We start from the raw sequence: 69161 nt of genomic DNA, 5'->3' as shown, positions 1-69161 counted from the left end.
AGGTGGGCCAGGGCTATATTTAGGGTTGCTGTGAAAGATTGAACCCGGAGGGTCCAGTTGCATGTGGGGCTGCGTAAAGGCTCCCCTGGGGAGTTCAGTTGTACCCAAAGCCTTCCTCTGGGGGCACTTTTGGATGGGCGAATTAGGGTTTTAACGCATTTTCTGGGGCCCGAGTTTTCAGTCGACTGCCAGGCGGGCCAGGGTTATATTTAGGGTTGCTGTGAAAGAGCGAATACGGAGGGTCCAGTTGCATGTGGGGCTGCATAAAGGCTCCCCTGGGGAGTTCACTTGTACCCAAAGCCTTCCTTTGGGGACACTTCTGGATGTGCGAAATGTGCTTGAAACGCTTTTTCTGTGGCCCGAGTTTTCAGTCTTCTGCCATGCTGGCTAGGGTTATATTTAGGGTTGCTCGTAAACAGGTAACAAGGAGGGTCCAGTTGCATGTGGGGGGGCGTAAAGGCTCCCCTGGGGAGTTCAGTTGTACCCAAAGCCTTCCTCTGGGGGCACTTTTGGATGGGCGAATTAGGCTTTTAACAGTTTTTCTGTGGCCCGAGTTTTAAGTTTTCTGCCATGCTGGCTAGTGTTATATATAGGGTTGCTTGTAAACAGCGAACACGGGGGGTCCAGTTGCGTATTGGCCTGCATCAAGGCTCCCCTGGGGAGTTCAGTTGTATCCAAAGCCTTCCTTTGGGGGCACTTTTGGATGGGCGAATGGGGCTTGTAGCACGTTTTCTGTGGCCCGATTTTTCAGTCGTCTGCCATGCGGGCAAGGGTTACATTTAGGGTTGCTCTGAAAGAGCGAATACGGAGGGTCCAGTTGCATGTGGGGCTGCATAAAGGCTCCCCTGGGGAGTTCACTTGTACCCAAAGCCTTCCTTTGGGGGCACTTCTGGATGGGTGAATGGGGCTTGAAATGCTTTTTCTGTGGCCCGAGTTTTCAGTCTTCTGCCATGGTGGCTAGGGCTATATTTAGGCTTGCGGTGAAAGAGTGAACCCGGAGGGTCCAGTTGCATGTGGGGCTGCGTAAAGGCTCCCCTGGGGAGTTCAGTTGTACCCAAAGCCTTCCTCTGGGGGCACTTTTGGATGGGCGAATTAGGCTTTTAACGCATTTTCTGGGGCCCGAGTGTTCAGTCGACTGCCAGGCGGGCCAGGGCTATATTTAGGGTTGCTGTGAAAGAGCGAATACGGAGGGTCCAGTTGCATGTGGGGCTGCGTTAAGGCTCCCCTGGGGAGTTCACTTGTACCCAAAGCCTTCTTCTGGTGGCACTTTTGGATGGGCGAATTAGGCTTTTAATGCATTTTCTGGGGCCCGAGTTTTCAGTCGACTGCCATGGTGGCTAGGGTTATATTTATGGTTGCTCGTAAACAGTGAACAAGGAGGGTCCAGTTGCATGTGGGGCTGCGTAAAGGCTCCCCTGGGGAGTTCAGTTGTACCCAAAGCCTTCCTCTGGGGGCACTTTTGGATGGGCGAATTAGGCTTTTAACGCATTTTCTGGGGCGCGAGTTTTCAGTCGACTGCCAGGCGGGCCAGGGCTATATTTAGGGTTGCTGTGAAAGAGCGAATACGGAGGGTCCAGTTGCATGTGGGGCTGCATAAAGGCTCCCCTGGGGAGTTCAGATGTACCCAAAGCCTTCCTTTGGGGGCACTTTTGGATGGGCGAATGGGGCTTGTAGCACGTTTTCTGTGGCCCGATTTCTCAGTCATCTGCCATGCGGGCCAGGGTTATATTTAGGGTTGCTGTGAAAGAGCGAATACGGAGGGTCCAGTTGCATGTGGGGCTGCATAAAGGCTCCCCTGGGGAGTTCAGTTGTACCCAAAGCCTTCCTTTGGGGGCACTTCTGGATGGGCGAAAGGGGCTTGAAACGCATTTTCTGGAGCCCGAGTTTTCAGTCTTCTGCCATGGTGGCTAGGGGTATATTTAGGGTTGCTCGTAAACAGTGAACAAGGAGGGTCCAGTTGCATGTGGGGCTGCGTAAAGGCTCCCCTGGGGAGTTCAGTTGTACCCAAAGCCTTCCTCTGGGGGCACTTTTGGATGGGCGAATTAGGCTTTTAACAGTTTTTCTGGGGCCCGAGTTTTCAGTCGACTGCCAGGCAAGCCAGGGGTATATTTAGGGTTGCTGTGAAAGAGCGAATACGGAGGGTCGAGTTGCATGTGGGGCTGCGTTAAGGCTCCCCTGGGGAGTTCAGTTGTACCCAAAGCCTTCCTCTGGGGGCACTTTTGGATGGGCGAATTAGGCTTTTAACAGTTTTTCTGCGGCCCGAGTTTTCAGTTTTCTGCCATGCTGGCTAGTGTTATCTTTAGGGTTGCTTGTAAACAGCGAACAAGGAGGGTCCAGTTGCGTATGGGCCTGCATAAAGGCTCCCCTGGGGAGTTCAGATGTACCCAAAGCCTTCCTTTGGGGGCACTTTTGGATGGTCGAATGGGGCTTGTAGAACGTTTTCTGGGGCCCGATTTTTCAGTCGTCTGCCATGCGGGCCAGGGTTATATTTAGGGTTGCTGTGAAAGAGCGAATACGGAGGGTCCAGTTGCATGTGGGGCTGCGTTAAGGCTCCCCTGGGGAATCCAATTGTACCCAAAGATTTCCTTTCGGGGCACTTTTGGATGGTCCAAGGGGAATCGCAATGCGTTTTCTGAGGCCCGCTTTTTCAGTCTTCTCCCATTGCGCCGAGGGCTATATTTAGGCTTGCGGTGAAAGAGTGAACCCGGAGGGTCCAGTTGCATGTGGAGCTGCATAAAGGCTCCCCTGGGGAGTTCAGTTGTACCCAAAGCCTTCCTTTGGTGGCATTTCTGGATGGGTGAATGGGGCTTGAAACGCTTTTTCTGTGGCCCGAGTTTTCAGTCTTCTGCCATGCTGCCTAGGGTTATATTTAGGGTTGCTGTAAAGAGCGAACACGGAGGGTCCAGTTGCATGTGGGGCTGCATAAAGGCACCCCTGGGGAGTTCAGATGTACCCAAAGCCTTCCTTTGGGGGCACTTTTGGATGGGCGAATGGGGCTCGTAACACATTTTCTGGAGCCCGAGTTTTCAGTCTTCTGCCATGGTGGCTAAGGTTATATTTAGGGTTGCTCGTAAACAGTGAACAAGGAGGGTCCAGTTGCATGTGGGGCTGCGTAAAGGCTCCCCTGGGGAGTTCAGATGTACCCAAAGCCTTCCTTTGGGGGCACTTCTGGATGGGTGAATGGGGCTTGAAACGCATTTTCTGGAGCCCGATTTTTCAGTCTTCTGCCATGCTGGCTAGGGTTATATTTAGGGTTGCTCGTAAACAGTGAACAAGGAGGGTCCAGTTGCATGTGGGGGGGCGTAAAGGCTCCCCTGGGGAGTTCAGTTGTACCCAAAGCCTTCCTCTGGGGGCACTTTTGGATGGGCGAATTAGGCTTTTAACAGTTTTTCTGTGGCCCGAGTTTTAAGTTTTCTGCCATGCTGGCTAGTGTTATATATAGGGTTGCTTGTAAAAAGCGAACACGGGGAGTCCAGTTGCGTATTGGCCTGCATCAAGGCTCCCCTGGGGAGTTCAGTTGTATCCAAAGCCTTCCTTTGGGGGCACTTTTGGATGGGCGAATGGGGCTTGTAGCACGTTTTCTGTGGCCCAATTTTTCAGTCGTCTGCCATGCGGGCCAGGGTTACATTTAGGGTTGCTCTGAAAGAGCGAATACGGAGGGTCCAGTTGCATGTGGGGCTGCATAAAGGCTCCCCTGGGGAGTTCACTTGTACCCAAAGCCTTCCTTTGGGGGCACTTCTGGATGGGTGAATGGGGCTTGAAATGCTTTTTCTGTGGCCCGAGTTTTCAGTCTTCTGCCATGCTGCCTAGGGTTATATTTGGGGTTGCTGTAAAGAGCGAACACGGAGGGTCCAGTTGCATGTGGGGCTGTGTAAAGGCTCCCCTGGGGAGTTCAGTTGTACCCAAAGCCTTCCTTTGGAGGCACTTTTGAATGGGCGAATGGGGCTCGTAACACATTTTCTGTGGCCCGAGCTTTCAGTCGACTGCCAGGCGTGCTAGGGCTATATTTAGGCTTGCGGTGAAAGAGTGAACCCGGAGGGTCCAGTTGCATGTGGGGCTGCATAAAGGCTCCCCTGGGGAGTTCAGTTGTACCCAAAGCCTTCCTTTGGGGGCATTTCTGGATGGGTGAATGGGGCTTGAAACGCTTTTTCTGTGGCCCGAGTTTTCAGTCTTCTGCCATGCTGCCTAGGGTTATATTTAGGGTTGCTGTAAAGAGCGAACACGGAGGGTCCAGTTGCATGTGGGGCTGCATAAAGGCTCCCCTGGGGAGTTCAGTTGTACCCAAAGCCTTCCTTTGGGGGCACTTTTGGATGGGCGAATGGGGCTTGTAGCACGTTTTCTGGGGCCCGATTTTTCAGTCGTTTGCCATGCGGGCCAGCGTTATATTTAGGGTTGCTGTGAAAGAGCGAATACGGAGGGTCCAGTTGCATGTGGGGCTGCAGAAAGGCTCCCCTGGGGAGTTCACTTGTACCCAAAGCCTTCCTTTGGGGGCACTTCTGGATGGGTGAATGGGGCTTGAAACGCATTTTCTGGAGCCCGAGTTTTCAGTCTTCTGCCATGGTGGCTAGGGGTATATTTAGGGTTGCTCGTAAACAGTGAACCCGGAGGGTCCAGTTGCATGTGGGGCTGCGTAAAGGCTCCCCTGGGGAGTTCAGTTGTACCCAAAGCCTTCCTCTGGGGGCACTTTTGGATGGGCGAATTAGGCTTTTAACGCATTATCTGGGGCCCGAGTTTTCAGTCGACTGCCAGGCGGGCCAGGGCTATATTTAGGGTTGCTGTGAAAGAGCGAATACGGAGGGTCCAGTTGCATGTGGGGCTGCGTTAAGGCTCCCCTGGGGAGTTCACTTGTACCCAAAGCCTTCCTCTGGTGGCACTTTTGGATGGGCGAATTAGGCTTTTAATGCATTTTCTGGGGCCCGAGTTTTCAGTCGACTGCCATGGTGGCTAGGGTTATATTTAGGGTTGCTCGTAAACAGTGAACAAGGAGGGTCCAGTTGCATGTGGGGCTGCGTAAAGTCTCCCCTGGGGAGTTCAGTTGTACCCAAAGCCTTCCTCTGGGGGCACTTTTGGATGGGCGAATTAGTCTTTTAACGCATTTTCTGGGGCCTGAGTTTTCAGTCGACTGCCAGGTGGGCCAGGGCTATATATTTAGGGTTGCTGTGAAAGAGCGAATACGGAGGGTCCAGTTGCATGTGGGGCTGCATAAAGGCTCCCCTGGGGATTTCAGATGTACCCAAAGCCTTCCTTTGGGGGCACTTTTGGATGGGCGAATGGGGCTTGTAGCACGTTTTCTGTGGCCCGATTTTTCAGTCATCTGCCATGCGGGCCAGGGTTATATTTAGGGTTGCTGTGAAAGAGCGAATACGGAGGGTCCAGTTGCATGTGGGGCTGCATAAAGGCTCCCCTGGGGAGTTCACTTGTACCCAAAGCCTTCCTTTGGGGGCACTTCTGGATGGGTGAATGGGGCTTGAAACGCATTTTCTGGAGCCCGAGTTTTCGGTCTTCTGCCATGGTGGCTAGGGGTATATTTAGGGTTGCCCGTAAACAGTGAACAAGGAGGGTCCAGTTGCATGTGGGGCTGCGTAAAGGCTCCCCTGGGGAGTTCAGTTGTACCCAAAGCCTTCCTCTGGGGGCACTTTTGGATGGGCGAATTAGGGTTTTAACAGTTTTTCTGGGGCCCGAGTTTTCAGTCGACTGCCATGCTGGCTAGTGTTATCTTTAGGGTTGCTTGTAAACAGCGAACAAGGAGGGTCCAGTTGCGTATGGGCCTGCATAAAGGCTCCCCTGGGGAGTTCAGATGTACCCAAAGCCTTCCTTTGGGGGCACTTTTGGATGGTCGAATGGGGCTTGTAGAACGTTTTCTGGGGCCCGATTTTTCAGTCGTCTGCCATGCGGGCCAGGGTTATATTTAGGGTTGCTGTGAAAGAGCGAATACGGAGGGTCCAGTTGCATGTGGGGCTGCGTTAAGGCTCCCCTGGGGAATCCAGTTGTACCCAAAGATATCCTTTCGGGGCACTTTTGGATGGTCCTAGGGGAATTGCAATGCGTTTTCTGGGGCCCGCTTTTTCAGTCTTCTCCCATTGCGCCGAGGGCTATATTTAGGCTTGCGGTGAAAGAGTGAACCCGGAGGGTCCATTTGCATGTGGGGCTGCATAAAGGCTCCCCTGGGGAGTTCACTTGTACCCAAAGCCTTCCTTTGGGGGCATTTCTGGATGGGTGAATGGGGCTTGAAACGCTTATTCTATGGCCCGAGTTTTCAGTCTTCTGCCATGCTGGCTAGGGGTATATTTAGGATTGCTGTAAAGAGCGAACACGGAGGGTCCAGTTGCATGTGGGGCTGCATAAAGGCTCCCCTGGGGAGTTCAGATGTACCCAAAGCCTTCCTTTGGGGGCACTTTTGGATGGGCGAATGTGGCTCGTAACACATTTTCTGGGGCCCGAGCTTTCAGTCGACTGCCAGGCGTGCTAGGGCTATATTTAGGCTCGCGGTGAAAGAGTGAACCCGGAGGGTCCAGTTGCATGTGGGGCTGCATAAAGGCTCCCCTGGGGAGTTCACTTGTACCCAAAGCCTTCCTTTGGGGGCACTTCTGGATGGGTGAATGGGGCTTGAAACGCATTTTCTGGAGCCCGATTTTTCAGTCTTCTGCCATGCTGGGTAGGGGTATATTTAGGGTTGCTCGTAAACAGTGAACAAGGAGGGTCCAGTTGCATGTGGGGCTGCGTAAAGGCTCCCCTGGGGAGTTCAGATGTACCCAAAGCCTTCCTTTGGGGGCACTTTTGGATGGGCAAATGGGGCTCGTAACACATTTTCTGGGGCCCGAGCTTTCAGTCGACTGCCAGGCGTGCTAGGGCTATATTTAGGCTCGCGGTGAAAGAGTGAACCCGGAGGGTCCAGTTGCATGTAGGGCTGCATAAAGGCTCCCCTGGGGAGTTCACTTGTACCCAAAGCCTTCCTTTGGGGGCACTTCGGGATGGGTGAATGGGGCTTGAAACGCATTTTCTGGAGCCTGAGTTTTCAGTCTTCTGCCATGGTGGCTAAGGTTATATTTAGGGTTGCTCGTAAACAGTGAACAAGGAGGGTCCAGTTGCATGTGGGGCTGCGTAAAGGCTCCCCTGGGGAGTTCAGATGTACCCAAAGCCTTCCTTTGGGGGCACTTTTGGATGGGCGAATGGGGCTCGTAACACATTTTCTGGGGCCCGAGCTTTCAGTCGACTGCCAGGCGTGCTAGGGCTATATTTAGGCTTGCGGTGAAAGAGTGAACCCGGAGGGTCCAGTTGCATGTGGGGCTGCGTAAAGGCTCCCCTGGGGAGTTCACTTGTACCCAAAGCCTTCCTTTGGGGGCACTTCTGGATGGGTGAATGGGGCTTGAAACGCATTTTCTGGAGCCCGAGTTTTCAGTCTTCTGCCATGGTGGCTAGGGGTATATTTAGGGTTGCTCGTAAACAGTGAACAAGGAGGGTCCAGTTGCATGTGGGGCTGCGTAATGGCTCCCCTGGGGAGTTCAGTTGTACCCAAAGCCTTCCTTTGGGGGCACTTTTGGATGGGCGAATGGGGCTTGTAGCACGTTTTCTGTGGCCCGATTTTTCAGTCGTCTGCCATGCGGGCCAGGGCTATATTTAGGGTTGCTGTGAAAGAGCGAATACGGAGGGTCCAGTTGCATGTGGGGCTGCGTTAAGGCTCCCCTGGGGAGTTCACTTGTACCCAAAGCCTTCCTTTGGAGGCACTTTTGGATGGGCGAATGTGGCTCGTAACACATTTTCTGGGGCCCGAGCTTTCAGTCGACTGCCAGGCGTGCTAGGGCTATATTTAGGCTTGCGGTGAAAGAGTGAACCCGGAGGGTCCAGTTGCATGTGGGGCTGCATAAAGGCTCCCCTGGGGAGTTCAGTTGTACCCAAAGCCTTCCTTTGGGGGCACTTCTGGATGGGCGAAAGGGGCTTGAAACGCATTTTCTGGAGCCCGAGTTTTCAGTTTTCTGCCATGCTGGCTAGTGTTATATATAGGGTTGCTCGTAAACAGTGAACAAGGAGGGTCCAGTTGCATGTGGGGCTGCATAAAGGCTCCCCTGGGGAGTTCAGTTGTACCCAAAGCCTTCCTTTGGGGGCACTTTTGGATGGGCGAATGGGGCTTGTAGCACGTTTTCTGTGGCCTGATTTTTCAGTCGTCTGCCATGCGGGCCAGGGCTATATTTAGGGTTGCTGTGAAAGAGCGAATACGGAGGGTCCAGTTGCATGTGGGGCTGCATAAAGGCTCCCCTGGGGAGTTCACTTGTACCCAAAGCCTTCCTTTGGGGGCACTTCTGGATGGGCGAAAGGGGCTTGAAACGCATTTTCTGGAGCCCGAGTTTTCAATCTTCTGCCATGGTGGCTAGGGGTATATTTAGGGTTGCTCGTAAACAGTGAACAAGGAGGGTCCAGTTGCATGTGGGGCTGCGTAAAGGCTCCCCTGGGGAGTTCAGTTGTACCCAAAGCCTTCCTCTGGGGACACTTTTGGATGGGCGAATTAGGCTTTTAATGATTTTTCTGGGGCCCGAGTTTTCAGTCGACTGCCAGGCAGGCCAGGGCTATATTTAGGGTTGCTGTGAAAGAGCGAATACGGAGGGTCGAGTTGCCTGTGGGGCTGCGTTAAGGCTCCCCTGGGGAGTTCACTTGTACCCAAAGCCTTCCTTTAGAGGCACTTTTGGATGGGCGAATGGGGCTCGTAACACATTTTCTGGGGCCCGAGCTTTCAGTCGACTGCCAGGCGTGCTAGGGCTATATTTAGGCTTGTGGTGAAAGAGTGAACCCGGAGGGTCCAGATGCATGTGGGGCTGCATAAAGGCTCCCCTGGGGAGTTCAGTTGTACCCAAAGCCTTCCTTTGGGGGCACTTCTGGATGGGTGAATGGGGCTTGAAACGCTTTTTCTGGAGCCCGAGTTTTCAGTCTTCTGCCATGGTGGCTAGGGGTATATTTAGGGTTGCTCGTAAACAGTGAACAAGGAGGGTCCAGTTGCATGTGGGGCTGCGTAAAGGCTCCCCTGGGGAGTTCAGATGTACCCAAAGCCTTCCTTTGGGGGCACTTTTGGATGGGCGAATGGGGCTCGTAACACATTTTCTGGGGCCCGAGCTTTCAGTCGACTGCCAGGCGTGCTAGGGCTATATTTAGGCTTGCGGTGAAAGAGTGAACCCGGAGGGTCCACTTGCATGTGGGGCTGCATAAAGGCTCCCCTGGGGAGTTCACTTGTACCCAAAGCCTTCCTTTGGGGGCACTTCTGGATGGGTGAATGGGGCTTGAAACGCATTTTCTGGAGCCCGAGTTTTCAGTCTTCTGCCATGGTGGCTAAGGTTATATTTAGGGTTGCTCGTAAACAGTGAACAAGGAGGGTCCAGTTGCATGTGGGGCTGCGTAAAGGCTGCCCTGGGGAGTTCCGTTGTACCCAAAGCCTTCCTCTGGGTGCACTTTTGGATGGGCGAATTAGGCTTTTAACGCATTTTCTGGGGCCCGAGTTTTCAGTCGACTGCCAGGCGGGCCAGGGCTATATTTAGGGTTGCTGTGAAAGAGTGAACCCGGAGGGTCCAGTTGCATGTGGGGCTGCATAAAGTCTCCCCTGGGGAGTTCAGTTGTACCCAAAGCCTTCCTCTGGGGGCACTTTTGGATGGGCGAATTAGGCTTTTAACAGTTTTTCTGTGGCCCGAATTTTCAGTTTTCTGCCATGCTGGCTAGTGTTATATTTAGGGTTGCTTATAAACAGCGAACACGGGGGGTCCAGTTGCGTATGGGCCTGCATAAAGGCTCCCCTGGGGAGTTCAGTTGTACCCAAAGCCTTCCTTTGGGGGCACTTCTGGATGGGCGAAAGGGGCTTGAAACGCATTTTCTGGAGCCCAAGTTTTCAGTTTTCTGCCATGCTGGCTAGTGTTATATATAGGGTTGCTCGTAAACAGTGAACAAGGAGGGTCCAGTTGCATGTGGGGCTGCATAAAGGCTCCCCTGGGGAGTTCAGTTGTACCCAAAGCCTTCCTTTGGGGGCACTTCTGGATGGGCGAATGGGGCTTGTAGCACGTTTTCTGTGGCCTGATTTTTCAGTCGTCTGCCATGCGGGCCAGGGCTATATTTAGGGTTGCTGTGAAAGAGCGAATACGGAGGGTCCAGTTGCATGTGGGGCTGCATAAAGGCTCCCCTGGGGAGTTCACTTGTACCCAAAGCCTTCCTCTGGGGGCACTTCTGGATGGGCGAAAGGGGCTTGAAACGCATTTTCTGGAGCCCGATTTTTCAGTCTTCTTCCATGGTGGCTAGGGGTATATTTAGGGTTGCTCGTAAACAGTGAACAAGGAGGGTCCAGTTGCATGTGGGGCTGCGTAAAGGCTCCCCTGGGGAGTTCAGTTGTACCCAAAGCCTTCCTCTGGGGACACTTTTGGATGGGCGAATTAGGCTTTTAATGATTTTTCTGGGGCCCGAGTTTTCAGTCGACTGCCAGGCAGGCCAGGGCTATATATAGGGTTTCTGTGAAAGAGCGAATACGGAGGGTCGAGTTGCATGTGGGGCTGCGTTAAGGCTCCCCTGGGGAGTTCACTTGTACCCAAAGCCTTCCTTTGGAGGCACTTTTGGATGGGCGAATGGGGCTCGTAACACATTTTCTGGGGCCCGAGCTTTCAGTCGACTGCCAGGCGTTCTAGGGCTATATTTAGGCTTGTGGTGAAAGAGTGAACCCGGAGGGTCCAGCTGCATGTGGGGCTGCATAAAGGCTCCCCTGGGGAGTTCACTTGTACCCAAAGCCTTCCTTTGGGGGCACTTCTGGATGGGTGAATGGGGCTTGAAACGCATTTTCTGGAGCCCGAGTTTTCAGTCTTCTGCCATGCTGGCTAGGGGTATATTTAGGGTTGCTCGTAAACAGTGAACAAGGAGGGTCCAGTTGCATGTGGGGCTGCGTAAAGGCTCCCCTGGGGAGTTCAGATGTACCCAAAGCCTTCCTTTGGGGGCACTTTTGGATGGGCGAATGGGGCTCGTAACACATTTTCTGGGGCCCGAGCTTTCAGTCGACTACCAGGCGTGCTAGGGCTGTATTTAGGCTCGCGGTGAAAGAGTGAACCCGGAGGGTCCAGTTGCATGTGGGGCTGCATAAAGGCTCCCCTGGGGAGTTCAGTTGTACCCAAAGCCTTCCTTTGGGGGCACTTCTGGATGGGTGAATGGGGCTTGAAACGCATTTTCTGGAGCCCGAGTTTTCAGTCTTCTGCCATGGTGGCTAAGGTTATATTTAGGGTTGCTCGTAAACAGTGAACAAGGAGGGTCCAGTTGCATGTGGGGCTGCATAAAGGCTCCCCTGGGGAGTTCACTTGTACCCAAAGCCTTCCTCTGGGGGCACTTTTGGATGGGCGAATTAGGCTTTTAATGCATTTTCTGGGGCCCGAGTTTTCAGTCGACTGCCAGGCGGGCCAGGGCTATATTTAGGGTTGCTGTGAAAGAGCGAATACGGAGGGTCCAGTTGCATGTGGGGCTGCGTTAAGGCTCCCCTGGGGAGTTCCGTTGTACCCAAAGCCTTCCTCTGGGCGCACTTTTGGATGGGCGAATTAGGCTTTTAACGCATTTTCTGGGGCCCGAGTTTTCAGTCGACTGCCAGGCGGGCCAGGGCTATGTTTAGGGTTGCTGTGAAAGAGTGAACCCGGAGGGTCCAGTTGCATGTGGGGCTGCATAAAGTCTCCCCTGGGGAGTTCAGTTGTACCCAAAGCCTTCCTTTGGGGGCACTTTTGGATGGGTGAATTAGGCTTTTAACAGTTTTTCTGTGGCCCGAGTTTTCAGTTTTCTGCCATGCTGGCTAGTGTTATATTTAGGGTTGCTGTAAACAGCGAACACGGGGGGTCCAGTTGCGTATGGGCCTGCATAAAGGCTCCCCTGGGGAGTTCAGTTGTACCCAAAGCCTTCCTTTGGGGGCACTTTTGGATGGGCGAATGGGGCTTGTAGCACGTTTTCTGTGGCCCGATTTTTCAGTCGTCTGCCATGCGGGCCAGGGTTATATTTAGGGTTGCTGTTAAAGAGCGAATACGGAGGGTCCAGTTGCATGTGGGGCTGCATAAAGGCTCCCCTGGGGAGTTCACTTGTACCCAAAGCCTTCCTTTGGGGGCACTTCTGGATGGGTGAATGGGGCTTGAAACGCATTTTCTGGAGCCGGAGTTTTCAGTCTTCTGCCATGGTGGCTAGGGGTATATTTAGGGTTGCTCGTAAACAGTGAACAAGGAGGGTCCAGTTGCACGTGGGGATGCGTAAAGGCTCCCCTGGGGAGTTCAGATGTACCCAAAGCCTTCCTTTGGGGGCACTTTTGGATGGGCGAATGGGGCTCGTAACACATTTTATGGGGCCCGAGCTTTCAGTCGAATGCCGGGCGTGCTAGGGCTATATTTAGGGTTGCTGTGAAAGAGTGAATACGGTGGGTCCAGTTGCATGTGGGTCTGCATAAAGGCTCCCCTGGGTAGTTCACTTGTACCCAAAGCCTTCCTTTGGGGGCACTTCTGGATGGGTGAATGGGGCTTGAAACGCATTTTCTGGAGCCCGAGTTTTCAGTCTTCTGCCATGCTGGCTAGGGGTATATTTAGGGTTGCTCGTAAACAGTGAACAAGGAGGGTCCAGTTGCATGTGGGGCTGCGTAAAGGCTCCCCTGGGGAGTTCACTTGTACCCAAAGCCTTCCTTTGGGGGCACTTTTGGATGGGCGAATGGGGCTCGTAACACGTTTTCTTGGGCCCGAGCTTTCAGTCGACTGCCAGGCGTGCTAGGGCTATATTTAGGCTCGCGGTGAAAGAGTGAACCCGGAGGGTCCAGTTGCATGTGGGGCTGCATAAAGGCTCCCCTGGGGAGTTCACTTGTACCCAAAGCCTTCCTTTGGGGGCACTTCTGGATGGGTGAATGGGGCTTGAAACACATTTTCTGGAGCCCGAGTTTTCAGTCTTCTGCCATGCTGGCTAGGGTTATATTTAGGGTTGCTCGTAAACAGTGAACAAGGAGGGTCCAGTTGCATGTGGGGCTGCGTATAGGCTCCCCTGGGGAGTTCACTTGTACCCAAAGCCTTCCTTTGGGGGCACTTTTGGATGGGCGAATTAGGCTTTTAACAGTTTTTCTGTGGCCCGAGTTTTCAGTTTTCTGCCATGCTGGCTAGTGATATATATAGGGTTGCCTGTAAACAGCGAACACGGGGAGTCCAGTTGCGTATTGGCCTGCATAAAGGCTCCCCTGGGGAGTTCACTTGTACCCAAAGCCTTCTTTTGGGGGCACTTTTGGATGGGCGAATGGGGCTTGTAGCACGTTTTCTGTGGCCCAATTTTTCAGTCGTCTGCCATGCGGGCCAGGGTTATATTTAGGGTTGCTGTGAAAGAGCGAATACGGAGGGTCCAGTTGCATGTGGGGCTGCATAAAGGCTCCCCTGGGGAGTTCACTTGTACCCAAAGCCTTCCTTTGGGGGCACTTCTGGATGGGTGAATGGGGCTTGAAATGCTTTTTCTGTGGCCCGAGTTTTCAGTCTTCTGCCTTGCTGCCTAGGGTTATATTTAGTGTTGCTGTAAAGAGCGAACACGGAGGGTCCAGTTGCATGTGGGGCTGCGTAAAGGCTCCCCTGGGGAGTTCACTTGTACCCAAAGCCTTCCTTTGGGGGCACTTCTGGATGGGCGAATGTGGCTCGTAACACATTTTCTGGGGCCCGAGCTTTCAGTCGACTGCCAGGCGTGCTAGGGCTATATTTAGGCTTGCGGTGAAAGAGTGAACAAGGAGGGTCCAGTTGCATGTGGGGCTGCATAAAGGCTCCCCTGGGGAGTTCACTTGTACCCAAAGCCTTCCTTTGGGGGCACTTCTGGATGGGTGAATGGGGCTTGAAACGCATTTTCTGGAGCCCGAGTTTTCAGTCTTCTGCCATGCTGGCTAGGGTTATATATAGGTTTGCTGTAAAGAGCGAACACGGAGGGTCCAGTTGCATGTGGGGCTGTGTAAAGGCTCCCCTGGGGAGTTCAGATGTACCCAAAGCCTTCCTTTGGGGGCACTTTTGGATGGGCGAATGTCGCTTGTAACACATTTTCTGGGGTCCGAGCTTTCAGTTGACTGCCAGGCGTGCTAGGGCTATATTTAGGCTTGCGGTGAAAGAGTGAACCCGGAGGGTCCAGTTGCATGTGGGGCTGCATAAAGGCTCCCCTGGGGAGTTCAGTTGTACCCAAAGCCTTCCTCTGGGGGCACTTCTGGATGGGTGAATGGGGCTTGAAACGCATTTTCTGGGGCCCGAGTTTTCAGTCTTCTGCCATGGTGGCTAGGGGTATGTTTAGGGTTGCTCGTAAACAGTGAACAAGGAGGGTCCAGTTGCATGTGGGGCTGCGTAAAAGCTCCCCTGGGGAGTTCAGATGTACCCAAAGCCTTCCTCTGGGGGCACTTTTGGATGGGCGAATTAGGCTTTTAACGCATTTTCTGTGGCCCGAGTTTTCAGTCTTCTGCCATGCTGGCTAGTGTTATATTTAGGGTTGCTTGTAAACAGCGAACACGGGGGGTCCAGTTGCGTATGGGCCTGCATAAAGGCTCCCCTGGGGAGTTCACTTGTACCCAAAGCCTTCCTTTGGGGGCACTTTTGGATGGGCGAATGGGGCTTGTAGCACGTTTTCTGTGGCCCGATTTTTCAGTCGTCTGCCATGCGGGTCAGGGTTATATTTAGGGTTTCTGTGAAAGAGCGAATACGGAGGGTCCAGTTGCTTGTGGGGCTGCATAAAGGCTCCCCTGGGGAGTTCAGTTGTACCCAAAGATTTTTTTTTGGGGGCACTTTTGGATGGTCCAAGGGGAATCACAATGCGTTTTCTGGGGCCCGCTTTTTCAGTCTTCTCCCATTGCGCCGAGGGCTATATTTAGGCTTGCGGTGAAAGAGTGAACCCGGAGGGTCCAGTTGCATGTGGAGCTGCATAAAGGCTCCCCTGGGGAGTTCACTTGTACCCAAAGCCTTCCTTTGGGGGCATTTCTGGATGGGTGAATGGGCTTGAAACGCTTTTTCTGTGGCCCGAGTTTTCAGTCTTCTGCCATGCTGCCTAGGGGTGTATTTAGGGTTGCTGTAAAGAGCGAACATGGAGGGTCCGGTTGCATGTGGGGCTGCATAAAGGCTCCCCTGGGGAGTTCAGATGTACCCAAAGCCTTCCTTTGGGGGCACTTTTGGATGGGCGAATGGGGCTCGTAACACATTTTCTGGGGCCCGAGCTTTCAGTCGACTGCCAGGCGTGCTAGGGCTATATTTAGGCTTGCGGTGAAAGAGTGAACCCGGAGGGTCCCGTTGCATGTGGAGCTGCATAAAGGCTCCCCTGGGGAGTTCACTTGTACCCAAAGCCTTCCTTTGGGGGCACTTCTGGATGGGTGAATGGGGCTTGAAACGCATTTTCTGGAGCCCGAGTTTTCAGTCTTCTGCCATGCTGGCTAGGGTTATATTTAGGGTTGCTCGTAAACAGTGAACAAGGAGGGTCCAGTTGCATGTGGGGCTGCGTAAAGGCTCCCCTGGGGAGTTCAGTTGTACCCAAAGCCTTCCTCTGGGGGCACTTTTGGATGGGCGAATTAGGCTTTTAACAGTTTTTCTGTGGCCCGAGTTTTCAGTTTTCTGCCATGCTGGCTAGTGTTATATATAGGGTTGCTTGTAAACAGCGAACACGGGGGGTCCAGTTGCGTATGGGCCTGCATAAAGGCTCCCCTGGGGAGTTCAGATGTACCCAAAGCCTTCCTTTGGGGGCACTTTTGGATGGGCGAATGGGGCTTGTAGCACGTTTTCTGTGGCCCGATTTTTCAGTCATCTGCCATGCGGGCCAGGGTTATATTTAGGGTTGCTGTGAAAGAGCGAATACGGAGGGTCCAGTTGCATGTGGGGCTGCATAAAGGCTCCCCTGGGGAGTTCACTTGTACCCACAGCCTTCGTTTGGGGGCACTTCTGGATGGGTGAATGGGGCTTGAAAGGCTTTTTCTGTGGCCCGAGTTTTCAGTCTTCTGCCATGCTGCCTAGGGTTATATTTAGGGTTGCTGTAAAGAGCGAACACGGAGGGTCCAGTTGCATGTGGGGCTGTGTAAAGGCTCCCCTGGGGAGTTCAGTTGTACCCAAAGCCTTCCTTTGGAGGCTCTTTTGGATGGGCGAATGGGGCTCGTAACACATTTTCTGGGGCCCGAGCTTTCAGTCGACTGCCAGGCGTGCTAGGGCTATATTTAGGCTTGCGGTGAAAGAGTGAACCCGGAGGGTCCAGTTGCATGTGGGGCTGCATAAAGGCTCCCCTGGGGAGTTCACTTGTACCCAAAGCCTTCCTTTGGGGGCATTTCTGGATGGGTGAATGGGGCTTGAAACGCTTTTTCTGTGGCCCGAGTTTTCAGTCTTCTGCCATGGTGGCTGGGGTTATATTTAGGGTTGCTGTAAAGAGCGAACACGGAGGGTCCAGTTGCAGGTGGGGCTGCGTAAAGGCTCCCCTGGGGAGTTCACTTGTACCCAAAGCCTTCCTTTGGGGTACTTTTGGATGGGCGAATATGGCTTGTAACACATTTTCTGGAGCCCGAGTTTTCAGTCTTCTGCCATGGTGGCTAGGGGTATATTTAGGGTTGCTCGTAAACAGTGAACAAGGAGGGTCCAGTTGCATGTGGGACTGCGTAAAGGCTCCCCTGGGGAGTTCAGATGTACCCAAAGCCTTCCTCTGGGGGCACATTTGGATGGGCGAATTAGGCTTTTAACGCATTTTCTTGGGCCCGAGTTTTCAGTCTTCTGCCATGCTGGCTAGTGTTATATTTAGGGTTGCTTGTAAACAGCGAACACGGGGGGTCCAGTTGCGTATGGGCCTGCATAAAGGCTCCCCTGGGGAGTTCACTTGTACCCAAAGCCTTCCTTTGGGGGCACTTTTGGATGGGCGAATGGGGCTTGAAACGCTTTTTCTGTGGCCCGAGTTTTCAGTCTTCTGCCATGCTGGCTAGGGTTATATTTAGGGTTGCTGTAAAGAGCGAACACGGAGGGTCCAGTTGCATGTGGGGCTGCGTAAAGGCTCCCCTGGGGAGTTCAGTTGTACCCAAAGCCTTCCTCTGGGGGCACTTTTGGATGGGCGAATTAGGCTTTTAACAGTTTTTTTGAGGCCCGAGTTTTCAGTTTTCTGCCATGCTGGCTAGAGTTATATTTAGGGTTGCATGTAAACAGCGAACACGGGGGGTCCAGTTGCGTATGGGCCTGTATAAAGGCTCCCCTGGGGAGTTCACTTGTACCCAAAGCCTTCCTTTGGGGGCACTTTTGGATGGGCGAATGGGGCTTGTAGCACGTTTTCTGTGGCCCGATTTTTCAGTCGTCTGCCATGCGGGCAAGCGTTATATTTAGTGTTGCTGTGAAAGAGCGAATACGGAGGGTCCAGTTGCATGTAGGGCTGCATAAAGGCTCCCCTGGGGAGTTCACTTGTACCCAAAGCCTTCCTTTGGGGGCACTTATGGATGGGCGAAAGGGGCTTGAAACGCTTTTTCTGTGGCCCCAGTTTTCAGTCTTCTGCCATGCTGGCTAGGGTTATATTTAGGGTTGCTGTAAAGAGCGAACACGGAGGGTCCAGTTGCATGTGGGGCTGCGTAAAGGCTCCCCTGGGGAGTTCACTTGTACCCAAAGCCTTCCTTTGGGGGCACTTCTGGATGGGTGAATGGGGCTTGAAACGCATTTCCTGGAGCCCGAGTTTTCAGTCTTCTGCCATGGTGGCTAGGGGTATATTTAGGGTTGCTCGTAAACAGTGAACAAGGAGGGTCCATTTGCATGTGGGGCTGCGTAAAGGCTCCCCTGGGGAGTTCAGATGTACCCAAAGCCTTCCTTTGGGGGCACTTCTGGATGGGTGAATGGGGCTTGAAACGCATTTTCTGGAGCCCGAGTTTTCAGTCTTCTGCCATGGTGGCAAGGGGTATATTTAGGGTTGCTCGTAAACAGTGAACAAGGAGGGTCCATTTGCATGTGGGGCTGCGTAAAGGCTCCCCTGGGGAGTTCAGATGTAACCAAAGCCTTCCTTTGGGGGCACTTTTGGATGGGCGAATGGGGCTCGTAACACATTTTCTGGGGCCCGAGCTTTCAGTCGACTGCCAGGCGTGCTAGGGCTATATTAAGGCTTGCGGTGAAAGAGTGAACCCGGAGGGTCCAGTTGCCTGTGGGGCTGCATAAAGGCTCCCCTGGGGAGTTCACTTGTACCCAAAGCCTTCCTTTGGGGGCACTTCTGGATGGGTGAATGGGGCTTGAAACGCATTGTCTGGAGCCCGAGTTTTCAGTCTTCTGCCATTGTGGCTAGGGGTATATTTAGGGTTGCTCGTAAACAGTGAACAAGGAGGGTCCAGTTGCATGTGGGGCTGCGTAAAGGCTCCCCTGGGGAGTTCAGTTGTACTCAAAGCCTTCCTCTGGGGGCACTTTTGGATGGGCGAATGGGGCTTTTAACAGTTTTTCTGTGGCCCGATTTTTCAGTTTTCTGCCATGCTGGCTAGTGTTATATTTAGGGTTGCTTGTAAACAGCGAACACGGGGGGTCCAGTTGCGTATGGGCCTGCATAAAGGCTCCCCTGGGGAGTTCACTTGTACCCAAAGCCTTCCTCTGGGGGCACTTTTGGATGGGCGAATGCGGCTTGAAACGCTTTTTCTGTGGCCCGATTTTTCAGTCGTCTGCCATGCGGGCCAGGGTTATATTTAGGGTAGCTGTGAAAGAGCGAATACGGAGGGTCCAGTTGCATGTGGGGCTGCATAAAGGCTCCCCTGGGGAGTTCACTTGTACCCAAAGCCTTCCTTTGGGGGCACTTCTAGATGGGTGAAAGGGTATTGAAACGCATTTTCTGGAGCCCGAGTTTTCAGTCTTCTGCCATGGTGGCTAGGGGTATATTTAGGGTTGCTCGTAAACAGTGAACAAGGAGGGTCCAGTTGCATGTGGGGCTGCGTAAAGGCTCCCCTGGGGAGTTCACTTGTACCCAAAGCCTTCCTCTGGGGGCACTTTTGGATGGGCGAATTAGGCTTTTAATGCATTTTCTGGGGCCCGAGTTTTCATTCGACTGCCAGGCGAGCCCGGGTTATATTTAGGGTTGCTCGTAAACAGTGAACAAGGAGGGTCCAGTTGCATGTGGGGCTGCGTAAAGGCTCCCCTGGGGAGTTCAGTTGTACCCAAAGCCTTCCTTTGGGTGCACTGTTGGATGGGCGAATTAGGCTTTTAACGCATTTTCTGGGGCCTGAGTTTTCAGTCGACTGCCAGGCGGGCCAGGGCTATATTTAGGGTTGCTGTGAAAGAGCGAATACGGAGGGTCCAGTTGCATGTTGGGCTGCTTTAAGGCTCCCCTGGGGAGTTCAGTTGTACCCAAAGATTTCCTTTGGGGGCACTTTTGGATGGTCCAAGGGGAATCGCAATGCGTTTTCTGGGGCCCGCTTTTTCAGACATCTCCCATTGCGCCGAGGGATATATTTAGGCTTGCCGTGAAAGAGTGAACCCGGAGGGTCCTGTTGCGTATTGGCCTGCATAAAGGTTCCCCTGGGGAGTTCAGTTGTACCCAAAGCCTTCCTCTGGGGGCACTTTTGGATGGTCAAATGGGGCTTGAAGCACGTTTTCTGGGGCCCGATTTTTCAGTCGTCTGCCATGCCGGCCAGGGATATATTTAGGGTTGCTGTGAAAGAGCGAATACGGAGGGTCCAGTTGCATGTGGGGCTGCATAAAGGCTCCCCTGGGGAGTTCAGTTGTACCCAAAGCCTTCCTTTGGGGGCACTTTTGGATGGGCGAATGGGGCTCGTAACACATTTTCTGTGGCCCGAGCTTTCAGTCGACTGCCAGGCGTGCTAGGGCTATATTTAGGCTTGCGGTGAAAGAGTGAACCCGGAGGGTCCAGTTGCATGTGGGACTGCATAAAGGCTCCCCTGGGGAGTTCACTTGTACCCAAAGCCTTCCTTTGGGGGCACTTCTGGATGGGCGAAATGGGCTTGAAACGCTTTTTCTGTGGCCCGAGTTTTCAGTCTTCTGCCATGCTGGCTAGGGTTTTATTTAGGGTTGCTGTAAAGAGCGAACAAGGAGGGTCCAGTTGCATGTGGGGATGCGTAAAGGCTCCCCTGGGGAGTTCACTTGTACCCAAAGCCTTCCTTTGGGGGCACTTTTGGATGGGCGAATTAGGCTTTTAACGCATTTTCTGGGGCCCGAGTTTTCAGTCGACTGCCAGGCGGGCCAGGGCTATATTTAGGGTTGCTGTGAAAGAGCGAATACGGAGGGTCCAGTTGCATGTGGGGCTGCATAAAGGCTCCCCTGGGGAGTCCAGTTGTACCCAAAGATTTCCTTTGGGGGCACTTTTGGATGGTCCAAGGGGAATCGCAATGCGTTTTCTGGGGCCCGCTTTTTCAGTCTTCTCCCATTGCGCCGAGGGCTAAATTTAGGCTTGCGGTGAAAGAGTGAACCCGGAGGGTCCAGTTGCATGTGGGGCTGCGTAAAGGCTCCCCTGGGGAGTTCACTTGTACCCAAAGCCTTCCTTTGGGGGCACTTATGGATGGGCGAAAGGGGCTTGAAACGCTTTTTCTGTGGCCCGAGTTTTCAGTTTTCTGCCATGCTGGCTAGGGTTATATTTAGGGTTGCTCGTAAACAGTGAAGAAGGAGGGTCCAGTTGCATGTGGGGCTGCATAAAGGCTCCCCTGGGGAGTTCACTTGTACCCAAAGCCTTCCTTTGGGGGCACTTATGGATGGGCGAATGGGGCTTGAAACGCATTTTATGGAGCCCGAATTTTCAGTCTTCTGCCATGGTGGCTAGGGGTATATTTAGGGTTGCTCGTAAACAGTGAACAAGGAGGGTCCAGATGCATGTGGGGCTGCGTAAAGGCTCCCCTGGGGAGTTCAGATGTACCCAAAGCCTTCCTTTGGGGGCACTTTTGGATGGGCGAATGGGGCTCGTAACACATTTTCTGTGGCCCGAGCTTTCAGTCGACTGCCATGCGGGCCAGGGTTATATTTAGGGTTACTGTGAAAGAGTGAACCCGGAGGGTCCAGTTGCATGTGGGGCTGCATAAAGGCTCCCCTGGGGAGTTCACTTGTACCCAAAGCCTTCCTTTGGGGGCACTTCTGGATGGGTGAATGGAGCTTGAAACGCTTTTTCTGTGGCCCGAGTTTTCAGTTTTCTGCCATGCTGGCTAGGGTTATATTTAGGGTTGCTGTAAAGAGCGAACAAGGAGGGTCCAGTTGCATGTGGGGCTGCATAAAGGCTCCCCTGGGGAGTTCAGATGTAACCAAAGCCTTCCTTTGGGGGCACTTTTGGATGGGCGAATTAGGCTTTTAATGCATTTTCTGGGGCCCGAGTTTTCAGTCGACTGCCAGGCGGGCCAGGGCTATATTTAGGGTTGCTGTGAAAGAGCGAATACGGAGGGTCCAGTTGCATGTGGGGCTGCGTTAAGGCTCCCCTGGGGAGTCCAGTTGTACCCAAAGATTTCCTTTGGGGGCACTTTTGGATGGTCCAAGTGGAATCGCAATGCGTTTTCTGGGGCCCGCTTTTTCAGTCTTCTCCCATTGCGCCGAGGGATATATTTAGGCTTGCGGTGAAAGAGTGAACCCGGAGGGTCCAGTTGCATGTGGGGCTGCATAAAGGCTCCCCTGGGGAGTTCACTTGTACCCAAAGCCTTCCTTTGGGGGCACTTCTGGATGGGTGAATGGGGATTGAAACGCATTTTCTGGAGCCCGAGTTTTCAGTCTTCTGCCATGGTGGCTAGGAATATATTTAGGATTGCTCGTAAACAGTGAACAAGGAGGGTCCAGTTGCATGTGGGGCTGCGTAAAGGCTCCGCTGGGGAGTTCACTTGTACCCAAAGCCTTCCTCTGGGGGCACGTCTGGATGGGCGAATTAGGCTTTTAACGCATTTTCTGGGGCCCGAGTTTTCAGTCGACTGCCACGCGGGCCAGGGCTATATTTAGGGTTGCTGTGAAAGAGTGAACCCGGAGGGTCCAGTTGCATGAGGGGCTGCATAAAGGCTCCCCTGGGGAGTTCACTTGTACCCAAAGCCTTCCTCTGGGGGCACTTTTGGATGGGCGAATTAGGCTTTTAACGCATTTTCTGGGGCCCGAGTTTTCAGTCGACTGCCAGGCGGGCCAGGGCTATATTTAGGGTTGCTGTGAAAGAGTGAACCCGGAGGGTCCAGTTGCATGTGGGGCTGCATAAAGGCTCCCCTGGGGAGTTCAATTGTACCCAAAGCCTTCTTTTGGGGGCACTTTTGGATGGTCGAATGGGGCTTGTAGAACGTTTTCTGGGGCCCGAGTTTTCAGTCGACTGCCAGGCGGGCCAGGGCTATATTTAGGGTTGCTGTGAAAGAGCGAATACGGAGGGTCCAGTTGCATGTGGGGCTGCGTTAAGGCTCCCCTGGGGAGTCCAGTTGTACCCAAAGATTTCCTTTGGGGGCACTTTTGGATGGTCCAAGGGGAATCGCAATGCGTTTTCTGGGGCCCGCTTTTTCAGTCTTCTCCCATTGCGCCCAGGGCTATATTTAGGGTTGCTGTGAAAGAGCGAATACGGAGGGTCCAGTTGCATGTGGGGCTGCATAAAGGCTCCCCTGGGGAGTTCACTTGTACCCAAAGCCTTCCTTTGGGGGCACTTCTGGATGGGTGAATGGGGCTTGAAACGCATTTTCTGGAGCCCGAGTTTTCAGTCTTCTGCCATGGTGGCTAGGGTTATATTTAGGGTTGCTCGTAAACAGTGAACAAGGAGGGTCCAGTTGCATGTGGGGCTGCGTAAAGGCTCCCCTGGGGAGTTCAGTTGTACCCAAAGCCTTCCTTTGGGGGCACTTTTGGATGGGAGAATGGGGCTTGTAGCATGTTTTCTGGGGCCCTATTTTTCAGTCGTCTGCCATGCGGGCCAGGGTTATATTTAGGGTTGCTGTGAAAGAGCGAATACGGAGGGTCCAGTTGCATGTGGGGCTGCATAAAGGCTCCCCTGGGGAGTTCACTTGTACCCAAAGCCTTCCTTTGGGGGCACTTCTGGATGGCGAAAGGGGCTTGAAACGCTTTTTCTGTGGCCCGAGTTTTCAGTCTTCTGCCATGCTGGCTAGGGTTATATTTAGGGTTGCTGTAAAGAGCGAACAAGGAGGGTCCAGTTGCATGTGGGGATGCGTAAAGGCTCCACTGTGGAGTTCACTTGTACCCAAAGCCTTCCTTTGGGGGCACTTTTGGATGGGCGAATTAGGCTTTTAATGCATTTTCTGGGGCCCGAGTTTTCAGTCGACTGCCAGGCGGGCCAGGGCTATATTTAGGGTTGCTGTGAAAGAGCGAATACGGAGGGTCCAGTTGCATGTGGGGCTGCATAAAGGCTCCCCTGGGGAGTCCAGTTGTACCCAAAGCCTTCCTCTGGGGGCACTTTTGGATGGTCCAAGGGGAATCGCAATGCGTTTTCTGAGGCCCGCTTTTTCAGTCTTCTCCTATTGCGCCGAGGGCTATATTTAGGCTTGCGGTGAAAGAGTGAACCCGGAGGGTCCAGTTGCATGTGGGGCTGCGTAAAGGCTCCCCTGGGGAGTTCACTTGTACCCAAAGCCTTCCTTTGGGGGCACTTCTGGATGGGTGAATGGGGCTTGAAACGCATTTTCTGGAGCCCGAGTTTTCAGTCTTCTGCCATGGTGGCTAGGGGTATATTTAGGGTTGCTCGTAAACAGTGAACAAGGAGGGTCCAGTTGCATGTGGGGCTGCATAAAGGCTCCCCTGGGGAGTTCACTTGTACCCAAAGCCTTCCTCTGGGGGCACTTTTGGATGGGCGAATTAGGCTTTTAACGCATTTTCTGGGGCCCGAGTTTTCAGTCGACTGCCAGGCGGGCCAGGGCTATATTTAGGGTTGCTGTGAAAGAGTGAACCCGGAGGGTCCAGTTGCATGTGGGGCTGCATAAAGGCTCCCCTGGGGAGTTCAATTGTACCCAAAGCCTTCCTTTGGAGGCACTTTTGGATGGGCGAATTAGGCTTTTAACGCATTTTCTGGGGCCCGAGTTTTCAGTCGACTGCCAGGCGGGCCAGGGCTATATTTAGGGTTGCTGTGAAAGAGCGAATACGGAGGGTCCAGTTGCATGTGGGGCTGCATAAAGGCTCCCCTGGGGAGTCCAGTTGTACCCAAAGATTTCCTTTGGGGGCACTTTTGGATGGTCCAAGGGGAATCGCAATGCGTTTTGTGGGGCCCGCTTTTTCAGTCTTCTCCCATTGCGCCGAGGGCTATATTTAGGCTTGCGGTGAAAGAGTGAACCCGGAGGGTCCAGTTGCATGTGGGGCTGCATAAAGGCTCCCCTGGGGAGTTCAGTTGTACCCAAAGCCTTCCTTTACGGGCACTTCTGGATGGGTGAATAGGGCTTGAAACGCATTTTCTGGAGCCCGAGTTTTCAGTCTTCTGCCATGGTGGCTAGGGGTATATTTAGGGTTGCTCGTAAACAGTGAACAAGGAGGGTCCAGTTGCATGTGGGGCTGCGTAAAGGCTCCCCTGGGGAGTTCAAATGTACCCAAAGCCTTCCTTTGGGGGCACTTTTGGATGGGCGAATGGGGCTCGTAACACATTTTCTGGGGCCCGAGCTGTCAGTCTACTGCCAGGCGTGCTAGGGCTATATTTAGGCTTGCGGTGAAAGAGTGAACCGGGAGGGTCCAGTTGCATGTGGGGCTGCATAAAGGCTCCCCTGGGGAGTTCAGTTGTACCCAAAGCCTTCCTTTGGTGGCACTTTTGGATGGGAGAATGGGGCTTGTAGCATGTTTTCTGGGGCCCTATTTTTCAGTCGTGTGCCATGCGGGCCAGGTTTATATTTAGGGTTGCTGTGAAAGAGCGAATACGGAGGGTCCAGTTGCATGTGGGGCTGCATAAAGGCTCCCCTGGGGAATTCACTTGTACCCAAAGCCTTCCTTTGAGGGCACTTCTGGATGGGCGAATGGGGCTCGTAACACATTTTCTGGGGCCCGAGCTTTCAGTCGACTGCCAGGCGTGCTAGGGCTATATTTAGGCTTGCGGTGAAAGAGTGAACCCGGAGGGTCCAGTTCCATGTGGGGCTGCATAAAGGCTCCCCTGGGGAGTTCAGATGTACCCAAAGCCTTCCTCTGGGGGCCCTTTTGGATGGGCGAATTAGGCTTTTAATGCATTTTCTGGGGAACGAGTTTTCAGTCGACTGCCAGGCGGGCCAGGGCTATATTTAGGGTTGCTGTGAAAGAGCGAATACGGAGGGTCCAGTTGCATGTGGGGCTGCATAAAGGCTCCCCTGGGGAGTTCACTTGTACCCAAAGCCTTCCTTTGGGGGCACTTCTGGATGGACGAAAGGGGCTTGAAACGCTTTTTCTGTGGCCGAGTTTTCAGTCTTCTGCCATGCTGCCTAGGGTTATATTTAGGGTTGCTGTAAAGAGTGAACCCGGAGGGTCCAGTTGCATGTGGGGCTGCGTAAAGGCTCCCCTGGGGAGTTCAGATGTACCCAAAGCCTTCCTTTGGGGGCACTTTTGGATGGGCGAATTAGGCTTTTAATGCATTTTCTGGGGCCCGAGTTTTCAGTCGACTGCCAGGCGGGCCAGGGCTATATTTAGGGTTGCTGTGAAAGAGCGAATACGGAGGGTCCAGTTGCGTATGGGCCTGCATAAAGGCTCCCCTGGGGAGTTCAGATGTACCCAAAGCCTTCCTCTGGGGGCACTTTTGGATGGGCGAATTAGGCTTTTAACAGTTTTTCTAGGGCCCGAGTTTTCAGTGGACTGCCAGGCGGGCCAGGGCTATATTTAGGGTTGCTGTGAAAGAGCGAATACGGAGGGTCCAGTTGCATGTGGGGCTGCGTTAAGGCTCCCCTGGGGAGTCCAGTTGTACCCAAAGCCTTCCTTTGGGGGCACTTTTGGATGGTACAAGAGGAATCGCAATGCGTTTTTTGAGGCCCGCTTTTTCAGTCTTCTCCCATTGCGCCGAGGGCTATATTTAGGGTTGCGGTGAAAGAGTGAACCCAGAGGGTCCAGTTGCATGTGGGGCTGCGTAAAGGCTCCCCTGGGGAGTTCACTTGTACCCAAAGCCTTCCTTTGGGGGCACTTCTGGATGGGCGAATGGGGCTTTTAGCATGTTTTCTGGGGCCCTATTTTTCAGTCGACTGCCAGGCGGGCCAGGGCTATATTTAGGGTTGCTGTGAAAGAGCGAATACGGAGGGTCCAGTTGCATGTGGGGCTGTGTTAAGGCTCCCCTGGGGAGTTCACTTGTACCCAAAGCCTTCCTTTGGGGGCACTTCTGGATGGGCGAAAGGGGCTTGAAACGCTTTTTCTGTGGCCCGAGTTTTCAGTCTTCTGCCATGCTGCCTAGGGTTATATTTAGGGTTGCTGTAAAGAGCGAACACGGAGGGTCCAGTTGCATGTGGGGCTGCGTAAAGGCTCCCCTGGGGAGTTCAGATGTACCCAAAGCCTTCCTTTGGGGGCACTTTTGGATGGGCGAATGGGGCTCGTAACAAATTTTCTGTGGCCCGAGCTTTCAGTCGACTGCCAGGTGGGCCAGGGATTTATTTAGGGTTGCTGTGAAAGAGCGAATACGGAGGGTCCAGTTGCGTATGGGCCTGCATAAAGGCTCCCCGGGGGAGTTCAGATGTACCCAAAGTCTTCCTTTGGGGGCACTTTTGGATGGTACAAGAGGAATCGCAATGCGTTTTTTGAGGCCCGCTTTTTCAGTCTTCTCCCATTGCGCTGAGGGCTATATTTAGGCTTGCGGTGAAAGAGTGAACCCGGAGGGTCCAGTTGCATGTGGGGCTGCATAAAGGCTCCCCTGGGGAGTTCACTTGTACCCAAAGCCTTCCTTTGGGGGCACTTCTGGATGGGTGAATGGGGCTTGAAACGCATTTTCTGGAGCCCGAGTTTTCAGTCTTCTGCCATGGTGGCTAGGGTTATATTTAGGCTTGCTGTGAAAGAGTGAACCCGGAGGGTCCAGTTGCATGTGGGGCTGCATAAAGGCTCCCCTGGGGAGTTCACTTGTACCCAAAGCCTTCCTTTGGGGGCACTTCTGGATGGGTGAATGGGGCTTGAAACGCATTTTCTGGAGCCCGAGTTTTCAGTCTTCTGCCATGGTGGCTAGGGGTATATTTAGGGTTGCTCGTAAACAGTGAACAAGGAGGGTCCAGTTGCATGTGGGGCTGCATAAAGGCTCCCCTGGGGAGTTCACTTGTACCCAAAGCCTTCCTCTGGGGGCACTTTTGGATGGGCGAATTAGGCTTTTAACGCATTTTCTGAGCCCGAGTTTTCAGTCGACTGAAAACTGAGGGTCCAGTTGCATGTGGGGCTGCATAAAGGCTCCCCTGGGGAGTTCACTTGTACCCAAAGCCTTCCTTTGGTGGCACTTCTGGATGGGTGAATGGGGCTTGAAACGCATTTTCTGGAGCCCGAGTTTTCAGTCTTCTGCCATGGTGGCTAGGGGTATATTTAGGGTTGCTCGTAAACAGTGAACAAGGAGGGTCCAGTTGCATGTGGGGCTGCATAAAGGCTCCCCTGGGGAGTTCAGATGTACCCAAAGCCTTCCTCTGGGGGCACTTTTGGATGGGCGAATTAGGCCTTTAACGCATTTTCTGGGGCCCGAGTTTTCAGTCGACTGCCAGGCGGGCCAGGGCTATATTTAGGGTTGCTGTGAAAGAGTGAACCCGGAGGGTCCAGTTGCATGTGGGGCTGCATAAAGGCTCCCCTGGGGAGTTCAATTGTACCCAAAGCCTTCCTTTGGGGGCACTTTTGGATGGGCGAATTAGGCTTTTAACGCATTTTCTGGGGCCCGAGTTTTCAGTCGACTGCCAGGCGGGCCAGGGCTATATTTAGGGTTGCTGTGAAAGAGCGAATACGGAGGGTCCAGTTGCATGTGGGGCTGCATAAAGGCTCCCCTGGGGAGTCCAGTTGTACCCAAAGATTTCCTTTGGGGGCACTTTGGGATGGTCCAAGGGGAATCGCAATGCGTTTTCTGGGGCCCGCTTTTTCAGTCTTCTCCCATTGCGCCGAGGGCTATATTTAGGCTTGCGGTGAAAGAGTGAACCCGGAGGGTCCAGTTGCATGTGGGGCTGCATAAAGGCTCCCCTGGGGAGTTCAGTTGTACCCAAAGCCTTCCTTTGGGGGCACTTCTGGATGGGTGAATGGGGCTTGAAACGCATTTTCTGGAGCCCGAGTTTTCAGTCTTCTGCCATGGTGGCTAGGGGTATATTTAGGGTTGCTCGTAAACAGTGAACAAGGAGGGTCCAGTTGCATGTGGGGCTGCGTAAAGGCTCCCCTGGGGAGTTCAAATGTACCCAAAGCCTTCCTTTGGGGGCACTTTTGGATGGGCGAATGGGGCTTGAAATGCATTTTCTGGAGCCCGAGTTTTCAGTCTTCTGCCATGGTGGCTAGGGCTATATTTAGGCTTGCGGTGAAAGAGTGAACCGGGAGGGTCCAGTTGCATGTGGGGCTGCATAAAGGCTCCCCTGGGGAGTTCAGTTGTACCCAAAGCCTTCCTTTGGTGGCACTTTTGGATGGGAGAATGGGGCTTGTAGCATGTTTTCTGGGGCCCTATTTTTCAGTCGTGTGCCATGCGGGCCAGGGTTATATTTAGGGTTGCTGTGAAAGAGCGAATACGGAGGGTCCAGTTGCATGTGGGGCTGCATAAAGGTTCCCCTGGGGAGTTCACTTGTACCCAAAGCCTTCCTTTGAGGGCACTTCTGGATGGGCGAATGGGGCTCGTAACACATTTTCTGGGGCCCTAGCTTTCAGTCGACTGCCAGGCGTGCTAGGGCTATATTTAGGCTTGCGGTGAAAGAGTGAACCCGGAGGGTCCAGTTGCATGTGGGGCTGCATAAAGGCTCCCCTGGGGAGTTCAGTTGTACCCAAAGCCTTCCTTTGGGGGCACTTCTGGATGGGTGAATGGGGCTTGAAACGCATTTTCTGGAGCCCGAGTTTTCAGTCTTCTGCCATGCTGGCTAGGGGTATATTTAGGGTTGCTCGTAAACAGTGAACAAGGAGGGTCCAGTTGCATGTGGGGCTGTGTAAAGGCTCCCCTGGGGAGTTCAAATGTACCCAAAGCCTTCCTTTGGGGGCACTTTTGGATGGGCGAATGGGGCTCGTAACACATTTTCTGGGGCCCGAGCTGTCAGTCTACTGCCAGGCGTGCTAGGGCTATATTTAGGCTTGCGGTGAAAGAGTGAACCGGGAGGGTCCAGTTGCATGTGGGTCTGCATAAAGGCTCCCCTGGGGAGTTCAGTTGTACCCAAAGCCTTCCTTTGGTGGCACTTTTGGATGGGAGAATGGGGCTTGTAGCATGTTTTCTGGGGCCCGAGTTTTCAGTGGACTGCCAGGCGGGCCAGGGCTATATTTAGGGTTGCTGTGAAAGAGCGAATACGGAGGGTCCAGTTGCATGTGGGGCTGCATAAAGGTTCCCCTGGGTAGTTCACTTGTACCCAAAGCCTTCCTTTGAGGGCACTTCTGGATGGGCGAATGGGGCTCGTAACACATTTTCTGGGGCCCTAGCTTTCAGTCGACTGCCAGGCGTGCTAGGGCTATATTTAGGCTTGCGGTGAAAGAGTGAACCCGGAGGGTCCAGTTGCATGTGGGGCTGCATAAAGGCTCCCCTGGGGAGTTCAGATGTACCCAAAGCCTTCCTCTGGGGGCCCTTTTGCATGGGCGAATTAGGCTTTTAATGCATTTTCTGGGGCCCGAATTTTCAGTCGACTGCCAGGCGGGCCAGGGCTATATTTAGGGTTGCTGTGAAAGAGCGAATACGGAGGGTCCAGTTGCATGTGGGGCTGCGTAAAGGCTCCCCTGGGGAGTTCACTTGTACCCAAAGCCTTCCTCTGGGGGCACTTTTGGATGGGCGAATTAGGCCTTTAACGCATTTTCTGGGGCCCGAGTTTTCAGTCGACTGCCAGGCGGGCCAGGGCTATATTTAGGGTTGCTGTGAAAGAGTGAACCCGGAGGGTCCAGTTGCATGTGGGGCTGCATAAAGGCTCCCCTGGGGAGTTCAATTGTACCCAAAGCCTTCCTTTGGGGGCACTTTTGGATGGGCGAATTAGGCTTTTAACGCATTTTCTGGGGCCCGAGTTTTCAGTCGACTGCCAGGCGGGCCAGGGCTATATTTAGGGTTGCTGTGAAAGAGCGAATACGGAGGGTCCAGTTGCATGTGGGGCTGCATAAAGGCTCCCCTGGGGAGTCCAGTTGTACCCAAAGATTTCCTTTGGGGGCACTTTGGGATGGTCCAAGGGGAATCGCAATGCGTTTTCTGGGGCCCGCTTTTTCAGTCTTCTCCCATTGCGCCGAGGGCTATATTTAGGCTTGCGGTGAAAGAGTGAACCCGGAGGGTCCAGTTGCATGTGGGGCTGCATAAAGGCTCCCCTGGGGAGTTGAGTTGTACCCAAAGCCTTCCTTTGGGGGCACTTCTGGATGGGTGAATGGGGCTTGAAACGCATTTTCTGGAGCCCGAGTTTTCAGTCTTCTGCCATGCTGGCTAGGGGTATATTTAGGGTTGCTCGTAAACAGTGAAGAAGGAGGGTCCAGTTGCATGTGGGGCTGCGTAAAGGCTCCCCTGGGGAGTTCAAATGTACCCAAAGCCTTCCTTTGGGGGCACTTCTGGAGGGGTGAATGGGGCTTGAAATGCATTTTCTGGAGCCCGAGTTTTCAGTCTTCTGCCATGGTGGCTAGGGCTATATTTAGGCTTGCGGTGAAAGAGTGAACCGGGAGGGTCCAGTTGCATGTGGGGCTGCATAAAGGCTCCCCTGGGGAGTTCAGTTGTACCCAAAGCCTTCCTTTGGTGGCACTTTTGGATGGGAGAATGGGGCTTGTAGCATGTTTTCTGGGGCCCTATTTTTCAGTCGTGTGCCATGCGGGCCAGGGTTATATTTAGGGTTGCTGTGAAAGAGCGAATACGGAGGGTCCAGTTGCATGTGGGGCTGCATAAAGGTTCCCCTGGGGAGTTCACTTGTACCCAAAGCCTTCCTTTGAGGGCACTTCTGGATGGGCGAATGGGGCTCGTAACACATTTTCTGGGGCCCTAGCTTTCAGTCGACTGCCAGGCGGGCCAGGGCTATATTTAGGGTTGCTGTGAAAGAGTGAACCCGGAGGGTCCATTTGCATGTGGGGCTGCGTAAAGGCTCCCCTGGGGAGTTAAGATGTACCCAAAGCCTTCCTTTGAGGGCACTTTTGGATGGGCGAATGGGGTTCGTAACAAATTTTCTGTGGCCCGAGCTTTCAGTCCACTGCCAGGCTTGCTAGGGCTATATTTAGGCTTGCGGTGAAAGAGTGAACCCGGAGGGTCCAGTTGTATGTGGGGCTGCATAAAGGCTCCCTTGGGGAGTTCACTTGTACCCAAAGCCTTCCTCTGGGGGCACTTTTGGATGGGCGAATTAGGCTTTTAATGCATTTTCTGGGGCCCGAGTTTTCGGTCGACTGCCAGGCGGGCCAGGGCTATATTTAGGGTTGCTGTGAAAGAGCGAATACGGAGGGTCCAGTTGCGTATGGGCCTGCATAAAGGCTCCCCTGGGGAGTTCAGATGTACCCAAAGCCTTCCTCTGGGGGCACTTTTGGATGGGCGAATTAGGCTTTTAACAGTTTTTCTAGGGCCCGAGTTTTCAGTGGACTGCCAGGCGGGCCAGGGCTATATTTAGGGTTGCTGTGAAAGAGCGAATACGGAGGGTCCAGTTGCATGTGGGGCTGCATAAAGGCTCCCCTGGGGAGTCCAGTTGTACCCAAAGCCTTCGTTTGGGGGCACTTTTGGATGGTACAAGAGGAATCGCAATGCGTTTTTTGAGGCCCGCTTTTTCAGTCTTCTCCCATTGCGCCGAGGGCTATATTTAGGCTTGCGGTGAAAGAGTGAACCCAGAGGGTCCAGTTGCATGTGGGGCTGCGTAAAGGCTCCCCTGGGGAGTTCACTTGTACCCAAAGCCTTCCTTTGGGGGCACTTTTGGATGGGCGAATGGGGCTTGAAATGCATTTTCTGGAGCCCGAGTTTTCAGTCTTCTGCCATGGTGGCTAGGGTTATATTTAGGCTTGCTGTGAAAGAGTGAACCCGGAGGGTCCAGTTGCATGTGGGGCTGCATAAAGGCTCCCCTGGGGAGTTCACTTGTACCCAAAGCCTTCCTTTGGGGGCACTTCTGGATGGGTGAATGGGGCTTGAAACGCATTTTCTGGAGTCCGAGTTTTCAGTCTTCTGCCATGGTGGCTAGGTGTACATTTAGGGTTGCTCGTAAACAGTGAACAAGGAGGGTCCAGTTGCATGTGGGGCTGCATAAAGGCTCCCCTGGGGAGTTCACTTGTACCCAAAGCCTTCCTCTGGGGGCACTTTTGGATGGGCGAATTAGGCTTTTAACGCATTTTCTGGGGCCCGAGTTTTCAGTCGACTGCCAGGCGGGCCAGGACTATATTTAGGGTTGCTGTGAAAGAGCGAATACGGAGGGTCCAGTTGCATGTGGGGCTGCATAAAGGCTCCCCTGGGGAGTCCAGTTGTACCCAAAGATTTCCTTTGGGGGCACTTTTGGATGGTCCAAGGGGAATCGCAATGCGTTTTCTGGGGCCCGCTTTTTCAGTCTTCTCCCATTGCGCCGAGGGCTATATTTAGGCTTGCGGTGAAAGAGTGAACCCGGAGGGTCCAGTTGCATGTGGGGCTGCATAAAGGCTCCCCTGGGGAGTTCAGTTGTACCCAAAGCCTTCCTTTGGGGGCACTTCTGGATGGGTGAATGGGGCTTGAAACGCATTTTCTGGAGCCCGAGTTTTCAGTCTTCTGCCATGGTGGCTAGGGGTATATTTAGGGTTGCTCGTAAACAGTGAACAAGGAGGGTCCAGTTGCATGTGGGGCTGCGTAAAGGCTCCCCTGGGGAGTTCAAATGTACCCAAAGCCTTCCTTTGGGGGCACTTTTGGATGGGCGAATGGGGCTCGTAACACATTTTTTGGGGCCCGAGCTGTCAGTCTACTGCCAGGCGTGCTAGGGCTATATTTAGGCTTGCGGTGAAAGAGTGAACCGGGAGGGTCCAGTTGCATGTGGGTCTGCATAAAGGCTCCCCTGGGGAGTTCAGTTGTACCCAAAGCCTTCCTCTGGGCGCACTTTTGGATGGGAGAATGGGGCTTGTGGCATGTTTTCTGGGGCCCTATTTTTCAGTCGTGTGCCATGCGGGCCAGGGCTATATTTAGGGTTGCTGTGAAAGAGCGAATACGGAGGGTCCAGTTGCATGTGGGGCTGCATAAAGGCTCCCCTGGGGAGTTCACTTGTACCCAAAGCCTTCCTTTGGGGGCACTTCTGGATGGGCGAATGGGGCTCGTAACACATTTTCTGGGGCCCGAGCTTTCAGTCGACTGCCAGGCGTGCTAGGGCTATATTTAGGCTTGCGGTGAAAGAGTGAACCCGGAGGGTCCAGTTGCATGTGGGGCTGCATAAAGGCTCCCCTGGGGAGTTCAGATGTACCCAAAGCCTTCCTCTGGGGGCCCTTTTGCATGGGCGAATTAGGCTTTTAATGCATTTTCTGGGGCCCGAGTTTTCAGTCGACTGCCAGGCGGGCCAGGGCTATATTTAGGGTTGCTGTGAAAGAGCGAATACGGAGGGTCCAGTTGCATGTGGGGCTGCATAAAGGCTCCCCTGGGGAGTTCACTTGTACCCAAAGCCTTCCTTTGGGGGCACTTCTGGATGGGCGAAAGGGGCATGAAACGCTTTTTCTGTGGCCCGAGTTTTCAGTCTTCTGCCATGCTGCCTAGGGTTATATTTAGGGTTGCTGTAAAGAGCGAACACGGAGGGTCCAGTTGCATGTGGGGCTGCGTAAAGGCTCCCCTGGGGAATTCACTTGTACCCAAAGCCTTCCTTTGGGGGCACTTTTGGATGGGCGAATGGGGCTCGTAACAAATTTTCTGTGGCCCGAGCTTTCAGTCGACTGCCAGGTGGGCCAGGGATTTATTTAGGGTTGCTGTGAAAGAGCGAATACGGAGGGTCCAGTTGCGTATGGGCCTGCATAAAGGCTCCCCTGGGGAGTTCAGATGTACCCAAAGCCTTCCTCTGGGGGCACTTTTGGATGGGCGAATTAGGCTTTTAACAGTTTTTCTAGGGCCCGAGTTTTCAGTCGACTGCCAGGCGGGCCAGGGCTATATTTAGGGTTGCTGTGAAAGAGCGAATACGGAGGGTCCAGTTGCATGTGGGGCTGCGTTAAGGCTCCCCTGGGGAGTCCAGTTGTACCCAAAGCCTTCCTTTGGGGGCACTTTTGGATGGTAAAAGAGGAATCGCAATGCGTTTTTTGAGGCCCGCTTTTTCAGGCTTCTCCCATTGCGCCGAGGGCTATATTTAGGCTTGCGGTGAAAGAGTGAACCCAGAGGGTCCAGTTGCATGTGGGGCTGCGTAAAGGCTCCCCTGGGGAGTTCACTTGTACCCAAAGCCTTCCTTTGGGGGCACTTTTGGATGGGCGAATGGGGCTTGAAATGTATTTTCTGGAGCCCGAGTTTTCAGTCTTCTGCCATGGTGGCTAGGGTTATATTTAGGCTTGCTGTGAAAGAGTGAACCCGGAGGGTCCAGTTGCATGTGGGGCTGCATAAAGGCTCCCCTGGGGAGTTCACTTGTACCCAAAGCCTTCCTTTGGGGGCACTTCTGGATGGGTGAATGGGGTTTGAAACGCATTTTCTGGAGCCCGAGTTTTCAGTCTTCTGCCATGGTGGCTAGGGTTATATTTAGGGTTGCTCGTAAACAGTGAACAAGGAGGGTCCAGTTGCATGTGGGGCTGCATAAAGGCTCCCCTGGGGAGTTCAGTTGTACCCAAAGCCTTCCTCTGGGGGCACTTTTGGATGGGCGAATTAGGCTTTTAACGCATTTTCTGGGGCCCGAGTTTTCAGTCGACTGCCAGGCGGGCCAGGGCTATATTTAGGGTTGCTGTGAAAGAGCGAATACGGAGGGTCCAGTTGCATGTGGGGCTGCGTTAAGGCTCCCCTGGGGAGTCCAGTTGTACCCAAAGATTTCCTTTGGGGGCACTTTTGGATGGTCCAAGGGGAATCGCAATGCGTTTTCTGGGGCCCGCTTTTTCAGTCTTCTCCCATTGCGCCCAGGGCTATATTTAGGCTTGCGGTGAAAGAGTGAACCCGGAGGGTCCAGTTGCATGTGGGGCTGCATAAAGGCTCCCCTGGGGAGTTCAGTTGTACCCAAAGCCTTCCTTTGGGGGCACTTCTGGATGGGTGAATGGGGCTTGAAACGCATTTTCTGGAGCCCGAGTTTTCAGTCTTCTGCCATGGTGGCTAGGGGTATATTTAGGGTTGCTCGTAAACAGTGAACAAGGAGGGTCCAGTTGCATGTGGGGCTGCGTAAAGGCTGCCCTGGGGAGTTCAAATGTACCCAAAGCCTTCCTTTGGGGGCACTTTTGGATGGGCGAATGGGGCTCGTAACACATTTTCTGGGGCCCGAGTTGTCAGTCTACTGCCAGGCGTGCTAGGGCTATATTTAGGCTTGCGGTGAAAGAGTGAACCGGGAGGGTCCAGTTGCATGTGGGGCTGCATAAAGGCTCCCCTGGGGAGTTCAGTTGTACCCAAAGCCTTCCTTTGGGGGCACTTTTGGATGGGAGAATGGGGCTTGTAGCATGTTTTCTGGGGCCCTATTTTTCAGTCGTCTGCCATGCGGGCCAGGGCTATATTTAGGGTTGCTGTGAAAGAGCGAATACGGAGGGTCCAGTTGCGTATGGGCATGCATAAAGGCTCCTCTGGGGAGTTCAGTTGTACCCAAAGCCTTCCTCTGGGGGCACTTTTGGATGGGCGAATTAGGCTTTTAACAGTTTTCCTAGGGCCCGAGTTTTCAGTCGACTGCCAGGCGGGCCAGGGCTATATTTAGGCTTGCGGTGAAAGAGTGAACCCTGAGGGTCCAGTTGCATGTGGGGCTGCGTAAAGGCTCCCCTGGGGAGTTCAGATGTACCCAAAGCCTTCCTTTGGGGGCACTTTTGGATGGGCGAATGGGGCTTGAAATGCATTTTCTGGAGCCCGAGTTTTCAGTCTTCTGCCATGGTGGCTAGGGTTATATTTAGGCTTGCTGTGAAAGAGTGAACCCGGAGGGTCCAGTTGCATGTGGGGCTGCATAAAGGCTCCCCTGGGGAGTTCAGTTGTACCCAAAGCCTTCCTTTGGGGGCACTTCTGGATGGGTGAATGGGGCTTGAAACGCATTTTCTGGAGCCCGAGTTTTCAGTCTTCTGCCATGGTGGCTAGGGGTATATTTAGGGTTGCTCGTAAACAGTGAACAAGGAGGGTCCAGTTGCATGTGGGGCTGCGTAAAGGCTCCCCTGGGGAGTTCAGATGTACCCAAAGCCTTCCTCTGGGGGCACTTTTGGATGGGCGAATTAGGCTTTTAACGCATTTTCTGGGGCCCGAGTTTTCAGTCGACTGCCAGGCGGGCCAGGGCTATATTTAGGGTTGCTGTGAAAGAGCGAATACGGAGGGTCCAGTTGCATATGGGCCTGCATAAAGGCTCCTCTGGGGAGTTCAGTTGTACCCAAAGCCTTCCTCTGGGGGCACTTTTGGATGGGCGAATTAGGCTTTTAACAGTTTTCCTAGGGCCCGAGTTTTCAGTCGACTGCCAGGCGGGCCAGGGCTATATTTAGGGTTGCTGTGAAAGAGCGAATACGGAGGGTCCAGTTGCATGTGGGGCTGCGTTAAGGCTCCCCTGGGGCGTCCAGTTGTACCCAAAGCCTTCCTTTGGGGGCACTTTTGGATGGTCCAAGGGGAATCGCAATGCGTTTTTTGAGGCCCGCTTTTTCAGTCTTCTCCCATTGCGCCGAGGGCTATATTTAGGCTTGCGGTGAAAGAGTGAACCCAGAGGGTCCAGTTGCATGTGGGGCTGCATAAAGGCTCCCCTGGGGAGTTCCCTTGTACCCAAAGCCTTCCTTTGGGGGCACTTTTGGATGGGCGAATGGGGCTTGAAATGCATTTTCTGGAGCCCGAGTTTTCAGTCTTCTGCCATGGTGGCTAGGGGTATATTTAGGCTTGCTGTGAAAGAGTGAACCCGGAGGGTCCAGTTGCATGTGGGGCTGCATAAAGGCTCCCCTGGGGAGTTCAGTTGTACCCAAAGCCTTCCTCTGGGGGCACTTTTGGATGGGGGAATTAGGCTTTTAACGCATTTTCTGGGGCCCGAGTTTTCAGTCGACTGCCAGGCGGGCCAGGGCTATATTTAGGGTTGCTGTGAAAGAGCGAATACGGAGGGTCCAGTTGCGTATGGGCCTGCATAAAGGCTCCCCTGGGGAGTTAAGATGTACCCAAAGCCTTTTTCTGGGGTCACTTTTGGATGGGCGAATTAGGCTTTTAACAGTTTTCCTAGGGCCCGAGTTTTCAGTCGACTGCCAGGCGGGCCAGGGCTATATTTAGGGTTGCTGTGAAAGAGCGAATACTGAGGGTCCAGTTGCATGTGGGGCTGTGTTAAGGCTCCCCTGGGGAGTCCAGTTGTACCCAAAGCCTTCCTTTGGGGGCACTTTTGGATGGTCCAAGGAGAATCGCAATGCGTTTTTTGAGGCCCGCTTTTTCAGTCTTCTCCCCTTGCGCCGAGGTCTATATTTAGGCTTGCGGTGAAAGAGTGAACCCGGAGGGTCCAGTTGCATGTGGGGCTGCATAAAGGCTCCCCTGGGGAGTTCACTTGTACCCAAAGCCTTCCTTTTGGGGCACTTCTGGATGGGTGAATGGGGCTTGAAACGCATTTTCTGGAGCCCGAGTTTTCAGTCTTCTGCCATGGTGGCTAGGGGTATATTTAGGGTTTCTCATAAACAGTGAACAAGGAGGGTCCAGTTGCATGTGGGGCTGCGTAAAGGCTCCCCTGGGGAGTTCAGATGTACCCAAAGCCTTCCTTTGGGGGCACTTTTGGATGGGCGAATGGGGCTCGTAACATATTTTCTGTTGCCCGAGCATTCAGTCTACTGCCAGGCGAGCTAGGGATATATTTAGACTTGCGGTGAAAGAGTGAACCGGGAGGGTCCAGTTGCATGTGGGGCTGCATAAAGGCTCCCCTGGGGAGTTCACTTGTACCCAAAGCCTTCCTTTGGGGGCACTTTTGGATGGGAGAATGGGGCTTGTAGCATGTTTTCTTGGGCCCGAGTTTTCAGTCGTCTGCTATGTGGGCCAGGGTTATATTTAGGGTTGCTGTGAAAGAGTGAACCCGGAGGGTCCAGTTGCATGTGGGGCTGCGTAAAGGCTCCCCTGGGGAGTTCACTTGTACCCAAAGCCTTCCTTTGGGGGCACTTCTGGATGGGTGAATGGGGCTTGAAACGCATTTTCTGGAGCCCGAGTTTTCAGTCTTCTGCCATGGTGGCTAGGGGTATATTTAGGGTTGCTCGTAAACAGTGAACAAGGAGGGTCCAGTTGCATGTGGGGCTGCATAAAGGCTCCCCTGGGGAGTTCAGATGTACCCAAAGCCTTCCTCTGGGGGCCCTTTTGTATGGGCGAATTAGGCTTTTAATGCATTTTCTGGGGCTCGAGTTTTCAGTCGACTGCCAGGCGGGCCAGGGCTATATTTAGGGTTGCTGTGAAAGAGCGAATACGGAGGGTCCAGTTGCATGTGGGGCTGCATAAAGGCTCCCCTGGGGAGTTCACTTGTACCCAAAGCCTTCCTTTGGGGGCACTTCTGGATGGGCGAAAGGGGCTTGAAACGCGTTTTCTGTGGCCTGAGTTTTAAGTCTTCTGCCATGCTGCCTTGGGTTATATTTAGGGTTGCTGTAAAGAGCGAACACGGAGGGTCCAGTTGCATGTGGGGCTGCGTAAAGGCTCCCCTGGGGAGTTCACTTGTACCCAAAGCCTTCCTCTGGGGGCACTTTTGGATGGGCGAATTAGGCTTTTAATGCATTTTCTGGGGCCCGAGTTTTCAGTCGACTGCCAGGCGGGCCAGGGCTATATTTAGGGTTGCTGTGAAAGAGCGAATACGGAGGGTCCAGTTGCATGTGGGGCTGTGTTAAGGCTCCCCTGGGGAGTCCAGTTGTACCCAAAGCCTTCCTCTGGGGGCACTTTTGGATGGTCCAAGGGGAATCGCAATGCGTTTTCTGAGGCCCGCTTTTTCAGTCTTCTCCCCTTGCGCCGAGGGCTATATTTAGGCTTGCGGTGAAAGAGTGAACCCGGAGGGTCCAGTTGCATGTGGGGCTGCATAAAGGCTCCCCTGGGGAGTTCACTTGTACCCAAAGCCTTCCTTTGAGGGCACTTCTGGATGGGTGAATGGAGCTTGAAACGCATTTTCTGGAGCCCGAGTTTTCAGTCTTCTGCCATTGTGGCTAGGGGTATATTTAGGGTTGCTCGTAAACAGTGAACAAGGAGGGTCCAGTTGCATGTGGGGCTGCGTAAAGGCTCCCCTGGGGAGTTCACTTGTACCCAAAGCCTTCCTCTGGGGGCACTTTTGGATGGGCGAATTAGGCTTTTAACGCATTTTCTGGGGCCCGAGTTTTCAGTCGACTGCCAGGCGGGCCAGGGCTATATTTAGGGTTGCTGTGAAAGAGCGAATACGGAGGGTCCAGTTGCATGTGGGGCTGCGTTAAGGCTCCCCTGGGGAGTTCACTTGTACCCAAAGATTTCCTTTGGGGGCACTTTTGCATGGTCCAAGGGGAATCGCAATGCGTTTTCTGGGGCCCGCTTTTTCAGTCTTCTCCCATTGCGCCCAGGGCTATATTTAGGCTTGCGGTGAAAGAGTGAACCCGGAGGGTCCAGTTGCATGTGGGGCTGTATAAAGGCTCCCCTGGGGAGTTCACTTGTACCCAAAGCCTTCCTTTGGGGGCACTTCTGGATGGGTGAATGGGGCTTGAAACGCATTTTCTGGAGCCCGAGTTTTCAGTCTTCTGCCATGCTGGCTAGGGGTATATTTAGGGTTGCTCGTAAACAGTGAACAAGGAGAGTCCAGTTGCATGTGGGGCTGCGTAAAGGCTCCCCTGGGGAGTTCAGATGTACCCAAAGCCTTCCTCTGGGGGCACTTTTGGATGGGCGAATTAGGCTTTTAACGCATTTTCTGGGGCCCGAGTTTTCAGTCGACTGCCAGGCGGGCCAGGGCTATATTTAGGGTTGCTGTGAAAGAGCGAATACGGAGGGTCCAGTTGCGTATGGGCCTGCATAAAGGCTCCTCTGGGGAGTTCAGTTGTACCCAAAGCCTTCCTTTGGGGGCACTTTTGGATGGGCGAATTAGGCTTTTAACAGTTTTCCTAGGGCCCGAGTTTTCAGTCGACTGCCAGGCGGGCCAGGGCTATATTTAGGCTTGCGGTGAAAGAGTGAACCCGGAGGGTCCAGTTGCATGTGGGGCTGCATAAAGGCTCCCCTGGGGAGTTCACTTGTACCCAAAGCCTTCCTTTGGGGGCACTTTTGGATGGGCGAATTAGGCTTTTAACGCATTTTCTGGGGCCCGAGTTTTCAGTCGACTGCCAGGCGGGCCAGGGCTATATTTAGGGTTGCTGTGAAAGAGCGAATACGGAGGGTCCAGTTGCATGTGGGGCTGCGTTAAGGCTCCCCTGGAGCGTCCAGTTGTACCCAAAGCCTTCCTTTGGGGGCACTTTTGGATGGTACAAGGGGAATCGCAATGCGTTTTTTGAGGCCCGCTTTTTCAGTCTTCTCCCATTGCGCCGAGGGCTATATTTAGGCTTGCGGTGAAAGAGTGAACCCAGAGGGTCCAGTTGCATGTGGGGCTGCGTAAAGGCTCCCCTGGGGAGTTCCCTTGTACCCAAAGCCTTCCTTTGGGGGCACTTTTGGATGGGCGAATGGGGCTTGAAATGCATTTTCTGGAGCCCGAGTTTTCAGTCTTCTGCCATGGTGGCTAGGGTTATATTTAGGCTTGCTGTGAAAGAGTGAACCCGGAGGGTCCAGTTGCATGTGGGGCTGCATAAAGGCTCCCCTGGGGAGTTCACTTGTACCCAAAGCCTTCCTTTGGGGGAACTTCTGGATGGGTGAATGGGGCTTGAAACGCATTTTCTGGAGCCCGAGTTTTCAGTCTTCTGCCATGGTGGCTAGGGGTATATTTAGGGTTGCTCGTAAACAGTGAACAAGGAGGGTCCAGTTGCATGTGGGGCTGCGTAAAGGCTCCCCTGGGGAGTTCAGATGTACCCAAAGCCTTCCTCTGGGGGCACTTTTGGATGGGGGAATTAGGCTTTTAACGCATTTTCTGGGGCCCGAGTTTTCAGTCGACTGCCAGGCGGGCCAGGGCTATATTTAGGGTTGCTGTGAAAGAGCGAATACGGAGGGTCCAGTTGCGTATGGGCCTGCATAAAGGCTCCTCTGGGGAGTTCAGTTGTACCCAAAGCCTTCCTTTGGGGGCACTTTTGGATGGGCGAATTAGGCTTTTAACAGTTTTCCTAGGGCCCGAGTTTTCAGTCGACTGCCAGGCGGGCCAGGGCTATATTTAGGGTTGCTGTGAAAGAGCGAATACTGAGGGTCCAGTTGCATGTGGGGCTGTGTTAAGGCTCCCCTGGGGAGTCCAGTTGTACCCAAAGCCTTCCTTTGGGGGCACTTTTGGATGGTCCAAGGAGAATCGCAATGCGTTTTCTGAGGCCCGCTTTTTCAGTCTTCTCCCCTTGCGCCGAGGTCTATATTTAGGCTTGCGGTGAAAGAGTGAACCCGGAGGGTCCAGTTGCATGTGGGGCTGCGTAAAGGCTCCCCTGGGGAGTTCACTTGTACCCAAAGCCTTCCTTTTGGGGCTTTTTTGGATGGGTGAATGGGGCTTGAAACGCATTTTCTGGAGCCCGAGTTTTCAGTCTTCTGCCATGGTGGCTAGGGGTATATTTAGGGTTGCTCGTAAACAGTGAACAAGGAGGGTCCAGTTGCATGTGGGGCTGCATAAAGGCTCCCCTGGGGAGTTCAGATGTACCCAAAGCCTTCCTTTGGGGGCACTTTTGGATGGGCGAATGGGGCTCGTAACATATTTTCTGTTGCCCGAGCATTCAGTCTACTGCCAGGCGAGCTAGGGATATATTTAGACTTGCGGTGAAAGAGTGAACCGGGAGGGTCCAGTTGCATGTGGGGCTGCATAAAGGCTCCCCTGGGGAGTTCACTTGTACCCAAAGCCTTCCTTTGGGGGCACTTTTGGATGGGAGAATGGGGCTTGTAACATGTTTTCTGGGGCCCGAGTTTTCAGTCGTCTGCTATGTGGGCCAGGGTTATATTTAGGGTTGCTGTGAAAGAGCGAATACGGAGGGTCCAGTTGCATGTGGGGCTGCATAAAGGCTCCCCTGGGGAGTTCACTTGTACCCAAAGCCTTCCTTTGGGGGCACTTCTGGATGGGCGAAAGGGGCTTGAAACGCTTTTTCTGTGGCCCGAGTTTTCAGTCTTCTGCCATGCTGGCTAGCGTTACATTTAGGGTTGCTCGTAAACAGTGAACAAGGAGGGTCCAGTTGCATGTGGGGCTGCGTAAAGGCTCCCCTGGGGAGTTCAGATGTACCCAAAGCCTTCCTTTGGGGGCACTTTTGGATGGGCGAATGGGGCTCGTAACACATTTTCTGGGGCCCGAGCTTTCAGTCTACTGCCAGGCGTGCTAGGGCTATATTTAGGCTTGCGGTGAAAGAGTGAACCCGGAGGGTCCAGTTGCATGTGGGGCTGCATAAAGGCTCCCCTGGGGAGTTCACTTGTACCCAAAGCCTTCCTTTGGGGGCACTTCTGGATGGGTGAATGGGGCTTGAAACGCATTTTCTGGAGCCCGAGTTTTCAGTCTTCTGCCATGGTGGCTAGGGGTATATTTAGGGTTGCTCATAAACAGTGAACAAGGAGGGTCCAGTTGCATGTGGGGCTGCATAAAGGCTCCCCTGGGGAGTTCAGATGTACCCAAAGCCTTCCTCTGGGGGCCCTTTTGTATGGGCGAATTAGGCTTTTAATGCATTTTCTGGGGCTCGAGTTTTCAGTCGACTGCCAGGCGGGCCAGGGATATATTTAGGGTTGCTGTGAAAGAGCGAATACGGAGGGTCCAGTTGCATGTGGGGCTGCATAAAGGCTCCCCTGGGGAGTTCACTTGTACCCAAAGCCTTCCTTTGGGGTCACTTCTGGATGGGCGAAAGGGGCTTGAAACGCTTTTTCTGTGGCCCGAGTTTTCAGTTTTCTGCCATGCTGCCTAGGGTTATATTTAGGGTTGCTGTAAAGAGCGAACACGGAGGGTCCAGTTGCATGTGGGGCTGCGTAAAGGCTCCCCTGGGGAGTTAAGATGTACCCAAAGCCTTCCTTTGGGGGCACTTTTGGATGGGCGAATGGGGCTTGTAACACATTTTCTGTGGCCCGAGCTTTCAGTCGACAGCCAGGCTTGCTAGGGCTATATTTAGGCTTGCGGTGAAAGAGTGAACCCGGAGGGTCCAGTTGCATGTGGGGCTGCATAAAGGCTCCCCTGGGGAGTTCACTTGTACCCAAAGCCTTCCTTTGGGGGCACTTCTGGATGGGTGAATGGGGCTTGAAACGCTTTTTCTGTGGCCCGAGTTTTCAGTCTTCTGCCATGGTGGCTAGGGGTATATTTAGGGTTGCTCGTAAACAGTGAACAAGGAGGGTCCAGTTGCATGTGGGGCTGCGTAAAGGCTCCCCTGGGGAGTTCACTTGTACCCAAAGCCTTCCTCTGGGGGCACTTTTGGATGGGCGAATTAGGCTTTTAACGCATTTTCTGGGGCCCGAGTTTTCAGTCGACTGCCAGGCGGGCCAGGGCTATATTTAGGGTTGCTGTGAAAGAGCGAATACGGAGGGTCCAGTTGCATGTGGGGCTGCGTTAAGGCTCCCCTGGGGAGTCCAGTTGTACCCAAAGATTTCCTTTGGGGGCACTTTTGCATGGTCCAAGGGGAATCGCAATGCGTTTTCTGGGGCCCGCTTTTTCAGTCTTCTCCCATTGCGCCCAGGGCTATACTTAGGCTTGCGGTGAAAGAGTGAACCCGGAGGGTCCAGTTGCATGTGGGGCTGTATAAAGGCTCCCCTGGGGAGTTCACTTGTACCCAAAGCCTTCCTTTGGGGGCACTTCTGGATGGGTGAATGGGGCTTGAAACGCATTTTCTGGAGCCCGAGTTTTCAGTCTTCTGCCATGCTGACTAGGGTTATATTTAGGGTTGCTCGTAAACAGTGAACAAGGAGAGTCCAGTTGCATGTGGGGCTGCGTAAAGGCTCCCCTGGGGAGTTCAGATGTACCCAAAGCCTTCCTCTGGGGGCACTTTTGGATGGGTGAATTAGGCTTTTAACGCATTTTCTGGGGCCCGAGTTTTCAGTCGACTGCCAGGCGGGCCAGGGCTATATTTAGGGTTGCTGTGAAAGAGCGAATACGGAGGATCCAGTTGCGTATGGGCCTGCATAAAGGCTCCTCTGGGGAGTTCAGTTGTACCCAAAGCCTTCCTCTGGGGGCACTTTTGGATGGGCGAATTAGGCTTTTAACAGTTTTCCTAGGGCCCGAGTTTTCAGTCGACTGCCAGGCGGGCCAGGGCTATATTTAGGCTTGCGGTGAAAGAGTGAACCCGGAGGGTCCAGTTGCATGTGGGGCTGTATAAAGGCTCCCCTGGGGAGTTCACTTGTACCCAAAGCCTTCCTTTGGTGACTTTTTGGATGGGTGAATGGGGCTTGAAACGCATTTTCTGGAGCCCGAGTTTTCAGTCTTCTGCCATGCTGGCTAGGGGTATATTTAGGGTTGCTCGTAAACAGTGAACAAGGAGAGTCCAGTTGCATGTGGGGCTGCATAAAGGCTCCCCTGGGGATTTCAGATGTACCCAAAGCCTTCCTCTGGGGGCACTTTTGGATGGGCGAATTAGGCTTTTAACGCATTTTCTGGGGCCCGAGTTTTCAGTCGACTGCCAGGCGGGCCAGGGCTATATTTAGGGTTGCTGTGAAAGAGCGAATACGGAGGGTCCAGTTGCGTATGGGCCTGCATAAAGGCTCCTCTGGGGAGTTCAGTTGTACCCAAAGCCTTCCTCTGGGGGCACTTTTGGATGGGCGAATTAGACTTTTAACAGTTTTCCTAGGGCCCGAGTTTTCAGTCGACTGCCAGGCGGGCCAGGGCTATATTTAGACTTGCGGTGAAAGAGTGAACCGGGAGGGTCCAGTTGCATGTGGGGCTGCATAAAGGCTCCCCTGGGGAGTTCACTTGTACCCAAAGCCTTCCTTTGGGGGCACTTTTGGATGGGAGAATGGGGCTTGTAACATGTTTTCTGGGGCCCGAGTTTTCAGTCGTCTGCTATGTGGGCCAGGGTTATATTTAGGGTTGCTGTGAAAGAGCGAATACGGAGGGTCCAGTTGCATGTGGGGCTGCATAAAGGCTCCCCTGGGGAGTTCACTTGTACCCAAAGCCTTCCTTTGGGGGCACTTCTGGATGGGCGAAAGGGGCTTGAAACGCTTTTTCTGTGGCCCGAGTTTTCAGTCTTCTGCCATGCTGGCTAGCGTTACATTTAGGGTTGCTCGTAAACAGTGAACAAGGAGGGTCCAGTTGCATGTGGGGCTGCGTAAAGGCTCCCCTGGGGAGTTCAGATGTACCCAAAGCCTTCCTTTGGGGGCACTTTTGGATGGGCGAATGGGGCTCGTAACACATTTTCTGGGGCCCGAGCTTTCAGTCTACTGCCAGGCGTGCTAGGGCTATATTTAGGCTTGCGGTGAAAGAGTGAACCCGGAGGGTCCAGTTGCATGTGGGGCTGCATAAAGGCTCCCCTGGGGAGTTCACTTGTACCCAAAGCCTTCCTTTGGGGGCACTTCTGGATGGGTGAATGGGGCTTGAAACGCATTTTCTGGAGCCCGAGTTTTCAGTCTTCTGCCATGGTGGCTAGGGGTATATTTAGGGTTGCTCATAAACAGTGAACAAGGAGGGTCCAGTTGCATGTGGGGCTGCATAAAGGCTCCCCTGGGGAGTTCAGATGTACCCAAAGCCTTCCTCTGGGGGCCCTTTTGTATGGGCGAATTAGGCTTTTAATGCATTTTCTGGGGCTCGAGTTTTCAGTCGACTGCCAGGCGGGCCAGGGATATATTTAGGGTTGCTGTGAAAGAGCGAATACGGAGGGTCCAGTTGCATGTGGGGCTGCATAAAGGCTCCCCTGGGGAGTTCACTTGTACCCAAAGCCTTCCTTTGGGGTCACTTCTGGATGGGCGAAAGGGGCTTGAAACGCTTTTTCTGTGGCCCGAGTTTTCAGTTTTCTGCCATGCTGCCTAGGGTTATATTTAGGGTTGCTGTAAAGAGCGAACACGGAGGGTCCAGTTGCATGTGGGGCTGCGTAAAGGCTCCCCTGGGGAGTTAAGATGTACCCAAAGCCTTCCTTTGGGGGCACTTTTGGATGGGCGAATGGGGCTTGTAACACATTTTCTGTGGCCCGAGCTTTCAGTCGACAGCCAGGCTTGCTAGGGCTATATTTAGGCTTGCGGTGAAAGAGTGAACCCGGAGGGTCCAGTTGCATGTGGGGCTGCATAAAGGCTCCCCTGGGGAGTTCACTTGTACCCAAAGCCTTCCTTTGGGGGCACTTCTGGATGGGTGAATGGGGCTTGAAACGCTTTTTCTGTGGCCCGAGTTTTCAGTCTTCTGCCATGGTGGCTAGGGGTATATTTAGGGTTGCTCGTAAACAGTGAACAAGGAGGGTCCAGTTGCATGTGGGGCTGCGTAAAGGCTCCCCTGGGGAGTTCACTTGTACCCAAAGCCTTCCTCTGGGGGCACTTTTGGATGGGCGAATTAGGCTTTTAACGCATTTTCTGGGGCCCGAGTTTTCAGTCGACTGCCAGGCGGGCCAGGGCTATATTTAGGGTTGCTGTGAAAGAGCGAATACGGAGGGTCCAGTTGCATGTGGGGCTGCGTTAAGGCTCCCCTGGGGAGTCCAGTTGTACCCAAAGATTTCCTTTGGGGGCACTTTTGCATGGTCCAAGGGGAATCGCAATGCGTTTTCTGGGGCCCGCTTTTTCAGTCTTCTCCCATTGCGCCCAGGGCTATATTTAGGCTTGCGGTGAAAGAGTGAACCCGGAGGGTCCAGTTGCATGTGGGGCTGTATAAAGGCTCCCCTGGGGAGTTCACTTGTACCCAAAGCCTTCCTTTGGGGGCACTTCTGGATGGGTGAATGGGGCTTGAAACGCATTTTCTGGAGCCCGAGTTTTCAGTCTTCTGCCATGCTGACTAGGGTTATATTTAGGGTTGCTCGTAAACAGTGAACAAGGAGAGTCCAGTTGCATGTGGGGCTGCGTAAAGGCTCCCCTGGGGAGTTCAGATGTACCCAAAGCCTTCCTCTGGGGGCACTTTTGGATGGGCGAATTAGGCTTTTAACGCATTTTCTGGGGCCCGAGTTTTCAGTCGACTGCCAGGCGGGCCAGGGCTATATTTAGGGTTGCTGTGAAAGAGCGAATACGGAGGATCCAGTTGCGTATGGGCCTGCATAAAGGCTCCTCTGGGGAGTTCAGTTGTACCCAAAGCCTTCCTCTGGGGGCACTTTTGGATGGGCGAATTAGGCTTTTAACAGTTTTCCTAGGGCCCGAGTTTTCAGTCGACTGCCAGGCGGGCCAGGGCTATATTTAGGCTTGCGGTGAAAGAGTGAACCCGGAGGGTCCAGTTGCATGTGGGGCTGTATAAAGGCTCCCCTGGGGAGTTCACTTGTACCCAAAGCCTTCCTTTGGTGACTTTTTGGATTGGTGAATGGGGCTTGAAACGCATTTTCTGGAGCCCGAGTTTTCAGTCTTCTGCCATGCTGGCTAGGGGTATATTTAGGGTTGCTCGTAAACAGTGAACAAGGAGAGTCCAGTTGCATGTGGGGCTGCATAAAGGCTCCCCTGGGGATTTCAGATGTACCCAAAGCCTTCCTCTGGGGGCACTTTTGGATGGGCGAATTAGGCTTTTAACGCATTTTCTGGGGCCCGAGTTTTCAGTCGACTGCCAGGCGGGCCAGGGCTATATTTAGGGTTGCTGTGAAAGAGCGAATACGGAGGGTCCAGTTGCGTATGGGCCTGCATAAAGGCTCCTCTGGGGAGTTCAGTTGTACCCAAAGCCTTCCTCTGGGGGCACTTTTGGATGGGCGAATTAGACTTTTAACAGTTTTCCTAGGGCCCGAGTTTTCAGTCGACTGCCAGGCGGGCCAGGGCTATATTTAGGCTTGCGGTGAAAGAGTGAACCCAGAGGGTCCAGTTGCATGTGGGGCTGCGTAAAGGCTCCCCTGGGGAGTTCACTTGTACCCAAAGCCTTCCTTTGGGGGCACTTTTGGATGGGCGAATGGGGCTTGAAATGCATTTTCTGGAGCCCGAGTTTTCAGTCTTCTGCCATGGTGGCTAGGGTTATATTTAGGCTTGCTGTGAAAGAGTGAACCCGGAGGGTCCAGTTGCATGTGGGGCTGCATAAAGGCTCCCCTGGGGAGTTCACTTGTACCCAAAGCCTTCCTTTGGGGGCACTTCTGGATGGGTGAATGGGGCTTGAAACGCATTTTCTGGAGCCCGAGTTTTCAGTCTTCTGCCATGGTGGCTAGGGGTATATTTAGGGTTGCTCGTAAACAGTGAACAAGGAGGGTCCAGTTGCATGTGGGGCTGCGTAAAGGCTCCCCTGGGGAGTTCAGATGTACCCAAAGCCTTCCTCTGGGGGCACTTTTGGATGGGCGAATTAGGCTTTTAACGCATTTTCTGGGGCCCGAGTTTTCAGTCGACTGCCAGGCGGGCCAGGGCTATATTTAGGGTTGCTGTGAAAGAGCGAATACGGAGGGTCCAGTTGCGTATGGGCCTGCATAAAGGCTCCTCTGGGGAGTTCAGTTGTACCCAAAGCCTTCCTCTGGGGGCACTTTTGGATGGGCGAATTAGGCTTTTAACAGTTTTCCTAGGGCCCGAGTTTTCAGTCGACTGCCAGGAGGGACAGGGCTATATTTAGGGTTGCTGTGAAAGAGTGAACCCTGAGGGTCCAGTTGCATGTGGGGCTGCGTAAAGGCTCCCCTGGGGAGTTCAGATGTACCCAAAGCCTTCCTTTGGGGGCACTTTTGGATGGGCGAATGGGGTTTGAAATGCATTTTCTGGGGCCCGAGTTTTCAGTCGACTGCCAGGCGGGCCAGGGCTATATTTAGGGTTGCTGTGAAAGAGTGAACCCGGAGGGTCCAGTTGCATGTGGGGCTGCATAAAGGCTCCCCTGGGGAGTTCACTTGTACCCAAAGCCTTCCTTTGGGGGCACTTTTGGATGGGCGAATTAGGCTTTTAACGCATTTTCTGGGGCCCGAGTTTTCAGTCGACTGCCAGGCGGGCCAGGGCTATATTTAGGGTTGCTGTGAAAGAGCAAATACGGAGGGTCCAGTTGCATGTGGGGCTGTGTTAAGGCTCCCCTGGGGAGTCCAGTTGTACCCAAAGATTTCCTTTGGGGGCACTTTTGGATGGCCAAGGGGAATCGCAATGCGTTTTGTGGGGCCCGCTTTTTCAGTCTTCTCCCATTGCGCCGAGGGCTATATTTAGGGTTGCTGTGAAAGAGTGAACCCGGAGGGTCCAGTTGCATGTGGGGCTGCATAAAGGCTCCCCTGGGGAGTTCAGTTGTACCCAAAGCCTTCCTTTGGGGGCACTTTTGGATGGGAGAATGGGGTTTGTAGCATGTTTTCTGGGGCCCTATTATTCAGTCGTCTGCCATGCGGGCCAGGGTTATATTTAGGGTTGCTGTGAAAGAGCGAATACGGAGGGTCCAGTTGCATGTGGGGCTGCATAAAGGCTCCCCTGGGGAGTTCACTTGTACCCAAAGCCTTCCTTTGGGGGCACTTCTGGATGGCGAAAGGGGCTTGAAACGCTTTTTCTGTGGCCCGAGTTTTCAGTCTTCTGCCATGCTGGCTAGGGTTATATTTAGGGTTACTGTAAAGAGCGAACAAGGAGGGTCCAGTTGCATGTGGGGATGCGTTAAGGCTCCCCTGGGGAGTTCACTTGTACCCAAAGCCTTCCTCTGGGGGCACTTTTGGATGGGCGAATTAGGCTTTTAATGCATTTTCTGGGGCCCGAGTTTTCAGTCGACTGCCAGGCGGGCCAGGGCTATATTTAGGGTTGCTGTGAAAGAGCGAATACGGAGGGTCCAGTTGCATGTGGGGCTGCATAAAGGCTCCCCTGGGGAGTTAAGTTGTACCCAAAGATTTCCTTTGGGGGCACTTTTGGATGGTCCAAGGGGAATCGCAATGCGTTTTGTGGGGCCCGCTTTTTCAGGCTTCTCCCATTGCGCCGAGGGCTATATTTAGGGTTGCTGTGAAAGAGTGAACCCGGAGGGTCCAGTTGCATGTGGGGCTGCATAAAGGCTCCCCTGGGGAGTTCAGTTGTACCCAAAGCCTTCCTGTGGGGGCACTTTTGGATGGGAGAATGGGGCTTGTAGCATGTTTTCTGGGGCCCTATTTTTCAGTCGTCTGCCATGCGGGCCAGGGTTATATTTAGGGTTGCTGTGAAAGAGCGAATACGGAGGGTCCAGTTGCATGTGGGGCTGCATAAAGGCTCCCCTGGGGAGTTCACTTGTACCCAAAGCCTTCCTTTGGGGGCACTTCTGGATGGCGAAAGGGGCTTGAAACGCTTTTTCTGTGGCCCGAGTTTTCAGTCTTCTGCCATGATGGCTAGGGTTATATTTAGGGTTACTGTAAAGAGCGAACAAGGAGGGTCCAGTTGCATGTGGGGATGCGTTAAGGCTCCCCTGGGGAGTTCACTTGTACCCAAAGCCTTCCTTTGGGGGCACTTCTGGATGGGCGAATTAGGCTTTTAATGCATTTTCTGGGGCCCGAGTTTTCAGTCGACTGCCAGGCGGGCCAGGGCTATATTTAGGGTTGCTGTGAAAGAGCGAATACGGAGGGTCCAGTTGCATGTGGGGCTGCATAAAGGCTCCCCTGGGGAGTCCAGTTGTACCCAAAGCCTTCCTCTGGGGGCACTTTTGGATGGTCCAAGGGGAATCGCAATGCATTTTCTGAGGCCCGCTTTTTCAGTCTTCTCCCATTGCGCCGAGGGCTATATTTAGGCTTGCGGTGAAAGAGTGAACCCGGAGGGTCCAGTTGCATGTGGGGCTGCGTAAAGGCTCCCCTGGGGAGTTCACTTGTACCCAAAGCCTTCCTTTGGGGGCACTTCTGGATGGGTGAATGGGGCTTGAAACGCATTTTCTGGAGACCGAGTTTTCAGTCTTCTGCCATGGTGGCTAGGGGTATATTTAGGGTTGCTCGTAAACAGTGAACAAGGAGGGTCCAGTTGCATGTGGGGCTGCATAAAGGCTCCCCTGGGGAGTTCACTTGTACCCAAAGCCTTCCTCTGGGGGCACTTTTGGATGGGCGAATTAGGCTTTTAACGCATTTTCTGGGGCCCGAGTTTTCAGTCGACTGCCAGGCGGGCCAGGGCTATATTTAGGGTTGCTGTGAAAGAGTGAACCCGGAGGGTCCAGTTGCATGTGGGGCTGCATAAAGGCTCCCCTGGGGAGTTCAATTGTACCCAAAGCCTTCCTTTGGAGGCACTTTTGGATGGGCGAATTAGGCTTTTAACGCATTTTCTGGGGCCCGAGTTTTCAGTCGACTGCCAGGCGGGCCAGGGCTATATTTAGGGTTGCTGTGAAAGAGCGAATACGGAGGGTCCAGTTGCATGTGGGGCTGCATAAAGGCTCCCCTGGGGAGTCCAGTTGTACCCAAAGATTTCCTTTGGGGGCACTTTTGGATGGTCCAAGGGGAATCGCAATGCGTTTTGTGGGGCCCGCTTTTTCAGTCTTCTCCCATTGCGCCGAGTGATATATTTTGGCTTGCGGTGAAAGAGTGAACCCGGAGGGTCCAGTTGCATGTGGGGCTGCATAAAGGCTCCCCTGGGGAGTTCAGTTGTACCCAAAGCCTTCCTTTGGGGGCACTTCTGGATGGGTGAATGGGGCTTGAAACGCATTTTCTGGAGCCCGAGTTTTCAGTCTTCTGCCATGGTGGCTAGGGGTATATTTAGGGTTGCTCGTAAACAGTGAACAAGGAGGGTCCAGTTGCATGTGGGGCTGCGTAAAGGCTCCCCTGGGGAGTTCAAATGTACCCAAAGCCTTCCTTTGGGGGCACTTTTGGATGGGCGAATGGGGCTCGTAACACATTTTCTGGGGCCCGAGCTGTCAGTCTACTGCCAGGCGTGCTAGGGCTATATTTAGGCTTGCGGTGAAAGAGTGAACCGGGAGGGTCCAGTTGCATGTGGGTCTGCATAAAGGCTCCCCTGGGGAGTTCAGTTGTACCCAAAGCCTTCCTTTGGTGGCACTTTTGGATGGGAGAATGGGGCTTGTGGCATGTTTTCTGGGGCCCTATTTTTCAGTCGTGTTCCATGCGGGCCAGGGTTATATTTAGGGTTGCTGTGAAAGAGCGAATACGGAGGGTCCAGTTGCATGTGGGGCTGCATAAAGGCTCCCCTGGGGAGTTCACTTGTACCCAAAGCCTTCCTTTGAGGGCACTTCTGGATGGGCGAATGGGGCTCGTAACACATTTTCTGGGGCCCTAGCTTTCAGTCGACTGCCAGGCGTGCTAGGGCTATATTTAGGCTTGCGGTGAAAGAGTGAACCCGGAGGGTCCAGTTGCATGTGGGGCTGCATAAAGGCTCCCCTGGGGAGTTCAGATGTACCCAAAGCCTTCCTCTGGGGGCCCTTTTGGATGGGCGAATTAGGCTTTTAATGCATTTTCTGGGGAACGAGTTTTCAGTCGACTGCCAGGCGGGCCAGGGATATATTTAGGGTTGCTGTGAAAGAGTGAATACGGAGGGTCCAGTTGCATGTGGGGCTGCATAAAGGCTCCCCTGGGGAGTTCACTTGTACCCAAAGCCTTCCTTTGGGGGCACTTCTGGATGGGCGAAAGGGGCTTGAAACGCTTTTTCTGTGGCCCGAGTTTTCAGTCTTCTGCCATGCTGCCTAGGGTTATATTTAGGGTTGCTGTAAAGAGCGAACACAGAGGGTCCAGTTGCATGTGGGGCTGCGTAAACGCTCCCCTGGGGAGTTAAGATGTACCCAAAGCCTTCCTTTGGGGGCACTTTTGGATGGGCGAATGGGGCTCGTAACAAATTTTCTGTGGCCCGAGCTTTCAGTCCACTGCCAGGCGGGCCAGGGCTATATTTAGGCTTGCGGTGAAAGAGTGAACCCGGAGGGTCCAGTTGCATGTGGGGCTGCATAAAGGCTCCCCTGGGGAGTTCACTTGTACCCAAAGCCTTCCTCTGGGGGCACTTTTGGATGGGCGAATTAGGCTTTTAACAGTTTTTCTAGGGCCCGAGTTTTCAGTCGACTGCCAGGCGGGCCAGGGCTATATTTAGGGTTGCTGTGAAAGAGCGAATACGGAGGGTCCAGTTGCATGTGGGGCTGCGTTAAGGCTCCCCTGGGGAGTCCAGTTGTACCCAAAGCCTTCCTTTGGGGGCACTTTTGGATGGTACAAGAGGAATCGCAATGCGTTTTTTGAGGCCCGCTTTTTCAGTCTTCTCCCATTTCGCCGAGGGTTATATTTAGGCTTGCGGTGAAAGAGTGAACCCAGAGGGTCCAGTTGCATGTGGGGCTGCGTAAAGGCTCCCCTGGGGAGTTCACTTGTACCCAAAGCCTTCCTTTAAGGGCACTTTTGGATGGGCGAATGGGGCTTGAAATGCATTTTCTGGAGCCCGAGTTTTCAGTCTTCTGCCATGGTGGCTAGGGTTATATTTAGGCTTGCTGTGAAAGAGTGAACCCGGAGGGTCCAGTTGCATGTGGGGCTGCATAAAGGCTCCCCTGGGGAGTTCACTTGTACCCAAAGCCTTCCTTTGGGGGCACTTCTGGATGGGTGAATGGGGCTTGAAACGCATTTTCTGGAGCCCGAGTTTTCAGTCTTCTGCCATGGTGGCTAGGGGTATATTTAGGGTTGCTCGTAAACAGTGAACAAGGAGGGTCCAGTTGCATGTGGGGCTGCATAAAGGCTCCCCTGGGGAGTTCACTTGTACCCAAAGCCTTCCTCTGGGGGCACTTTTGGATGGGCGAATTAGGCTTTTAACGCATTTTCTGGGGCCCGAGTTTTCAGTCGACTGCCAGGCGGGCCAGGGCTATATTTAGGCTTGCGGTGAAAGAGTGAACCCGGAGGGTCCAGTTGCATGTGGGGCTGCATAAAGGCTCCCCTGGGGAGTTCAATTGTACCCAAAGCCTTCCTTTGGGGGCACTTTTGGATGGGCGAATTAGGCTTTTAACGCATTTTCTGGGGCCCGAGTTTTCAGTCGACTGCCAGGCGGGCCAGGGCTATATTTAGGGTTGCTGTGAAAGAGCGAATACGGAGGGTCCAGTTGCATGTGGGGCTGCATAAAGGCTCCCCTGGGGAGTCCAGTTGTACCCAAAGATTTCCTTTGGGGGCACTTTTGGATGGTCCAAGGGGAATCGCAATGCGTTTTCTGGGGCCCGCTTTTTCAGTCTTCTCCCATTGCGCCGAGGGCTATATTTAGGCTTGCGGTGAAAGAGTGAACCCGGAGGGTCCAGTTGCATGTGGGGCTGCATAAAGGTTCCCCTGGGGAGTTCAGTTGTACCCAAAGCCTTCCTTTGGGGGCACTTCTGGATGGGTGAATGGGGCTTGAAACGCATTTTCTGGAGCCCGAGTTTTCAGTCTTCTGCCATGGTGGCTAGGGGTATATTTAGGGTTGCTCGTAAACAGTGAACAAGGAGGGTCCAGTTGCATGTGGGGCTGCGTAAAGGCTGCCCTGGGGAGTTCAAATGTACCCAAAGCCTTCCTTTGGGGGCACTTTTGGATGGGCGAATGGGGCTCGTAACACATTTTCTGGGGCCCGAGCTTTCAGTCTACTGCCAGGCGTGCTAGGGCTATATTTAGGCTTGCGGTGAAAGAGTGAACCGGGAGGGTCCAGTTGCATGTGGGGCTGCATAAAGGCTCCCCTGGGGAGTTCAGTTGTACCCAAAGCCTTCCTTTGGTGGCACTTTTGGATGGGAGAATGGGGCTTGTAGCATGTTTTCTGGGGCCCTATTTTTCAGTCGTGTGCCATGCGGGCCAGGGTTATATTTAGGGTTGCTGTGAAAGAGCGAATACGGAGGGTCCAGTTGCATGTGGGGCTGCATTAAGGCTCCCCTGGGGAGTTCACTTGTACCCAAAGCTTTCCTTTGAGGGCACTTCTGGATGGGCGAATGGGGCTCGTAACACATTTTCTGGGGCCCTAGCTTTCATTCGACTGCCAGGCGTGCTAGGGCTATATTTAGGCTTGCGGTGAAAGAGTGAACCCGGAGGGTCCAGTTGCATGTGGGGCTGCATAAAGGCTCCCCTGGGGAGTTCAGATGTACCCAAAGCCTTCCTCTGGGGGCACTTTTGGATGGGCGAATTAGGCTTTTAATGCATTTTCTGGGGCCCGAGTTTTCAGTCGACTGCCAGGCGGGCCAGGGCTATATTTAGGGTTGCTGTGAAAGAGCGAATACGGAGGGTCCAGTTGCATGTGGGGCTGCATAAAGGCTCCCCTGGGGAGTTCACTTGTACCCAAAGCATTCCTTTAGGGGCACTTCTGGATGGGCGAAAGGGGCTTGAAACGCTTTTTCTGTGGCCCGAGTTTTCAGTCTTCTGCCATGCTGCCTAGGGTTATATTTAGGCTTGCGGTGAAAGAGTGAACCCAGAGGGTCCAGTTGCATGTGGGGCTGCGTAAAGGCTCCCCTGGGGAGTTCACTTGTACCCAAAGCCTTCCTTTAAGGGCACTTTTGGATGGGCGAATGGGGCTTGAAATGCATTTTCTGGAGCCCGAGTTTTCAGTCTTCTGCCATGCTGCCTAGGGTTATATTTAGGCTTGCGGTGAAAGAGTGAACCCAGAGGGTCCAGTTGCATGTGGGGCTGCATAAAGGCTCCCCTGGGGAGTTCACTTGTACCCAAAGCCTTCCTTTGGGGGCACTTCTGGATGGGCGAAAGGGGCTTGAAACGCTTTTTCTGTGGCCCGAGTTTTCAGTCTTCTGCCATGCTGCCTAGGGTTATATTTAGGGTTGCTGTAAAGAGCGAACACGGAGGGTCCAGTTGCATGTGGGGCTGCGTAAAGGCTCCCCTGGGGAGTTAAGATGTACCCAAAGCCTTCCTTTGGGGGCACTTTTGGATGGGCGAATGGGGCTCGTAACAAATTTTCTGTGGCCCGAGCTTTCAGTCGACTGCCAGGTGGGCCAGGGATTTATTTAGGGTTGCTGTGAAAGAGCGAATACGGAGGGTCCAGTTGCGTATGGGCCTGCATAAAGGCTCCCCTGGGGAGTTCAGATGTACCCAAAGCCTTCCTCTGGGGGCACTTTTGGATGGGCGAATTAGGCTTTTAACAGTTTTTCTAGGGCCCGAGTTTTCAGTCGACTGCCAGGCGGGCCAGGGCTATATTTAGGGTTGCTGTGAAAGAGCGAATACGGAGGGTCCAGTTGCATGTGGGGCTGCGTTAAGGCTCCCCTGGGGAGTCCAGTTGTACCCAAAGCCTTCCTTTGGGGGCACTTTTGGATGGTACAAGAGGAATCGCAATGCGTTTTTTGAGGCCCGCTTTTTCAGTCTTCTCCCATTGCGCCGAGGGCTATATTTAGGCTTGCGGTGAAAGAGTGAACCCAGAGGGTCCAGTTGCATGTGGGGCTGCATAAAGGCTCCCCTGGGGAGTTCACTTGTACCCAAAGCCTTCCTTTGGGGGCACTTCTGGATGGGTGAATGGGGCTTGAAACGCATTTTCTGGAGCCCGAGTTTTCAGTCTTCTGCCATGGTGGCTAGGGGTATATTTAGGGTTGCTCGTAAACAGTGAACAAGGAGGGTCCAGTTGCATGTGGGGCTGCATAAAGGCTCCCCTGGGGAGTTCACTTGTACCCAAAGCCTTCCTCTGGGGGCACTTTTGGATGGGCGAATTAGGCTTTTAACGCATTTTCTGGGGCCCGAGTTTTCAGTCGACTGCCAGGCGGGCCAGGGCTATATTTAGGGTTGCTGTGAAAGAGTGAACCCGGAGGGTCCAGTTGCATGTGGGGCTGCATAAAGGCTCCCCTGGGGAGTTCAATTGTACCCAAAGCCTTCCTTTAAGGGCACTTTTGGATGGGCGAATTAGACTTTTAACGCATTTTCTGGGGCCCGAGTTTTCAGTCGACTGCCAGGCGGGCCAGGGCTATATTTAGGGTTGCTGTGAAAGAGTGAACCCGGAGGGTCCAGTTGCATGTGGGGCTGCATAAAGGCTCCCCTGGGGAGTTCAATTGTACCCAAAGCCTTCCTTTGGGGGCACTTTTGGATGGGCGAATTAGGCTTTTAACGCATTTTCTGGGGCCCGAGTTTTCAGTCGACTGAAAACTGAGGGTCCAGTTGCATGTGGGGCTGCATAAAGGCTCCCCTGGGGAGTTCACTTGTACCCAAAGCCTTCCTTTGGGGGCACTTCTGGATGGGTGAATGGGCCTTGAAACGCATTTTCTGGAGCCCGAGTTTTCAGTCTTCTGCCATGGTGGCTAGGGGTATATTTAGGGTTGCTCGTAAACAGTGAACAAGGAGGGTCCAGTTGCATGTGGGGCTGCATAAAGGCTCCCCTGGGGAGTTCACTTGTACCCAAAGCCTTCCTCTGGGGGCACTTTTGGATGGGCGAATTAGGCTTTTAACGCATTTTCTGGGGCCCGAGTTTTCAGTCGACTGCCAGGCGGGCCAGGGCTATATTTAGGGTTGCTGTGAAAGAGTGAACCCGGAGGGTCCAGTTGCATGTGGGGCTGCATAAAGGCTCCCCTGGGGAGTTCAATTGTACCCAAAGCCTTCCTCTGGGGGCACTTTTGGATGGGCGAATTAGGCTTTTAACGCATTTTCTGGGGCCCGAGTTTTCAGTCGACTGCCAGGCGGGCCAGGGCTATATTTAGGGTTGCTGTGAAAGAGCGAATACGGAGGGTCCAGTTGCATGTGGGGCTGCATAAAGGCTCCCCTGGGGAGTCCAGTTGTTCCCAAAGATTTCCTTTGGGGGCACTTTTGGATGGTCCAAGGGGAATCGCAATGCGTTTTCTGGGGCCCGCTTTTTCAGTCTTCTCCCATTGCGCCGAGGGCTATATTTAGGCTTGCGGTGAAAGAGTGAACCCGGAGGGTCCAGTTGCATGTGGGGCTGCATAAAGGCTCCCCTGGGGAGTTCACTTGTACCCAAAGCCTTCCTTTGGGGGCACTTCTGGATGGGTGAATGGGGCTTGAAACGCATTTTCTGGAGCCCGAGTTTTCAGTCTTCTGCCATGGTGGCTAGGGGTATATTTAGGGTTGCTCGTAAACAGTGAACAAGGAGGGTCCAGTTGCATGTGGGGCTGCGTAAAGGATCCCCTGGGGAGTTCACTTGTACCCAAAGCCTTCCTTTGAGGGCACTTCTGGATGGGCGATTGGGGCTCGTAACACATTTTCTGGGGCCCTAGCTTTCAGTCGACTGCCAGGCGTGCTAGGGCTATATTTAGGCTTGCGGTGAAAGAGTGAACCCGGAGGGTCCAGTTGCATGTGGGGCTGCATAAAGGCTCCCCTGGGGAGTTCAGATTTACCCAAAGCCTTCCTCTGGGGGCCCTTTTGGATGGGCGAATTAGGCTTTTAATGCATTTTCTGGGGCCCGAATTTTCAGTCGACTGCCAGGCGGGCCAGGGCTATATTTAGGGTTGCTGTGAAAGAGCGAATACGGAGGGTCCAGTTGCATGTGGGGCTGCATAAAGGCTCCCCTGGGGAGTTCACTTGTACCCAAAGCCTTCCTTTGGGGGCACTTCTGGATGGGCGAAAGGGGCTTGAAACGCTTTTTCTGTGGCCCGAGTTTTCAGTCTTCTGCCATGCTGCCTAGGGTTATATTTAGGGTTGCTGTAAAGAGCGAACACGGAGGGTCCAGTTGCATGTGGGGCTGCGTAAAGGCTCCCCTGGGGAGTTAAGATGTACCCAAAGCCTTCCTTTGGGGGCACTTTTGGATGGGCGAATGGGGCTCGTAACAAATTTTCTGTGGCCCGAGCTTTCAGTCCACTGCCAGGCTTGCTAGGGCTATATTTAGGCTTGCGGTGAAAGAGTGAACCCGGAGGGTCCAGTTGCATGTGGGGCTGCATAAAGGGTCCCCTGGGGAGTTCACTTGTACCCAAAGCCTTCCTCTGGGGGCACTTTTGGATGGGCGAATTAGGCTTTTAATGCATTTTCTGGGGCCCGAGTTTTCAGTCGACTGCCAGGCGGGCCAGGGCTATATTTAGGGTTGCTGTGAAAGAGCGAATACGGAGGGTCCAGTTGCGTATGGGCCTGCATAAAGGCTCCCCTGGGGAGTTCAGATGTACCCAAAGCCTTCCTCTGGGGGCACTTTTGGATGGGCGAATTAGGCTTTTAACAGTTTTTTCTAGGGCCCGAGTTTTCAGTGGACTGCCAGGCGGGCCAGGGCTATATTTAGGGTTGCTGTGAAAGAGCGAATACGGAGGGTCCAGTTGCATGTGGGGCTGCGTTAAGGCTCCCCTGGGGAGTCCAGTTGTACCCAAAGCCTTCCTTTGGGGGCACTTTTGGATGGTACAAGAGGAATCGCAATGCGTTTTTTGAGGCCCGCTTTTTCAGTCTTCTCCCATTGCGCCGAGGGCTATATTTAGGCTTGCTGTGAAAGAGTGAACCCAGAGGGTCCAGTTGCATGTGGGGCTGCGTAAAGGCTCCCCTGGGGAGTTCACTTGTACCCAAAGCCTTCCTTTAAGGGCACTTTTGTATGGGTGAATGGGGCTTGAAATGCATTTTCTGGAGCCCGAGTTTTCAGTCTTCTGCCATGGTGGCTAGGGTTATATTTAGGCTTGCTGTGAAAGAGTGAACCCGGAGGGTCCAGTTGCATGTGGGGCTGCATAAAGGCTCCCCTGGGGAGTTCAGTTGTACCCAAAGCCTTCCTTTGGGGGCACTTCTGGATGGGTGAATGGGGCTTGAAACGCATTTTCTGGAGTCCGAGTTTTCAGTCTTCTGCCATGGTGGCTAGGGGTACATTTAGGGTTGCTCGTAAACAGTGAACAAGGAGGGTTCAGTTGCATGTGGGGCTGCATAAAGGCTCCCCTGGGGAGTTCACTTGTACCCAAAGCCTTCCTCTGGGGGCACTTTTGGATGGGCGAATTAGGCTTTTAACGCATTTTCTGGGGCCCGAGTTTTCAGTCGACTGCCAGGCGGGCCAGGACTATATTTAGGGTTGCTGTGAAAGAGCGATTACGGAGGGTCCAGTTGCATGTGGGGCTGCATAAAGGCTCCCCTGGGGAGTCCAGTTGTACCCAAAGATTTCCTTTGGGGGCACTTTTGGATGGTCCAAGGGGAATCGCAATGCGTTTTCTGGGGCCCGCTTTTTCAGTCTTCTCCCATTGCGCCGAGGGCTATATTTAGGCTTGCGGTGAAAGAGTGAACCCGGAGGGTCCAGTTGCATGTGGGGCTGCATAAAGGCTCCCCTGGGGAGTTCACTTGTACCCAAAGCCTTCCTTTGGGGGCACTTCTGGATGGGTGAATGGGGCTTGAAACGCATTTTCTGGAGCCCGAGTTTTCAGTCTTCTGCCATGGTGGCTAGGGGTATATTTAGGGTTGCTCGTAAACAGTGAACAAGGAGGGTCCAGTTGCATGTGGGGCTGCGTAAAGGCTCCCCTGGGGAGTTCAAATGTACCCAAAGCCTTCCTTTGGGGGCACTTTTGGATGGGCGAATGGGGCTCGTAACACATTTTCTGGGGCCCGAGCTGTCAGTCTACTGCCAGGCGTGCTAGGGCTATATTTAGGCTTGCGGTGAAAGAGTGAACCGGGAGGGTCCAGTTGCATGTGGGGCTGCATAAAGGCTCCCCTGGGGAGTTCAGTTGTACCCAAAGCCTTCCTTTGGTGGCACTTTTGGATGGGAGAATGGGGCTTGTAGCATGTTTTCTGGGGCCCTATTTTTCAGTCGTGTGCCATGCGGGCCAGGGCTATATTTAGGGTTGCTGTGAAAGAGCGAATACGGAGGGTCCAGTTGCATGTGGGGCTGCATAAAGGCTCCCCTGGGGAGTTCACTTGTACCCAAAGCCTTCCTTTGGGGGCACTTCTGGATGGGTGAATGGGGCTCGTAACACATTTTCTGGGGCCCGAGCTTTCAGTCGACTGCCAGGCGTGCTAGGGCTATATTTAGGCTTGCGGTGAAAGAGTGAACCCGGAGGGTCCAGTTGCATGTGGGGCTGCATAAAGGCTCCCCTGGGGAGTTCAGATGTACCCAAAGCCTTCCTCTGGGGGCCCTTTTGCATGGGCGAATTCGGCTTTTAATGCATTTTCTGGCGCCCGAGTTTTCAGTCGACTGCCAGGCGGGCCAGGGCTATATTTAGGGTTGCTGTGAAAGAGCGAATACTGAGGGTCCAGTTGCATGTGGGGCTGCATAAAGGCTCCCCTGGGGAGTTCACTTGTACCCAAAGCCTTCCTTTGGGGGCACTTCTGGATGGGCGAAAGGGGCTTGAAACGCTTTTTCTGTGGCCCGAGTTTTCAGTCTTCTGCCATGCTGCCTAGGGTTATATTTAGGGTTGCTGTAAAGAGCGAACACGGAGGGTCCAGTTGCATGTGGGGCTGCGTAAAGGCTCCCCTGGGGAGTTAAGATGTACCCAAAGGCTTCCTTTGGGGGCACTTTTGGATGGGCGAATGGGGCTCGTAACAAATTTTCTGTGGCCCGAGCTTTCAGTCGACTGCCAGGTGGGCCAGGGATTTATTTAGGGTTGCTGTGAAAGAGCGAATACGGAGGGTCCAGTTGCGTATGGGCCTGCATAAAGGCTCCCCTGGGGAGTTCAGATGTACCCAAAGCCTTCCTCTGGGGGCACTTTTGGATGGGCGAATTAGGCTTTTATCAGTTTTTCTAGGGCCCGAGTTTTCAGTCGACTGCCAGGCGGGCCAGGGCTATATTTAGGGTTGCTGTGAAAGAGCGAATACTGAGGGTCCAGTTGCATGTGGGGCTGTGTTAAGGCTCCCCTGGGGAGTCCAGTTGTACCCAAAGCCTTCCTTTGGGGGCACTTTTGGATGGTCCAAGGGGAATCGCAATGCGTTTTCTGAGGCCCGCTTTTTCAGTCTTCTCCCCTTGCGCCGAGGTCTATATTTAGGCTTGCGGTGAAAGAGTGAACCCGGAGGGTCCAGTTGCATGTGGGGCTGCGTAAAGGCTCCCCTGGGGAGTTCACTTGTACCCAAAGCCTTCCTTTTGGGGCACTTCTGGATGGGTGAATGGGGCTTGAAACGCATTTTCTGGAGCCCGAGTTTTCAGTCTTCTGCCATGGTGGCTAGGGGTATATGTAGGGTTGCTCGTAAACAGTGAACAAGGAGGGTCCAGTTGCATGTGGGGCTGCATAAAGGCTCCCCTGGGGAGTTCACTTGTACCCAAAGCCTTCCTCTGGGGGCACTTTTGTATGGGCGAATTAGGCTTTTAATGCATTTTCTGGGGCTCGAGTTTTCAGTCGACTGCCAGGCGGGCCAGGGCTATATTTAGGGTTGCTGTGAAAGAGCGAATACGGAGGGTCCAGTTGCATGTGGGGCTGCATAAAGGCTCCCCTGGGGAGTTCACTTGTACCCAAAGCCTTCCTTTGGGGTCACTTCTGGATGGGCGAAAGGGGCTTGAAACGCTTTTTCTGTGGCCCGAGTTTTCAGTTTTCTGCCATGCTGCCTAGGGTTATATTTAGGGTTGCTGTAAAGAGCGAACACGGAGGGTCCAGTTGCATGTGGGGCTGCGTAAAGGCTCCCCTGGGGAGTTAAGATGTACCCAAAGCCTTCCTTTTGGGGCACTTTTGGATGGGCGAATGGGGCTCGTAACACATTTTCTGTGGCCCGAGCTTTCAGTCGACAGCCAGGCTTGCTAGGGCTATATTTAGGCTTGCGGTGAAAGAGTGAACCCGGAGGGTCCAGTTGCATGTGGGGCTGCATAAAGGCTCCCCTGGGGAGTTCACTTGTACCCAAAGCCTTCCTTTGGGGGCACTTCTGGATGGGTGAATGGGGCTTGAAACGCTTTTTCTGTGGCCCGAGTTTTCAGTCTTCTGCCATGGTGGCTAGGGTTATATTTAGGGTTGCTGTAAAGAGCGAACAAGGAGGGACCAGTTGCATGTGGGGCTGCGTAAAGGCTCCCCTGGGGAGTTCACTTGTACCCAAAGCCTTCCTCTGGGGGCACTTTTGGATGGGCGAATTAGGCTTTTAATGCATTTTCTGGGGCCCGAGTTTTCAGTCGACTGCCAGGCGGGCCAGGGCTATATTTAGGGTTGCTGTGAAAGAGCGAATACGGAGGGTCCAGTTGCATGTGGGGCTGCATAAAGGCTCCCCTGGGGAGTCCAGTTGTACCCAAAGATTTCCTTTGGGGGCACTTTTGGATGGTCCAAGGGGAATCGCAATGCGTTTTCTGGGGCCCGCTTTTTCAGTCTTCTCCCATTGCGCCCAGGGCTATATTTAGGCTTGCGGTGAAAGAGTGAACCCGGAGGGTCCAGTTGCATGTGGGGCTGCATAAAGGCTCCCCTGGGGAGTTCACTTGTACCCAAAGCCTTCCTTTGGGGGCACTTCTGGATGGGTGAATGGGGCTTGAAACGCATTTTCTGGAGCCCGAGTTTTCAGTCTTCTGCCATGGTGGCTAGGGGTATATTTAGGGTTGCTCGTAAACAGTGAACAAGGAGGGTCCAGTTGCATGTGGGGCTGCGTAAAGGCTCCCCTGGGGAGTTCAGTTGTACCCAAAGCCTTCCTTTGGGGGCACTTTTGGATGGGAGAATGGGGCTTGTAGCATGTTTTCTGGGGCCCTATTTTTCAGTCGTCTGCCATGCGGGCCAGGGTTATATTTAGGGTTGCTGTGAAAGAGCGAATACGGAGGGTCCAGTTGCGTATGGGCCTGCATAAAGGCTCCTCTGGGGAGTTCACTTGTACCCAAAGCCTTCCTCTGGGGGCACTTTTGGATGGGCGAATTAGGCTTTTAACAGTTTTCCTAGGGCCCGAGTTTTCAGTCGACTGCCAGGCGGGCCAGGGCTATATTTAGGGTTGCTGTGAAAGAGCGAATACGGAGGGTCCAGTTGCATGTGGGGCTGCGTTAAGGCTCCCCTGGGGAGTCCAGTTGTACCCAAAGCCTTCCTTTGGGGGCACTTTTGGATGGTACAAGGGGAATCGCAATGCGTTTTTTGAGGCCCGCTTTTTCAGTCTTCTCCCATTGCGCCGAGGGCTATATTTAGGCTTGCGGTGAAAGAGTGAACCCTGAGGGTCCAGTTGCATGTGGGGCTGCGTAAAGGCTCCCCTGGGGAGTTCCCTTGTACCCAAAGCCTTCCTTTGGGGGCACTTTTGGATGGGCGAATGGGGCTTGAAATGCATTTTCTGGAGCCCGAGTTTTCAGTCTTCTGCCATGGTGGCTAGGGTTATATTTAGGGTTGCTGTGAAAGAGCGAATACGGAGGGTCCAGTTGCATGTGGGGCTGCATAAAGGCTCCCCTGGGGAGTTCACTTGTACCCAAAGCCTTCCTTTGGGGGCACTTCTGGATGGGCGAAAGGGGCTTGAAACGCATTTTCTGGAGCCCGAGTTTTCAGTCTTCTGCCATGGTGGCTAGGGGTATATTTAGGGTTGCTCGTAAACAGTGAACAAGGAGGGTCCAGTTGCATGTGGGGCTGCGTAAAGGCTCCCCTGGGGAGTTCAGATGTACCCAAAGCCTTCCTCTGGGGGCACTTTTGGATGGGCGAATTAGGCTTTTAACGCATTTTCTGGGGCCCGAGTTTTCAGTCGACTGCCAGGCGGGCCAGGGCTATATTTAGGGTTGCTGTGAAAGAGCGAATACGGAGGGTGCAGTTGCGTATGGGCCTGCATAAAGGCTCCCCTGGGGAGTTAAGATGTACCCCAAGCCTTTTTCTGGGGTCACTTTTGGATGGGTGAATTAGGCTTTTAACAGTTTTCCTAGGGCCCGAGTTTTCAGTCGACTGCCAGGCTGGCCAGGGCTATATTTAGGGTTGCTGTGAAAGAGCGAATACTGAGGGTCCAGTTGCATGTGGGGCTGTGTTAAGGCTCCCCTGGGGAGTCCAGTTGTACCCAAAGCCTTCCTTTGGGGGCACTTTTGGATGGTCCAAGGGGAATCGCAATGCGTTTTCTGAGGCCCGCTTTTTCAGTCTTCTCCCCTTGCGCTGAGGTCTATATTTAGGCTTGCGGTGAAAGAGTGAACCCGGAGGGTCCAGTTGCATGTGGGGCTGCGTAAAGGCTCCCCTGGGGAGTTCACTTGTACCCAAAGCCTTCCTTTGGGGGCACTTCTGGATGGGTGAATGGGGCTTGAAACGCATTTTCTGGAGCCCGAGTTTTCAGTCTTCTGCCATGGTGGCTAGGGGTATATTTAGGGTTGCTCGTAAACAGTGAACAAGGAGGGTCCAGTTGCATGTGGGGCTGCGTAAAGGCTCCCCTGGGGAGTTCAGATGTACCCAAAGCCTTCCTTTGGGGGCACTTTTGGATGGGCGAATGGGGCTCGTAACATATTTTCTGTTGCACGAGCATTCAGTCTACTGCCAGTCGAGCTAGGGATATATTTAGACTTGCGGTGAAAGAGTGAACCGGGAGGGTCCAGTTGCATGTGGGGCTGCATAAAGGCTCCCCTGGGGAGTTCACTTGTACCCAAAGCCTTCCTTTGGGGGCACTTTTGGATGGGAGAATGGGGCTTGTAGCATGTTTTCTGGGGCCCGAGTTTTCAGTCGTCTGCCATGTGGGCCAGGGTTATATTTAGGGTTGCTGTGAAAGAGCGAATACGGAGGGTCCAGTTGCATGTGGGGCTGCATAAAGGCTCCCCTGGGGAGTTCACTTGTACCCAAAGCCTTCCTTTGGGGGCACTTCTGGATGGGCGAAAGGGGCTTGAAACGCTTTTTCTGTGGCCCGAGTTTTCAGTCTTCTGCCATGCTGGCTAGCGTTATATTTAGGGTTGCTCGTAAACAGTGAACAAGGAGGGTCCAGTTGCATGTGGGGCTGCGTAAAGGCTCCCCTGGGGAGTTCAGATGTACCCAAAGCCTTCCTTTGGGGGCACTTTTGGATGGGCGAATGGGGCTCGTAACACATTTTCTGGGGCCCGAGCTTTCAGTCGACTGCCAGGCGTGCTAGGGCTATATTTAGGCTTGCTGTGAAAGAGTGAACCCGGAGGGTCCAGTTGCATGTGGGGCTGCATAAAGGCTCCCCTGGGGAGTTCACTTGTACCCAAAGCCTTCCTTTGGGGGCACTTCTGGATGGGTGAATGGGGCTTGAAACGCATTGTCCGGAGCCCGAGTTTTCAGTCTTCTGCCATGGTGGCTAGGGGTATATTTAGGGTTGCTCGTAAACAGTGAACAAGGAGGGTCCAGTTGCATGTAGGGCTGCATAAAGTCTCCCCTGGGGAGTTCAGATGTACCCAAAGCCTTCCTTTGGGGGCCCTTTTGTATGGGCGAATTAGGCTTTTAATGCATTTTCTGGGGCTCGAGTTTTCAGTCGACTGCCAGGCGGGCCAGGGCTATATTTAGGGTTGCTGTGAAAGAGCGAATACGGAGGGTCCAGTTGCATGTGGGGCTGTGTTAAGGCTCCCCTGGGGAGTCCAGTTGTACCCAAAGCCTTCCTCTGGGGGCACTTTTGGATGGTCCAAGGGGAATCGCAATGCGTTTTCTGAGGCCCGCTTTTTCAGTCTTCTCCCATTGCGCCGAGGGCTATATTTAGGCTTGCGGTGAAAGAGTGAACCCGGAGGGTCCAGTTGCATGTGGGGCTGCGTAAAGGCTCCCCTGGGGAGTTCACTTGTACCCAAAGCCTTCCTTTTGGGGCACTTCTGGATGGGTGAATGGGGCTTGAAACGCATTTTCTGGAGCCAGAGTTTTCAGTCTTCTGCCATGGTGGCTAGGGGTATATTTAGGGTTGCTCGTAAACAGTGAACAAGGAGGGTCCAGTTGCATGTGGGGCTGCGTAAAGGCTCCCCTGGGGAGTTCACTTGTACCCAAAGCCTTCCTCTGGGGGCACTTTTGGATGGGCGAATTAGGCTTTTAACGCATTTTCTGGGGCCCGAGTTTTCAGTCGACTGCCAGGCGGGCCAGGGCTATATTTAGGGTTGCTGTGAAAGAGCGAATACGGAGGGTCCAGTTGCATGTGGGGCTGCGTTAAGGCTCCCCTGGGGAGTCCAGTTGTACCCAAAGATTTCCTTTGGGGGCACTTTTGCATGGTCCAAGGGGAATCGCAATGCGTTTTCTGGGGCCCGCTTTTTCAGTCTTCTCCCATTGTGCCCAGGGCTATATTTAGGCTTGCGGTGAAAGAGTGAACCCGGAGGGTCCAGTTGCATGTGGGGCTGTATAAAGGCTCCCCTGGGGAGTTCACTTGTACCCAAAGCCTTCCTTTGGGGGCACTTCTGGATGGGTGAATGGGGCTTGAAACGCATTTTCTGGAGCCCGAGTTTTCAGTCTTCTGCCATGCTGGCTAGGGGTATATTTAGGGTTGCTCGTAAACAGTGAACAAGGAGAGTCCAGTTGCATGTGGGGCTGCGTAAAGGCTCCCCTGGGGAGTTCAGATGTACCCAAAGCCTTCCTCTGGGGGCACTTTTGGATGGGCGAATTAGGCTTTTAACGCATTTTCTGGGGCCCGAGTTTTCAGTCGACTGCCAGGCGGGCCAGGGCTATATTTAGGGTTGCTGTGAAAGAGCGAATACGGAGGGTCCAGTTGCGTATGGGCCTGCATAAAGGCTCCTCTGGGGAGTTCAGTTGTACCCAAAGCCTTCCTCTGGGGGCACTTTTGGATGGGCGAATTAGACTTTTAACAGTTTTCCTAGGGCCCGAGTTTTCAGTCGACTGCCAGGCGGGCCAGGGCTGTATTTAGGCTTGCGGTGAAAGAGTGAACCCGGAGGGTCCAGTTGCATGTGGGGCTGCATAAAGGCTCCCCTGGGGAGTTCACTTGTACCCAAAGCCTTCCTTTGGGGGCACTTTTGGAAGGGCGAATTAGGCTTTTAACGCATTTTCTGGGGCCCGAGTTTTCAGTCGACTGCCAGGCGGGCCAGGGCTATATTTAGGGTTGCTGTGAAAGAGCGAATACTGAGGGTCCAGTTGCATGTGGGGCTGCGTTAAGGCTCCCCTGGGGCGTCCAGTTGTACCCAAAGCCTTCCTTTGGGGGCACTTTTGGATGGTACAAGGGGAATCGCAATGCGTTTTTTGAGGCCCGCTTTTTCAGTCTTCTCTCATTGCGCCGAGGGCTATATTTAGGCTTGCGGTGAAAGAGTGAACCCAGAGGGTCCAGTTGCATGTGGGGCTGCGTAAAGGCTCCCCTGGGGAGTTCACTTGTACCCAAAGCCTTCCTTTGGGGGCACTTTTGGATGGGCGAATGGGGCTTGAAATGCATTTTCTGGAGCCCGAGTTTTCAGTCTTCTGCCATGGTGGCTAGGGTTATATTTAGGCTTGCTGTGAAAGAGTGAACCCGGAGGGTCCAGTTGCATGTGGGGCTGCATAAAGGCTCCCCTGGGGAGTTCACTTGTACCCAAAGCCTTCCTTTGGGGGCACTTCTGGATGGGTGAATGGGGCTTGAAACGCATTTTCTGGAGCCCGAGTTTTCAGTCTTCTGCCATGGTGGCTAGGGGTATATTTAGGGTTGCTCGTAAACAGTGAACAAGGAGGGTCCAGTTGCATGTGGGGCTGCGTAAAGGCTCCCCTGGGGAGTTCACTTGTACCCAAAGCCTTCCTCTGGGGGCACTTTTGGATGGGCGAATTAGGCTTTTAACGCATTTTCTGGGGCCCGAGTTTTCAGTCGACTGCCAGGCGGGCCAGGGCTATATTTAGGGTTGCTGTGAAAGAGCGAATACGGAGGGTCCAGTTGCGTATGGGCCTGCATAAAGGCTCCTCTGGGGAGTTCAGTTGTACCCAAAGCCTTCCTCTGGGGGTACTTTTGGATGGGCGAATTAGGCTTTTAACAGTTTTCCTAGGGCCCGAGTTTTCAGTCGACTGCCAGGCGGGCCAGGGCTATATTTAGGGTTGCTGTGAAAGAGTGAACCCTGAGGGTCCAGTTGCATGTGGGGCTGCGTAAAGGCTCCCCTGGGGAGTTCAGATGTACCCAAAGCCTTCCTTTGGGGGCACTTTTGGATGGGCGAATGGGGCTTGAAATGCATTTTCTGGGGCCCGAGTTCTTAGTCGACTGCCAGGCGGGCCAGGGCTATATTTAGGGTTGCTGTGAAAGAGTGAACCCTGAGGGTCCAGTTGCATGTGGGGCTGCATAAAGGCTCCCCTGGGGAGTTCACTTGTACCCAAAGCCTTCCTTTGGGGGCACTTTTGGATGGGCGAATTATGCTTTTAACGCATTTTCTGGGGCCCGAGTTTTCAGTCGACTGCCAGGCGGGCCAGGGCTATATTTAGGGTTGCTGTGAAAGAGCGAATACGGAGGGTCCAGTTGCATGTGGGGCTGCGTTAAGGCTCCCCTGGGGAGTCCAGTTGTACCCAAAGATTTCCTTTGGTGGCACTTTTGGATGGTCCAAGGGGAATCGCAATTCGTTTTCCGGGGCCCGCTTTTTCAGTCTTCTCCCATTGCGCCGAGGGCTATATTTAGGGTTGCTGTGAAAGAGTGAACCCGGAGGGTCCAGTTGCATGTGGGGCTGCATAAAGGCTCCCCTGGGGAGTTCACTTGTACCCAAAGCCTTCCTTTGGG

Source organism: Anas platyrhynchos, chromosome 14, assembly GCF_047663525.1.
Source record: "Anas platyrhynchos isolate ZD024472 breed Pekin duck chromosome 14, IASCAAS_PekinDuck_T2T, whole genome shotgun sequence".
Taxonomy (NCBI): Eukaryota; Metazoa; Chordata; class Aves; order Anseriformes; family Anatidae; genus Anas; species Anas platyrhynchos.
This window is presented reverse-complemented; position numbering follows the sequence as displayed.